At 33.5% G+C, this 72,089-nt stretch overlaps 1 protein-coding gene and 1 pseudogene across 3 annotated transcripts; both read right to left on the bottom strand.

Annotated features, from left to right (window-relative positions):
- Positions 1-21,964: 21,964 nt before the first annotated feature.
- LOC100913502 lies at positions 21,965-31,962 on the bottom strand (annotated as a pseudogene).
- Positions 31,963-44,865: 12,903 nt separating this feature from the next.
- On the bottom strand, positions 44,866-50,650 carry LOC100929309 (olfactory receptor 150-like). 3 transcript variants are annotated; one of them, XM_003764337.1, is made up of 2 exons: positions 50,642-50,650; positions 44,866-45,789 (listed from the first exon to the last, which is right to left on the bottom strand). In XM_003764337.1, exons 1-2 carry the CDS (start codon positions 50,648-50,650, stop codon positions 44,866-44,868), a joined length of 933 nt encoding a protein of 310 aa, XP_003764385.1. The 3 variants fall into 3 exon arrangements, with proteins under 3 accessions (XP_003764385.1, XP_012400560.1, XP_003764384.1); XM_012545106.1 differs by lacking the exon at positions 50,642-50,650 and adding an exon at positions 49,533-49,547 and having other exon boundaries at positions 44,866-45,792; XM_003764336.1 differs by lacking the exon at positions 50,642-50,650 and adding an exon at positions 47,898-47,906.
- Positions 50,651-72,089: the final 21,439 nt, after the last annotated feature.

Here is a 72,089-nt window from a genome sequence, read left to right as displayed (position 1 = left end):
ACCTTGTGCTTATACTATTGTAAGAGCCGACTAGTACGTCTACCTGCCATCTCTCTTTTTTCTTATTTTTAAGTATCTTTTTTATTGTAGTAAGTTTATTTTTTAATATACATTGCTTTATAAATCATGTTGGGAGATAAAAATCACACCAATCATGTCATACTTCACCTCAATAAACTCCCTATCACCTTCAGAATTAAATATATAATTCTGTTTGGTGTTCAAAGCCCACCATAACATAGTGTCTTTCCCCCGTATCAATTCCCCTTCCATCATTCCAATCTTTTTATCCTCATCCAATCTTACCTAGTACATTCTCCTGGATCCTGCCAAGACATTAATCAGGATATTAGCTTCCTTGTTGCTAAAAGAATAATATACTCTATCTCTTGATTACAGGCATTTTCTCTGCATGTTCCACATATTTAGAATGCTCTCTTTTCTCATACCTACCTACTTGTTACTTTACTTTCCTCCAGTCCCAAATAAAGACCTCCTTTTATAAGTAGTCCTTTCCCAAACCTTTTTTTTTTTTTTGGTTTTGCTGAGGCTACTGGGGTTAAGTGACTTGCCCAGGGTCACATAACTAAGAAGTGTTAAACATTTGAGGCCAGATTTGAACTCAGGTCCTCTTGATTTCAGGGCTGGTGCTCTATTCACTGTGCCATCTAGCTGCCCCTTCCAAATCTTTTTTTTTTTAATTCTGATGCCTTCCCTTTCAAAAGTTATTTCCAATTTATTGTTTATATAACTTTTTTGTTTGCTTATTATTTTTCCATCAGACTCTATGCTGCTTAATGGCAAGGATCTTTTGCCACTTTTGTATCTCAAAAGTTTAACATGGTATCTAGCATATCGGGCACATCTGGTCTTCAGTAAATGTTTATTGACTACCTGACCAAAATGGCAGTAGTGCCTGAGTCAAGATGCAATCCCAGGTCTCTTGACTATAAGTATAGGATTCAATCTACTACAGCACATTGCTTCTTAAAATAATATACCATCAGATCATTTGGTTAGCATAAGAATCCTCATCTCATGCATTTTTCAAACAATCATGGGTGAATACTTAACAGATATTGCTGTTCAGAATTTGCCATATACTGTATTCTCAATGTAGTGCTCCTTATCTTCTTTCCTGGTTGTATCAGCATCTACTTATTAAAAGCAAGAGAGTAATATGACTGACTTATTCTGTGTCACAAGAAATTGGATTGCCTATAATTTACCTGTAAAATGGGATGTGCCACAGTAAATGATCATTGCTGAAGGGAAAAATTCTATAAATGGGGCTGATATGGAAGAAATCACTTATCAGCATCTACTGGTTACATTTTACCTTGATGATATTTACTTCTATGAATTTTATTCAATTTTATGAATATTATTTACTTCTATGAATTGTTCCAACTCTTTGGGACAACAATTTAGATTCATGTTAAGAAAATGACCAAAATGTCCACACTGTTAGAACCAGAGATCCAAAGATAATGTAATTTGCCACTTTATTTGGTTGATGGTGGCTTAGTACATTTTTTTTTCTTTTTGTTATTATGAATAGCTTTCTGAATGTGAGGAACTTTGTTATAAAAAAAGATGATGTAAAAACAAAATATATCAATAAAATTTAAAAAGATAAAAAGCATGGAAAACATGAGCTTCTACAAGGATTACTGGTAGATTCTGATCTTTGTCAGATCACTGATCTGACAATTACTGATAATTCTACCTTCTATCTAGTCCACATTTGCTTCCCACATGGGGTCAAATATACTTTCTAATGCAATCAATTGTCATGATAAATCCTCCAATTGTTAGGGTTTAGCTCTTGACTCTCTGCCATTGTTGGTTTTAGGCAGTCTAGTCAGGAAACCAATAAATAATGTCTAATAATGATTATAGTTATCTCTCATGTTCCAGGAATCTAAGTGAAGATGCTTATAGGATCACAGAAGTTAGAGTAATATTAAAGTCCAAAATTCAAATAACTGAGGTAATAGACTCTAGGATCCAGGCTGTATGTAGAGGTTAGGTTTCCCTGGAACACTGACAAGCTAGGTACCATATGTAATATTAAAACTGGTACTACCGGGGGCGGAGCCAAGATGGCGGAGAAGACACACGCGACTTTCTAAGCTCTTCTCTTACCCTCTTTATCAATATTATATCATTCAAAATAGTCTTGACTGCTACAATTGTAAAGATAAGAAGTAGAACAACCCACCCGCCGAAGAAAATCTGCAGTCCGCACAAAAGGTTGGTTCCGGGGCAGGGGAGATCGGCGCAGACATGGAGAGAAATTAGGTCTCCGAGGAGAGTCTCAAACGAGGGTGAAGGCACAGATCTCAGCAATGCGCAGCCCCAACCCGCAGTACGGGCTTTTCCTTGGGCAGCTGTGGATCCTGCACGGCAGGAGGACGAGCCCAGGTTAGCCTTAATCTGCACAGTGGGGAGCCTGCTTGGCCATAGAGAGTTTCCAGGGCCGATTTGCATCAGGAGAACGCTCAGAGTTTGTGGCTGTCTGCGTCTACAGTCAGCTGCTAATACTCACAGTCCCACAAGAGGTTCCGCCTGGGGCGGTGACACTGCACCACTCAAGTCTCAGCCAGGCAACTGATAATCCACTCAGCCCTACTAAGCAGTTTGATAGCTCGGCCAGTGCTGAATCCACTTCTGTTGGGGGAAGGGAAACACTCACCCAGAGCACTTCCCATACCCTCGGAGCCAGAACTGTTTACATCTCTCCTGCTCTGCAGAGGAAGCTGGTAACCCCTTGCCTAGAGACCCACCCAAAGACTTTAAAACATGAATAAAAGATGAAAAGAAGACGACAGCTTCTATGCAGAAAAGAGCAGGTCAGCAAACCTGAAGAGACTCAAACAGCAAAATGCATCAGACTGTCCTCTTACATAATGCCTCATAGAAGAGACCATTAAAGTCTCAAAAGAGAGTTAGAAGATAATGGGGAAAGGAAAGAGGAGCCTTATAAGAGAGCAACAACTTCCTGAAATAGAATTGAAAAGTTAAAAATTCCCAGGAAGTGCAGGAAACAAATTGGTGAATTGAAAAATAAAAAATCTCAGGAAAGTAAGAATTGTGAATTGAAAATAAAGAATCACTAGAAAGTAGGATTTGTGAATTGGAAAGACAAAGAACTCGCAAGAAAGTAGGATCCGTGAATTGAAAAGACAAAGAACACGCAAGAAAGTAGGATCTGTGAATTGAAAAGAAAATAATTCACTAAAAAAAAAAATTAGTGAAATGGAAAAAAATTCACAGACCAAAATAATACATTCAAAAACTCAATTGACATATACAGAAAGAAGTAAAAAGCTATTGAAGAAAATAATTTTAAAAATTAGAACTGAACAAATTGAAACTAATGATTCATTGAGACAGCAAGAATCAGTCACAAAAACAAAAATGACAAACTGGAAAAACCAAGAATTTTCTACTTGCAAAAACGACAGACTTGAAAATAGATCTAGGAGAGATAATCTGAGGATTATTGGACTTTCTGAAAACTATGATGAAAAAAAGAGCCTAGATACTATTTTTACAAGAAATCATCAAAGAGAACTGCCCAGATGTAATAGAACTCAGAAGGTAAAATAGGCATTGAAAGAATTCATCGAACACCTTCTGAAAGAAACCCTAAAATAAAAAACCCCAAGGAATATTGTGGCAAAATTTCAGAACTATCAGATTAAGGAAAAATTTTAACAGCCAAAACCATTTAAATACTGAGGTGCCACAATATGATCACCCAAGATCTGCTTGCCCTACATTAAAGGAAAGAAGGCCTGAATATGATATCTGAAAGCACAAGAACTTGGATGCAGCCAAGAAAACACCAGCTAGTTGAGCATTTTCTCAGGGAAGAAGATGGATATTTAATGAAACAAATGAGTTCCATTTGTTTTGAAGAAAACCAGAATTAAACAAAAATTTGATCTCCAAGAATAGAACCAAGAGATGCAGAAAGGTAAAATAACTCTTGAGAATTGTATTTCTGTTGTGGATAACAAAAGAATACATGTATAATTTGATTGTACTGATATAAATAAAAAGGGAAGTAGATATGGAAAGGGATGATGAGCAGAACAAGGTGGAAGGAGGGATAAAAGAGGGAAACCACATCCACAAAGAGGCCAAGAAACTTATCATATCTGAGGGAATTAGAGAGGGGAAATTAGTGAATCTTACTCATCAGAGTTGGCCTCAAAGAAAAAATAATTGACATTTGTTTTAGAGAAAATCTCTCGCCTCATTAAAAACGGGGAGAGGAAAAGGAAAAGAAAAAGAGTAATAAGGAAGGAAGGGGAAAGACTCATGGGGGAGGGAGGGATTATAAAGAGGGATAAGCATCTGTGACTAGAAGAGGGGTACATAAGTTTAAAAGGGGGAAAGAGGGTGGGGAGGAATAAGTAAAGCACAATCTGGGGTTATTAGGATGGCAGGAAAACAGATTTAGTAATTCTAACCGTAAATGTAAATGGGATGAACTCCTACAAAGAGGAGGCAGATAGCAGACTGGATCAAAAGTCAGAACCTACAATATGTTGTTTACAAGAAACACATTTAAAGCAGGGGATGCATAGAGTAAAGTAAAAGGCTGGAGCAAAATCTATTATGCTTCAGGTGAGTCAAAAAGTTAGGTAGCATCCTATCTCAGATCACAAAAGTAAAATTGATCTAATTAAAAGAGATAAAGGTAACTACATCCTGCAAAGGGCAGCATAAACAACGAAGCAATATCAATATTAAAACATATATGCACCAAGTGGTATGGCACTCAACTTCCTAAAGGAGAGTTAAGAGATTGCAAGAAGAAATAGACAACAAAACTGTAATAGTAGGAGATCCTCAACCTTGCACCTCAGAATTAGACAAATCAAACCACAAAACAAATAAGAAAGAAATTAAAGAAGTAAATAGAATATTAGAAAATTAGGTATGTTGGATCTTGAGAAAATTGAATGGAGATAGAAGGAATATACTTTCTTCCAGCAGTTCATGGAACCTATTCAAAAATTGACCATATATTAGGACATAAAGACCTCTAAATTAAATGCAAGAAAGCAGAAATAGTAAATGCTTTCTTTCAGATCATGATGCAATAAAACTACTATTCAACAAAAAGTTAGGGGAAATAGACCAAAAAGTAATTGAAACTAAACAATCTCATCTTAAAAATGATTGGGTGAAGCAGCAAATTATAGATACAATTAATAATTTCACTCAAGATAATGACAATGATGAGACATCATACTAAAATTTGTGGATGCAGCCAAAGCGGTAATAAGAGGGAATTTTATATCCTTAGAGGCTTACTTGAATAAAACAGAGAAAGAAAAGATTAATGAATTGGCTTGAACTAAAAAACTAAAAAGACCAAATTAAAACCCTAATCAAATACTAAATTGAAATTTAAAATTAAAAGGAGAAATTAAAATATTGAAAGTAAAAACCATTGAACTAATTAATAAAACTAAGAGTTGTTCTATGAAAGCCAATAATAGATAAGCCTTTGGTAAATCTGATTAGAAAAAGGAGGGAGGAAAATGAAATTAGTAGTCTTAAAATGAAAAGGAGAACTTTCCACCAATGCAGAGGAAATTAGAGAAATAATAAGGAATTATTTTGCTCTAACTTTATGCCAATAAATTTGATAACCTAAGTGAAATGGATGACTACTCCAAAATACAGACTTCCCAGACTAACAGAGGAAGAAGTAAATTGTTTGAATAGTCCCATTTCAGAAAAGAAATAGAACAGGCAATTAAACAACTCCTAAAAAAAATCCTAGGACCAGATGGATTTATATGTGAATTTTACCAAACATTTAAAGAACAATTGGCCAATGCTATATAAATTATTTGATAAATAGGGAATGAAGGAGTCCTACCAAATTCCTTCTATGACACAGACATGGTACTGATACCTAAACCAGGTAGCTGAAAACAGAGAAAGAAAAATTATAGACCAATCTCCATCGAATATTGATGCTAAAATCTTAAACAAGATATTAGCAAAAAAGACTACAGAAAATCATCTCCAAGATAATACACATGATCAAGTAGGATTTATACCAGGAATGCAGGGCTGGTCTCAATATTAGGAAAACTATCAATATAATTGGCCATGTTAATAACCAAATTAATAAAACCATATGATCATCTCAATAGATGCAGAAAAGCATTTGATAAAATCCAACATCCATTCCTATTAAAAACACTTGAGAGTATAGGAATAAATGGACTTTTCCTTAAAATAATCAGCAGCATCTATTTAAACCATCAGTAAGCATCATATGTAATGGAGACAAACCACAACCATTCCCAATAAGATCTGAGGAAACAAGGTTGCCCACTATCACTGTTACTATTTAATATTGTATTAGAAACGCTAGCTATAGTAATAAGAGCTGAGAAAGAGATTAAAGGAATAAGAATTGGCAATGAGGAAGCCAAATTATCACTCTTTGCCGAAGACATGATGGTATACTTTAGCGAATCCCAGAGATTCTGCTAAAAAGTTATTAGAAATAATCCACAACTTTAGCAAAGCTTGCTTTATAAAATAAACCCACATAAGTCATCAGCATTCTTATATATCACTAACAAAATCCAACAGTCAGAGTTACAAAGAGAAATTCCATTTAAAGTAACTACTGATAATATAAAATATTTAGGAATCTATCTGCCAAGGGAAAATCAGAAACTTTATGAGCAAAATTACAGACCACTTTTCACATAAATTAAGTCTGACCTAACCAATTGAAAATATTAAATGCTCTTGGATAGGGCGAGCAAATATAATAAAGATGACAATATTACCTAAACTAATCTATTTATTTAGCGCTATACCAATCAGACTCCCAAAAACTATTTTAATGACCTAGAAAAAATAAAACAAAGTTCATATGGAAAACAAAAGGTCAGAATTTCAAGGGAATTAATGAAAAAAATCAAATGATGGTGGCTTAGCTGTACCAGATCTAAAATTATATTATAGAGCAGCAGTTACCAAAACTATTTGGTATTGGCTAGAATGATTAGTTGATCAGTGGAATAGATTGGGTTCAAGGATAAAACAGTCAACAAATATAGCAACCTAGTCTTTGGATAAACCCAAAGATCCCAGCTTTTGGGATAAGAACTACTGTTTGATAAAAATTGCTGGGAAAATTAAACTATATACAGAAACTAGGCATTGATCCATACTTAACGCTCAGTACACCAAGATAAGGTCAAAATGGGTTCATGACCTAGGCATAAAGAATGAAATTATTAATAAATTAGAGGAACATACGATAGTTTACCTCCTCAGACCTGTGGAAGGGGAAGGTCTTTAGACCAAAGCAGAACTAGAGATCATTACTGATCACAAATAGAAAATTTCGATTATACTAAACTGAAAAGCTTTTGTACAAACAAACTAATGCAGACAAGATTAGAAGGGAAGCAATAAACTGGGAAAATATTTTTACAGTCAAAGGTTCTGATAAAGGCCTCATTTCCAAAATATATAGAGAATTAACTAATTTATAAAAAATCGCTTCATTCTCCAATTGAAAATGGTCAAAGGATATGAACAGACAATTCCTCAGATGAAGAAATTGAAACTATTTCTAGTCATATGAAAAGATGCTCCAAGTCATTATTAATCAGAGAAATGCAAATTAAGACAACTCTAAGATATCACTACACACCTGTCAGATTGGCTAAGATGACAGGAAAAAATAATGATGATTGTTGGAGGGATGTGGGAAAACTGGGACATTGATTCATTGTTGGTGAGTTGTGAACGAATCCAACCATTTTGGAGAGTAGTTTGAACTATGCTCAAAAAGTTATCAAACTGTGATACCCTTTGATCCAGCAGTGTTACTACTGGGATTATATCCCAAAGAGATTATAAAGAAGGGAAAGGGACCTGTATGTGCACGAATGTTTGTGGCAGCCCTTTTGTAGTGGCTAGAAACTGAAACTGAATGGATGTCCATCAGTTGGAGAATGGCTGAATAAATTGTGGTATATGAAAATTATGGAATATTACTGTTCTGTAAGAAATGACCAACAGGATGATTTCAGAAAGGCCTGGAGAGACTTACTAATGAACTGATGCTGAGTGAAATGAGCAGGACCAGGAGATCATTATATACTTCAATCAACAATACTAGATGATGACCAGTTCTGATGGATCAGGCCATCCTCAGCAACGAGATCAACCAAATCATTTCTAATGGAGCAGTAATGAACTGAACTAGCTATACCCAGAAAAGAACTCTGGAGATGACTAAAACCATTACATTGAATTCTAATCCCTATATTTATGCACACCTGCATTTTGATTTCCTTCACAAGCTAATTGTACAATAATCAGAGTCTGATTCTTTTGTACAGCAAAATAATGTTTTTATGTATACTTACTGTGTATCTAAGTTATATTTAATATATTTAACATCTACTGGTCATCCTACATTTAGGGAGGGGGGGTGAGGTAAGAGGTGAAAAATTGAAACAAGAGGTTTGGCAATTGTTAATGCTGTAAAGTTACCCATGCATATATCCTGTAAATAAAAGGCTATTAAATTAAAAAAAAAAAAAAAAACTGGTACTACCAATGTGTTATCTAAAAACAGAATATAAAGGAGTATTGTAGAGGGACCGAACTCTGGAAAGGTATATTTGAATCAAGGACAGAAGGGTGCTTATAGTTAAACACCTACTCACTGTGATTGATGTGATAATAGTTCTCTAGCTAATGATGTAATCACTCTAGTTGGCATATACTTAGTGTGATATGGTGATGTAATGGGTGCACATGCTCAGCTGCTGTAGTAATGTAATTTTACTGAGGTATTTAAGGGCTGAGAGGACTGGGAACTGAGAATCTCAGTCACAGACACAGAGAAGACTGCGGACTCCGTCTTTGACCATCCTCGTGGTGGCTCTCCTGCCTTCATCACTTCTCCACCTAAAGACCAAGGCCCATCTGGAGATCCTCCAGAAAGCTAGTCTGGAAATTACAGAGTTTTGACTCAATTGTCTCCCCAATATTCAGATTTTCACTGTAGATATATCTTGTTTGTGACCCTGACTTACACTAATGAATCAATGTGGTCTTAGTTTTTGTCCTTGGAATTCTATCTTGAATTTAGTTGTAATTAAAGACTAAAGACTTGGCAACAGAAATGGAATAGTGAAATGAAGAAAGTTTCTGTTTGGTTTCAAAGCTCCCCAAAATTTTTTGTTGGAGGAGGGGTCATGAATTTCTATTTCTAATTCTAGTTCAAACTTTACCAACTTTACCACCTTTTTAGTAAGTTACCACTCTCAGCCTCAATTTACTCATTGATAGCTTTATCTGTTCTTGTGTCAACTCTTGTAAAATACATCTGCAGCTTGAATAACCCCAGGACTCCAGAGAATAGGAAAGACTGATACAAAGGAAGATCTTAGCATTAAATAGATTTATTTTCCTCAAACATATTCTCTTATATCTTTTCCCCAAGGCTTTAGTGGATGTAACTAATCTGGCCATAGATTTGAGGGACTTTCCAACACACTTAGCTAAGGTAGATCTGAAGATACTTGACACTTAAGTTATTGATTAAGAATTGATACTTAAAAGTATCAATTCCTTTCCCATAAATGAAACAGGGAATGTTGAGAAATAATAGAAAAAGTATCTCTCCTATCTATAGTCAGTAATCAAGCATTCCTCAGTACTAATAGAGGCTTGAATTCCTTGGGCTTTAATTATATTGGTGGACTTTATTATAAATGCAAAACATGTTATTTTACACATGTAAGTTGTTCATTAAAATTTACCCCATTCAAAAATATTTTAACTGAAATTGTCTTTAAGTGGGTTTTCTAGATCTAGGTAAGGATACACTAGAGGCAGTTGTCAATAATAATGTACACACCTAAGTACAGTTTGCATTAAATGTATAACCTTCATTTTCTGCCATAGAGATTTTTAAATAAATTAGTTAAAATAAATAACCTAGGGTATTTCTAATGTAAGCTCATAGGAACTTTTCCCACCCATTCCTTCAATCAAGTTCCTCTAAGGACCAGAGAAAGTATAACTTTTAAATTAATCACTGAGGTATCCTTTCCACCAGATGTTCAAGAAAATTTTGCCTTGTGGGATTAATTTTAGTGTTAGTTTTATAAATGAATTATTGGTCCCTGTACACAGGTACATAGGCTAACAGACTTTAAAAGACTGGGAATTTTAATGACTTCTGCTGCAGTAGTAAAGTTGGTATGGATTCTAAATATTAGAATTTTTAAGACAAAGAAGCAATTATAGAAAAAAATCAAGAGCTTATCTAATTTAGTCCTTTGAGGCTGAATTTAATCCTATCATTTAGAATGTTTCCTAGTTAATTACACATGTGCACTGATCCAGTGTCTAAGAATATTTAGAGGTGTGATCAAAGTTATCAGGCTTATTTCTACTTTATCTTGTTGCTTAATATATAGGGGGGGAAAACAGCAACTGACAACCACAGTAAAGAAATTGGTACTACTGATCATTGGTATTGAGGCAAAAGTAACAAAATGACAAATGTATTCACACATACACATATAAAAACACTCAAAATCAATAAGTGAACAAGTAATGATTAACAATTTGTCATGTGGCAAGTACTAGAATATAAAGATAAAATAATAGCTCCTTACTTCAATAGTTTGCATTCTCTCATGAGATAAAATATGTACCTTTTGTAAGAAGGCACATGCATTTTTATGTTTGGATCTAAGAATAAATAAAAACTTCCCTATTCATGGAATCCAAAAGCTCAGTCTTATAAAGTCAACTTAAGAAGCTAACAGGGAGGGAAATTTTAATTTCTAATTATTTATTTGTCATTCTCACCTTCCTCCCTTACTGGGAAGGCTTTCTTTCAGAATGTTGAATTTTTTCATGTTTCAAAACCTATCTCAATTTTTACTCTATCAATAAAATCTTCTCTGACTATTCAAACCTTGCCAAATATTATTTTTAACCCTCAATGTAGCACTAATTTGTGCCAAATTCATTTTCGTCAGAGCTTTTAGTCTTTTCTCTTTAAATCAATTGTGATCTCATTCAGATCAGAGACCACTCTTTTATCTTTGTATCTACCTCCTTTTTTGTTTTCTACCCATGTTCTTAAAAAATGTGTTGAATTATTCATTGATGATCATGATAAGAGAAATGGGTTGGTAAGTAGCAAGGTTGAACATACTTGAGGGGTTATTTTGTTTCACACTGAGAATTCATACGGACAAAATTTTCTATAATCATTCTGGTATGTAAAATTTCTCAAGATAATTTCATTTCTTCCTTCTTCATATGAAGTTAGATAATTCTAGTCTTTAACCTTTATAGGCAGGAAAACGAAAAAGTTCTTACTTCAGATCTTTCCTTAGGGTCCTCAAACTTTTCAAATAGGGGGCCAGTTCACTGTCCCTCAGACTGTTGGAGGGCCGGACTATAGTAAAAACAAAAACTTTGTTTTGTAGGCCTTTAAAATTTTTTTTTCATAGCCCTGGGTGAGGGGAATAATTGTCCTCCATTGCCACAGCTGGCTCCCAAGCAGTACTTTGAGGACCCCTGAATTGCTTTAAGATGTATTTTAACTGTCCCTTTGAATTCTCAGCTAACCTTTGTCTTTTCTTTAATTTCTAAAATGAGCCTTTTAAATATCTGCTTGACACTGTGGGCTATAGAAAATGGTATTTTTTTCATCTTACTATACTGTTTTTCTGCTTTTCCCAGTAGGAAAAAAATCTCAAAAAAACTACATTGCTTAAAAGTAAACATTTCATGAATAGTTCTATTTCTGGGATGGCATTTGATCAGTTTTCATTGATTTTAGTATCTTAAATATTTGAAATTTATATTTATAGCTTCCTGCTGAATATTTTTACCTCTCTGAGTTCTTCTATTGTTTTTTCATTTCATTTATTCTTTAATTTAATGATTGGTTTATTTATTAATTTTTTTATACTTAAATGTTTTTCTTGGGTCTATAGACCAGAAGATCAATAAGTACAAGCTGTAAAAAGGAAGATTTCATAGTACATAGTAATTTTTTTTCAATTTCTAATAGTCCAGAGGTGGAATAAGCAACCTTAGAAGTTAGTGAATTCACCTTCATTTAATATCTTTAAGGTAAAGATGGATAACACATTTTATGGCTATTGTAGGGAGATGATCCACTAAATATAGATTGGACTAAAAAAATGAAATAATGAAAGCAAGCACAATATATTTAAAAAGCAATAGTTCTTCAAAAACAGCTAATTGTGTACTTATGCTTTCTCTTGTACAGGATAGACACCCCCATATAGTTCAGCTGATTTTTACAAACCAAGATCTCAAAGACTTTATCTATCTTGGTAACTCTCTTCTGTACTATTTTCAGCTTATTAATTCATTTTTTTTAAATGTGGCTTCTAGCACTGAACCCAATATCATAGATATAGCTTAATCAGAAAAACCATAATTAACATTATGCAAATATGACTCTAACTTAAGGTGCCAACATTTGTGGGGATACTTCATGTCATGTAACTTCAGGACACTTAACTAGCATTTGAAGGCTTGTGTAGGCTCTTAGTCTTTAGTCATCCCCGGGGGACATTAGGATATTATAATATCACAAAGAGATAGAAAATCACCACAAGGAGAAGCATAGCTTTTAGATATTAATTTTCTACAGGAGGAAAACATTTCCTTTCAATTCTCCTTCATCATCTCCCTTCTGATTTTATAATGATTGAATAAGAATATGGAATGCCGTGTGGAATGTTTAGGATCAGACATGATAATAGCATGTTCTGACCTCGGAGCATATTGAGTTTATGGCTTGCCCTCTCTTTATCCCATCTTACATGAATTTTCTCAAATGAAAGAATTTGTAGTTAAAAGTCTGATGTCAGTATAATGGATGTTACTTGTCCTGTGCTAGACAACATATCTTACTATAGTATAAAGATGCATTTACTTTTTTAAAATGTCATACTGCATAGTTAACATATTTAGGTTTCAGTTTGCTAAAGCCCTCAGATTTTCTTGATCAACTTTTATCTGAACATGTCTTCTCAATATTTATTTTTGAACTTTAGTACAGAATTTTGTATTTTTCCTTATTCAATTAAATCCCATTTGATTTGACCCAATATTGCATTCTATTGGAATATTTTTGGAACTTAACTCTATCATCTAATGTTATTTATTACTTCCTGTTTTGTAACATCCGCAGAGTTGGAAAACTAGTCATCTATGCTTTATACAATTTGTTGATTAGAACAGAAATCAAACATCACAGAAACCATCAGATCTCCCCTACATAGCTTTATTCAAATTAGATTTTACTGATTAATGACTATTTGACTTAGGTAACTCCACCTAAGTGGAGTTTGAGAAACGAACTAAATGAATTTTCCTCCTTTCCATCTTAGAATCTATTCATCTTTTCCACATTGAAAGAATGGGAGATATTGCCAACAATTCCACTGACATTTAGAAAAGTTTTATCTCTAATATTCCTCTGATCTACAAGGGTAATAATTATATTCAAAAAGGAAATTATAATAATTCAGCCTACTTTGACTTTCTACTGTTTTTATAAAAAAGAAAACTTAATTTTTCAATTCAACATTTAGGAAAGAAAGTTAATACAAGAACTTGAATAGGAGATATTGTATGGGTTACTCTGAACTAATCAGAGATGTATGTACTAAATGTTTAATCTTTATCATAGGTTCTTATCATAACACCAAATGCTTAGCTTGTTTGCTATTATTCATGCTATTATTCCTTTGACACTATTGGGTTCATGATGAAGAAATTTCCAAAGGCTCTAGTCATTTAGATCTGAAACTGACCCAAATAGATAATGAAACTGATAACTGGAGAGAGCACATGACTTATCCAAGCTTGCTCAGAGAGTATTAGTAGAACTAGAGTTTAGACTTTCCAGTAATCCATACTATCTAATATTTCTGGGTAGTACTCAGCTAGAGTAGTTTTAATTATTTTTACCCAGAGGAAAAAGCTAAAGCTTATTAGCTATATGATCTTAGACTAGCTTTTCTGAGCCTACTTCTCTTTATGTATAAAAAATAGTGTCAAATGAAGAAAATGTTGGACTCTGAGTCAGGGAGATAAAGGTTCAAATTTTGCCCTGGACACTTACCAATTATATAAAACTAGACAAAATTTCCGAGTTACAGTTTACTCGTCCATAAAATAAGACAGAAAAGAGAAATTGTTCTTTCATATTCCTTCTTTAATTCAATCTTCATCTTCAGTTTAGATGTTATCTACAGGGTCATCTATAACTTAATCATGCATATAAGAGAAATGGTATGCTTAATAAATCATTCTCCAGCAGAAAAAAAAGGTACAATTATCTTTTATCAGTATTCTCAGTTAATATCAGTGAAACTGACTTAATTTTTCTCACAGTTACTTTTTTTTTTTTTTTTTGCTTAAACAATTGGGGTTAAGTGACTTGCCCAGGATCACACAGCTAGAACGTGTTAAGTCTCTGAGATCTGATTTGAACTCAGGTCCTTCTGACTTCAGGGCTGGTGCTGTATTCACTGTGCCATCTAGCTGCCTCCACAGTTAAACTTCTTAGCCAACTACTATGATGCTCTCTACAAGTATCCCAGTCATCTCACTCAACCAAAGCCTAAGATGTTCTTCTCGGTAAGACTGCTTTAGAAGATACTAAATCCTAGATTGAAATAAGGGCTTCCCTATGACCTTCTTTAGAACCCTTTGTTCACTGTTTCTTTTACTTCACCCTTCCTCAGAACTCAACTGATTTGTTCTTTTCTGGCTTTTCTTGGCTTTTCACTTCAATGGTAACTAGAGTTATTCAACTATTTTTTTATTTAAAAAAGTTTTAACGACAACTACGAAAAGGGCATCATCTTAATCTCACCTGAGAAGCTCTCTATTCTAGCAAAAGAGTAACTGGTGCCATCTAGAGAATTCTGAGGGACACTGATTTTTTTTCCTACTAACTTTGCCCTTTCAAAAATTATAACTATCTCTGTCTGTCCATATCTCTCTCCCTCAATTAATAATAATGAGTAATCTTAACCCACCAATTCATTCTCAGTTAAGTCATGATGGCTCTTTGTGAATACTATGCTTGGAAATGGGCAACATGAGTTAACGCCCATACTTACATAACAATATCAACATAAAGCCAAGCTCTGTGTAGCAGATCTAGGGCAGTTTGGGTTGACTTTTCCCTAATAGACTCCTTTGGGATTGTTAATTCTTTAGAAAGGTGTATATAAAAACCAGTGAGTTAGTCCTGTGAATATAGATTAAGTCACTGTGGGATTATTTCTTTTTATCATTCTCAGAGTTGGAGTGGGTTAGTGATAAAGAGGAGGTAGATATGTGGAGATAGAAAAGAAATGGTAATTTAGAGATGCTCCTGATTATTAATCTAATCCATCACACATAATGGTAGGCTCATATGCTTGTTTATTCTCCATCCCTTTGCATCTACCTGTCATGGCATTGGACATTAAGCAATTCTTCTGACTATATAGTAATATTTGCCATACAAGTTCTGTCTGACTTTATGCTATAATAGCATAGCTATAGCTGTAATGTGTTAATGTATACTCAACAATGTCAAACTTACTCAGAAAAAAAAGTTGAAGGGGAAAAAATGACATTTTCTTAAAGGTAATATTTCCTCTTTAAGAAGCTTGTGGGTGAGAAATATCTTATTTGAAAGTAGATAGGGATATAGAGTAAAGGAGTAGAATCAGGCTTAGAAAAATTAAATATCAGCATTGAAAAATAATATTTTGCTCCTAAGTATAAAAATACTTCAATATAGTTGTATCTGTTCCTATCTTCCCTACATTTCAATTTATCATGATCAAGTAATGAATCAGGAAATATTAATTCATACAAGACTATGCTTATGAATGAACTAAAGCAGTTGGAATTATGTAATCTGATGCAGAACTAATTTACTACTAACTTGGGGAGAGAATACTAACAAACTGCAATGAAATAACATAATAAGTGAAGGATTACACAGTTATGTTTTACTTTGAAAATTAGAAAGTATAAATAGTTTAATTGTTTTTCTTTGATCTCACAAAATTGGTGCTTAATAAATCTTAATTGGATTGGATGGATTGATGCTTTTTGCTCTAGTGTTCAGCATCAGCTTTCTTTCACTTTCTGGACAATGAAATGCTTTACATACACTACACTCCTGGCAAGATCCTGTCTATAATATCTGTCTCCCCATCATGCCTTGGGTGGAAAAGTTGCTATCAGAGTTTTGTTTTTATTTTTTTAATTTTATTGATCAGAATTTCATCTGGTCCATTTGCTAGACAGTTGTGCAGGAGATTTGGTAGGGATTAATTGCTTGATTTAAACGCTTTTCCTCTTTGTGTTAAGGTCATTGAGGTTCAATATGCTCAGCTCTTTACTCACCATTAATGTATAATCTATTCTTTTTACTTTAATAAAGTCTTATGTATGTCCTTCTCCTCAGACTTTTATCATCTTTCATTTGGACAATTACAATAATCTTTAAATTAGACTTTCAGCCTCAAGGTTTTACTCATTTCAGTCCATTGTCTGTTCAACTATCAAAGTGATTTTACTAAAAATGATTACATGCCTTTAATTAATAAAATCTATGAACTTCCTATTATCCTTACGATCATATATAAAGTCTTCCATTTGAAATTTAAAGTTCTTCCCAATCTGGATCTTTCACTCTTTCTAGTCTACTTATAATTGACTCCCTTTACTCACTCTATCAGCAAATTATCCTATTCTATTTGTTATTTCAAACACAGTATACTTCACCTCCCATCTCCATGCTTTTGTACTATTGTTTCCCTGAAGTACTTATAATTCTCCAGTTCCTTTTTGTTTCCTTGTTTTCCTTCAAGACAGCTTACATGGCTTTTGTTTGTATCTCTTATCAGTCCTTCCAGCTGCTAGTTCTGAGATTGGCTTACACTTATATTATATAATGTTATACTTGTGTCACTATTTCTACATTGTCTCTCACAGTATGACATTAGTTCCTTGAAGGCAGAGACTGTTTTTGCCTTTCTTCACATCTCGGCTAAATGCAGTACTTGATACATACTAAGTGCTTAAGAAATGCTTGTAAATTGACTAAATGAAACCTTACCCTTGTAAAGGGATAGACGTTTGACAGCTCATCTTATGTTCTTCATCAGTACTAGTGACTTATATGTGGGAGCCACATTCAGGAGTCTGAAGGGTTTTTTGAGGTTTTTTTTTTTTTTTTTTTTTTTTTTTTTGAGTTCTGCTTACTTATATAAAGATTTGTGCAGTAGTGAGCCATATATGCTTCACTTTCATTCCTTAATATTTTTAAAACTCTCATTTTCTCTCACAAATTTGAGTGCATAATTGTTAGTATGGAATCTAGATTTGGGGAAATTTTTTCATTCTTTTACACTTCAATTTTATAGAAGCTCTTTTTTTTTTTTTTAACTTTGATGAGATAGAAGTTTACTTTCTAGACTTTGGCTGTCTAATGGATAATACTGTTGTGACCAAGCATATTCAAAAGGCATATCAGAATGTAATGCTTCACTACTAAAGCTCTGACAAAGATGTTAACACAGCCATGATTAAAGGAATGCATCAGAAGATTTTCTAAGGCATTCTTCCAAGAAATAGGTTCTATCAATAGATTAATTATAAAAAATATATAGATTTAGGGCTAAAACAAAGTATTGAAGTTCAACGTCTTAAGTATACAGATAAAAAAAGATAAGGCCTAAGAAAGTTCAAGATATTTTCTTGTGACACAAGTAGTATGTGGCAAATGATTTCTCACAAACTTCTATGACACATTAAAGCAGGAGTGATTAATCTTCTTTGTGTTATAGACCTTTTGCACAATCTGTTGAAGCCTGGGAACATCTCTGATAGAGAAATGATAATGTTTTTAAATGCACAAAATAAAACAAATATGAAAAAACACCATAGATTTAGGGCTTGAAAAGACCATAAAGGTTCCCATAATTCAACTTTCCCATTATACAGATGAGTAAACTGTGGCCCATATTCATTAAATGATTTGCTCAATGCCACATAGACAATCAGTATCAGAGGCAGGTTGTGAATCCAGGTTTTAAAACTCCAGGTCAGTGTTATTTCCACTGTTCCATTTAATATTCATTAGTTTGGTAGGGAGTATAAGACTTTATGTGACATTATATAGTTTTTTAAAAATACCAAAACTTATCATTTGCTCTATCTTTAATCCAATGTTCTTTCCACTGGATGGCCTAGAGGTGCTAGACTGGATCCTACCATGCCACATATTTTGTTTTTGTTCAGTCCCTTCAGTTATATCTCTTTCTGATTCGAATTGGGTTTTTCTTGGTAAAGATACTAAAGTGATTTGCCATTTCTTTCTGCAGATTATTTTATATATGAGGAAACTGAGGCAAACAGAGTTAAGTAACTTGCCCAGGATCACACAGTATGAATGTGAATATCTTTGACAAGATTTTAATTCAGAAAGATGATTCTTCCTAACTCCAGATCTGGTCATTTCTACTATATTTCTAGTTGTCCATTATTTATTTATTAGAAACAAAACACAAACTTCAAAACCTTTTCTTAAACTTAAAATATGTTTAACTTAATAGATGAGGAAAATTTTAAATATTGGAGAGGATGTGGGGAAAAGTAGGGACACAAATGTACTATTGGAGAATTTGTGAATTGGTTCAACCATTCTGAAGAATAATTTGGAATTAGACCCAAAGGACTATAAAATTGTGCATATCCTTGGACCCAGCAATAGTTGTACTAGATCTATATCCCAAGGGGATCAAAGAAAGAGGAAAGGAGTTATGTACACAAAATATTTATAACATCTATTTCTGCAATGACAAAGAATTGGAAATTGAAGGAATGCCAATCAATTAAGAAATAGCTGAAAAAAATCATAGTTTACTGATTGTGATAGAATGCTAATGTGCTATAAGAAATGATAAGCAGGATGATTTCAAAAAACCCTGGGAATTCTTGTATGAACTAATGCAAAGTGAAGTGAATAGAATCAGAAGAATATTATATATAATAACAGTAATATTGTAATAATGATCTAATGTGAAAGACACAACAACTCTTATCGAGACAATGATCTAAGACATTTATAAGAGGTCCATGATAAGAAATTGCTATCTGCCTCCAGAGCGAGAATTGGTGAAATTTGACAGCAGAATCAAGTCAACTTTTTTCAACTGATTTTTTATATGTATGTGTGTGTGTGTTTTTTGCAACACGGTTAATATAGAAAAATGTTTTTCATAAATAATCTGTATCATATTCTTGTCTTCTCAAGAGGTGTGGGAATGGCAGGAAGTTACAAGAGAATTTGTAATTCCAAATTTTATACAATGACTTTATTTTTTTTTCCTGAGGCAATTGGGGTTAAGTGACTTGCTCAGGGTCACACAGCTAGGAAATGTTAAGTGTTTGAAGTCAAATTTGAATTCAGGTTCTCCTGACTTCAGGGCTGGTGCTCTATCCACTGCCCCATCTAGCTGCCCCCAATGACTTAATTTTTATATAAAGTAATAGGAGATATTTAGTGAATAAAAATTTATTTTAAAAAGAAATTATTCTAGTCCACTGAATGGGGTGATTTTGGATTTTGAGAGATTCTTTACTGTTTTTGAAGGGCCCCTCTATACCAATACTTTACAAGAGATAGCATAGCTTAGTTGTGTTAGCATTAAGTAGTGCCAGAGGACCATGTGGTTGCAATCTGGAGTCTGGTGTCTTCTCTTGTGTCTGTGGCTGAGAGCTGTGACTGAGAGAACCAGTCGTTCAAGCCCTTAAATACTTCAGTACAATTACATCACTACATCACACTGAGTACACACAACCTTTACATCACCATAGAGAACCATTATCTCACATTAAGTACCACACTAAGTATGTACTTAGTTAGAGAATCATTATCTCATCAATCATACTGAGTCTTAAGTATACCTTTTCAGAGTTCTGGCCCTCTACACAGATGTTCTTTTTTTTTCTGAGTTTTGTTAGCATAAATCTGCATTTAGTTGTCAATAGTATGTTGATTATCCTTTTTTAATTCTGAATTTGCTATAATTTTACCAGTTTCTTTGATTTTTTTATTGATTTAATATTTTACTCTTTTCTTTTTCATCATGTTAGGTAAAGGCTTATCAATTCTTTCATTTTTGTCATTGAAGAGTCTTTTAGTTTTATCTTTCATTTCTATGTTTTTAGTTCCTATGACTTATCTTATAATTTTCTACTCTTTATACTTATTTTAGATTTGTATTTGTTGGCATATTTTTTAAAAGCATATTACTTAATACTCTCTTTTCTATTTTGTTAATATCTATAAATATATGATAATCCTTTGAGGATTGTTTCAGATGCATCCTAGAAATTTTTTTTTAATTTTTTCCTATCATTATCATTTTCTTTTAAGTATTTAAGTCTACATTGTGACTTGTACCTTTTTTTTTATGGTCATACTTTTCTTATTTCAAAGGATTTCCTGTTCATTTTAGTAACTCCCTCTTTCTCTGTGTAATAGCCAGAAACATCCCCATCCCAACAATATGTTGGGGTTTAAATGAAACTTAAATGTTGCCTACCTGATTTTATAGATGAGGAAATAGGATCAAAAAGGTTAAGTTACTTATCCACAATGATATAGCTAAAAAGTGGCCAAGCTTGGATTTCATTCCAGGTATTCTGACTTCAAAGCCTACATACTTTCCTTTCAACTATATTATATTTCTGATCAAATTTTGTACAAGGTGGGGGAGCTATGTTTAAGTAAATTTAGGAGCTAGATCTAGCTAGATTAATGTTACATATATCTGAGAATAGATGTCCCACTATTTCTTACCTTGTTGACATAGTCTGATAACTTATAAGTGTGTGTGTGTGTGTGTGTGTGTCTGTGTGTCTGTGTGTCTGTGTGTGTATGCAGTGTCTTTCATAAAACTAGAAACATAGTGGAACTATATGATTATTCTTTACACATATGTAAAACAGTACATTTTTATATAATTTTTTTTAATATAATGTGATCCCCACTTAACTGTATAAATTTACATGAAGCTTGATGTAAAAGAACTTATCAGCAATTATTTGGATATTTTTATCCAGATGAAAAGTAAAAAACACAAAAGGTAAATGAAGGTGCTGAATTTGCTGTGAATTTTATGGTTTTACCAAGATAAGGATTAAATAGTTGATATATTGGGTGACTAAGTCTTAATACCCACTTCTGGAACATAAGTACCTTCAACAAGGTTGGGAGAATAGAAACAAGCCTATAAATAATATTGTTGCTTTTGAGAGATTTTTCCTAATGTTCATAGCAAGGTGATTGAAATTTCTAGTCAACAGAATATGAAAGAGGGAATTTGGGACCCAAACTAAATCTACCTAGAGCCTGGAAATTGTAATAAGTCTAAAGTGTATAAAATAATATTAAAAATTATTTTGATTGTGGAGGGTGTTGCTATAGGTATATAACAATTTGATTGTTAAAAAAAAAAAAGCTTATCAATGTACAAAATACACATTTTGTCTATGAGTTCACTGATTATCATTCCTTCTCAGAAATGCATTGCAGTATTGATATAAAGTTCCAAGTAAAAGAGGGAAATAATAAAAGAGATCATGCCCCAAATGGGCCTGTTAATGGATCCCAACTCTTCAATAGTTAACATTGCATCATCTAATCTCTAACATTTTTGTTTGTCATTAGAATTTTTTTCTTTCTAATATTTTAATGAGTCCTACTTTGACATCTTTATTTCTCAGGCTATAGATTGATTCAGTATGTGTTAGGATTCTTACAAGGTGCTAAGTCGGTTATCTAATTTTAGCATAGTGCTTAGCAGTTCTCTGGTTCACTAATGTGCTTAGTACTTGTTAGAGTTCTGCAAGAGTTCACACCTTTCACACCTTTAAGAGTTCACACCTCTAAAAGAGCATATAAAAGGACAAGCCCACTGGAAGCTCCGGGAGATTCACAAGTCAGGATTCATTCAGAAGATTCACAAGTCCAGGAGATTCACAAGTCAGAAGGACAAGCCCAATAAAGGACAAGCCCACTAAAAGACAAGCCCACTAAAAGACAAGCCCACTAGAGGAGGAGCCCATTCTCTGAGGCAAAACAAATTCATTCCATATTTCACTTTTGTGCTGACTGGAGGCTTTGGATTCTGAGGGAGCTAGAGGCTGAAGCTGACAGAGGCAAAGAACTAGTGGCAAAAGCTCTTGGAACCAAGGAGAGAGATAAGTCTCTAAGAAAGCTAACCGGGATATTTTGGAAGAGATAATAAAGGACTGGACTTTAAGCCCTGGCTGCATTTGAAGTGATTATTACACTGAACTGAAACTAAGGCTGCCTCCAGAAGCTCCCTCCACCCCCCAAGAAATCTGCTCCCAGAGAACGATTATATTTTCGAGAAGAGAACATTGTAAGTATGGGCACAAGGATGGTATAAAATACAGAGGACACTTTTCCCTGGTCCATGGAACTTACTGAAGATGGTTGTAGGTATATGAATGCTGTAGAACCATAGAAGATTGAAACAGCAATTATATGAGAACTGAAGGTACTGAAGGCTTTAAACCTACCTTCATTTGATTGGATATGAAGGATGTTGGCAATGATGAAGAAGAAGTAAGAGCTGAGGATGTATAGAATTGGAAAGATGATGTTAATTACACCAAAGCATAAAATGACCACTTCACAGGCACAGGTACTATGGCAAGAAAGCTCTAAGAGAAGATTGAGATCACAGAAGTAATGATTGATGACATTGTTTTTGCAGAAGAATGATCTGAGTGTGCAGCTTATTTGAACAGTGGCAGCAACCAAGCTTATTGTACTGACTCCACCCCTAGCCATGAGTAGACCTGATAGGATACACACTATCAGGTAGATAGATAATGTCATTAAATAATTAGAGGGCTACAAATAGCAACATAATGGTCATATGCCATAACTGTCAACAAATGACACTCAGAAACAATAAAAATTATAAAGAAATAGAGTTGAGTCATACATTCATTGTAGGAGATGTAGTTCTTCTCTGACATAAAGTTAACAAGCATTTTGGGAGTAATGACAGTGAAGTGACAAAGATCAATGAAAAACAAACAATTGAGTAAATAGTACATGGGAGTGTGAAGATGGGAACTAAATCCAATCAGTGTGATCATACCCAAATTTCCCACAACAGTGGCCACATAGATGCATAGAAATAAAAGAAAGAAGAGGAGTTTGAGTTTTGGCTGGTCAGTTAATCCTGAAAGAATAAAGTCAGTCAATGAGGAATAATTTCTTATAGCCATTTTTTGGGTGATATTTCTGGGAATGGGAGAAAAAATTAAGGAATATGTTCATAATTTACCCACAGACACAATTCTCAAAAATGATGAAACATTAATTAGGATTTTCATTTTTTTTTTCAGTTTTTTTTCCTGGACAACTATTGCCTCTTACTATCTCATAGTTCTATGGACCATTCAAATTTAAGAAAATAAATTGTTGCCTTTCCTCATGAGCAAAAGAATGAAAACTGCTATTGAAACTAGGCTTCTTAAACTTTTTACTCACAACCACTTTTCATCTAAGAAATTTTTATGTGATGCCTGGTTTATGGGTATATAAAATAGGTATAAAATCAAACATTTACTGTTAATCATAATTTCACAACTACCTACAATCAATTATAGGACCCCCATATAGAGTCCATATTTTCTATTGATTGTTGTAGGTACATGAATGCTGCAGAACCATAGAAGATAGAAACAGCAATTATATGAGAACTGCAGGTACTAAAGGCTTTAAACCTTTTTTTTTTTTCATTAGATTGGTTATGAAGAATGTTGGCAATGAAGAAGTAAAAAAAGTTGGGGTTCAGAGAGAGGAGCTTTAGGGGAAGAGAAATCCAGTAATTTTTTTAAAATAATTTATATTGTTTTTTTAAAAGAACTTAGCTTCCTCTTCTTTTTTCCCTTTCTACACTCACAGAGGTAGGTCATCAGTTAGAACAAAAAGCATTTTTAGAGATAAAAAGAGGAAAAAATCAGGAGCAGTTCTTTATATGCACTCATTTCTTTCTAGCTCCTGTTCATGTAGATGACTCTGCAGAAAGCCACCTAGAAATTTCCCATGCTAGCTGATAATGGAGAGTAAATTTTGCCATTAGAAAAACTATAGCTCTCCTCTCCATTTCAGAGAAAGAAAAATAGTATCTTAAAGGAATCTTGTGGGTTTTCTCCATATATTTCTGTGAATTACATGCTGCAAAGAAATCATCCCTTTTGGTAAAGGAGTCATACTAAGGATCTGTAGCTACAGCTACAGCAATTTCTATTTTATTCATTATTTATCCTCAGCCTAAATTCTTTACCAGGTCCAAATTTGTTCAGTTTAATTGTGCATGGATTGAGAAGGATAAAAAGGTGACTTGTGACCAAATTAAAGTTATTGAGAGGGAAGCTCAATTGTCTGAAAGTTGGATTAAGGTTCATTGATTTGTTGATTATGCATTGTAAATGATGGCAAATATTATTACTATAGAGGCGGTGGCTTGTGTAAGAAAATATTTTGTAGCTGCTTCAGTGGCTCGTGGGTTGTTCGGGGCTGTTATTATGGGGATAATAGCTAATGTGTTAATTTCTAATCCTATTCAGGCTGTGAATCAGTGCTCACTGAAAATGGTTAGGCAGGTTCTGATAAAAAGACTTAGTGTTAAAATGATAAGTGCGTAGGGGAACATTAGTATGGGAAGGGTGTGAACCAACATTTTCGGGGTATGGGCCGATAGCTTATTTAGCTGACCTTACTAGGATGTGGTGTAATGGGAGCACGAAGGGTTTTGAGTTCTTTGGTATAGGTTCGAGTCCTATTGTCCTAGAAATAAGGGGGCTTGCACCCCTATTATTTACCCTATCAAGATAATTCTTTTATCAGACATATTTCTATATTTGTGGAGGAATACAGGATAAAGCGATTGGTAGGGAGATAAATCATAGGCATATTGCTAAAGTTATTGGTAAGAAATTTTTTCATAATAGGTGTATTAGTTGATCATAGCGGAATCGTGGGTATGATGCTCGTACTCATAGAAAAGCTATGGTGAGAAAGAGTGTTTTTAGTATAAACGATAGTGTGTTTAGGTAAGATAAGTTTGGTATGAGGGAAGGTCCTAAGAATAGAATAGTTGTGATAGCGTTTATAGCAATAATATTTGCATACTCTGCTAAAAAGAATATAGCGAAAGGGCCAGCAGCGTATTCTACATTAAAGCCAGATACTAGTTCAGATTCTCCTTCGGTTAGATCAAATGGTGCTCGATTTGTTTCTGCTAGTGTAGAGATATATCATATTATAGCAAGAGGCCATGTTGTGATAATAAGTCAGAAGTTTTCTTGGGTAATTGATATTGTTTTTAATGTGAAAGATCCATTGATTAGTATGATAGATAAGAGAATGATAGCTAAGGAGACTTCATATGAGATAGTCTGTGCTACTGCTCGTAGTGCTCCGATCAAAGCATATTTTGAGTTAGAAGCTCATCCCGATCATAGGATAGAATAAACTGATAAACCAGACAGGGAGAGGATGAAAATAAGTCCTAGGTTTAGGTCTAATAGGGTATTAGGTATGGGTAGGGGGGTTCAGATTGTTAAAGCAATAGAGAGGGCTAAAATAGGGGCAATAATAAATATTGAGGTGGAAGAGGTTAGTGGATGAAGTGGTTCTTTAGTAAATAGTTTTACTGCGTCAGCAAATGGTTGTAAGAGACCGTATGGCCCTACAATATTTGGACCTTTTCGAAATTGTATATAGCCTAATACTTTGCGTTCAATAAGTGTTAGGAAAGCGACTGCTAGGAGAATTGGGATAATATAGAGTAGAAGATTAATTGTAAACATTTATTAAGAAGAGGGTTTGAACCTCTGGGAGTAAAGGCTTAAACTTTATGCAATTACCAGCTCTGCCATCTTAATAACCCTGTTCTTGGGGGCATATAAATTGATTTAGTATATTTAGATAAATTCATATGTTGATTCTAGGGCTTACTATGAATGTTGGCCCTATTTCTCTTGTCCTTTCGTACTGGGAGAAATGAATTTACAGAAAGAAACCGACCTGGATTTCTCCAATCTGAACTCAGATCACGTAGGACTTTAATCGTTGAACAAACGAACCCTTAATAACCCGTGTACATTGGATGTCCTGATCCAACATTGAGGTCATAAACCCTATTTTCGATATGGGCTCTAAATAGGATTGCCTATTATCCTGGGTAACTTGTTCCGTTGATCAAATATGGGTCAATTACTGTAATATTACACCTAGATTTGTTAATCTGACTGTATCATTCGGAGGTTTTATGTCTGAGGTCACCACAAAGACTATATAGGGTTATACATATTGTTCCGATAGGTTAAATACTGGTATTTGCTAGTTATACGACTTAAGCTCCAGGGTCTTCTCATCTGTATAATTATTCCGCCTCTGCACGGAAGGTCAATTTCTGATTAGGAATAGAGACGTTGAACCCTCGTGGTGCATTCATACTAGTCTCCAATTAAAGACAAGTGGATTATACTACCTTTGCCGATCAGGATACTGGGCGTTAAGTCATAACTCACGACAAGTCAATGCCTCTAATACTGTTAAATGCTAGAGGTGAAGTTTTTGTTGGTAAACAGGCAGTTCATATTTGCTGAGTTCCTTTTATTCCTTTTAATCTTTCCTTTACGTAGCATACCTGGGTTGCTAATCAATATATATAATAAGGTACTAGTATGCTAGTTATAATTATTTGTTTGGTAAAGTGTATGGTTATTTCCGATCTGTATATATTATCTTGTCAAGGAGAATATATTCAGGTTACTATATTACATTATATATCTAAATAAATATAATATTTCAATATAAGATTAGGGATTTTGATTATTATAGGTATTAAGTATTAAATAGTTTGAGCTTTACTTTCTTAATTGATGCTGCTCTTAGAGCCTACGATGTTTTGTAATTAGTCCATTATCCTCTAGAAAAGTTTAGTCTACATATCAAAGAGTTGTCCCTCTTTTGAGTAACATTTAAATTTAAATAATGTCTATAAAGGTTTACTTAGGTTAAATTTAAAGTTGAACTAAATTCATTTTTGGACAACCAGCTATCATTAAGTTCGATAGGCTTTCACCTCTATTGTAAAATCATCTCACTGTTTTGCTACACAAACAGTTCGTTCTGTCAACTGTTCTACAATAGCTCACTTAATTTCAGGAAGACAGGCTTAATTCGTTTTGTCCAGTTTGACTGGCTAAATCATTATGCAAAAGGTAGAAGGTGAAGTCTTTGCTTTTTATTGCTTACAGGATGGAATCTTTCAATGTTCCCTCACAGTACTCTCTCTATTGTGCCTGGGTGTTTGTCTGTTCTATCACCTATACTAGGGCTAATAAATATTTTGTGGGTGCAAAAAATAGTTTAATATACTGTTTCTAGGACTAGATCTAGCTCAAAATGGTCAAGATTAGCTGAAATCTTTTAAGGTAAAGCTAAATGCTTTAATTAAGCTACATTTGATTGTCCAAGTACACTTTCAGTACACTTACCATGTTACGACTTTTCTCCTCTTTTGACGTATTCTAATTAGGTATTAAAGTTACTATATCGAGGAGGGTGACAGGCGGTGTGTAGCACCCTATTGCCTATTTCAATTAAGACTCTCTATTCTTAATTTACTACTAAATCCTCCTTCATGTCTTTATTTGTAGACAATCCATTATGTTCTAATGTAGAAAATGTAGCCCATTGCTTCCCCCTTCATATGCTACACCTTGACCTAACGTTTTATGGTTTGATGATTTTGCTCACTTTGGGGCCCTATTGGGGTGAGCTGACGATATGTATATAGACTGTTGAGTGAGAAGGGGTGAGGTGTATCGGGGTTTATCAATTATAGAACAGGCTCCTCTAGGAGGGTCTAGGGCACAGCCAAGTCCTTTGAGTTTTAAGCAGTTGCTAGTAGTTCTCTGGCAAGTAATTTTGTTGTTTAATTACCTAGGTTTATGGCTAAGCATAGTGGGATCTCTAATCCCAGTTTGTACCTTAGCTTTAGTGTCTTCAGCACTGGTAAAGTCACGTAAGTTGCGTATTTTAATATCAACTAGGGCGTATTACAGCATAGTTGAGTTTTAACTTTATTTGTTTGGTTGTGTGCTTAAACACCCTTTACGCCGTGTTTCTGTTAATTTGGGTTAATCGTATGACCGCGGTGGCTGGCACGAGATTTACCAACCCTTGTTTATTATGATTTAGTCAAACTTTCGTTTATAGCTCAATGTTAGTCGCTGCTGTAACGCGTGGGGGTGTGGTTGAACAAGGTGTCATGGGCTGCTTGTTTGAGTGTGCCTGATACCTTTATACTCTAATAAAGTTAAAAGGGCATACTCACTGGGTTGCGGAAACTTGCCTGTGTAGGTCTAATAAAAATTAACAGTAAGGCCAGGACCAAGCCTCTGTGCTTGTGGAACTGATTAAAGTCCATCTAAGCATTTTCAGTGCTTTGCTTTGCGTTAAGCTACACAAACAGTATATTATGAATTTCAAAATTTATCAAAAATTTTGAAAATTTTAAGTTTGTATACTATGTCAGTATTAAATTTATTTTAATTTTTTTTTGTTTTTTTTTCCATAAAAATTTTGAGTTTGGGTTGGAAAGCAGTTGTGTGTTTGATTAATATAATATTGGGATATTTGTTGTAGTGTTCTATAGCAGTAGAAGTTTAACAGTAAGTAGCGGTATATCGGTCTTAGTTAGGCCTAGTTGTTACTTACATGTATTTAAAGCCTATTTCTCCGAGGTATTCAATTACCATACTAAAGGCCTATCATCCGGTTTTGGGGTTTGACGGAAGTGATAAAATTTAGTAAGGGGGGTAGGGGTTTAGTGGTAAGAAACTTTTATAGGTGTTGTTTATATTTGTTATTATTTTAAACACGCACGCACACACATACACACATACACACACATACATACACATACACACATACACACACATACACACACATACACACATACACACATACACATACATACACACATACACACATGCACACATATTCCCACTCATATAAGGCGCTCTTGGTTATATTGTCTAGTCGAAAGTGAAATATTGCGGGGGGGGGGGAATATAAACTCATGTCTAGTAAGGTTTATTAATATAATAATATGTCTATCGATCATTGATTATATGTGTAAATTAATTGATATCTATTATATATCTTAATATCTAAACAATATATATCTATCTTGCTTTTAATTAATTCAATGTTTAATCATCATTCATATATCTGCACCATGATGGAAATAAACGCGTGTCCGAAAAGAGTCCTCAGTTGATGTCCGTTTAAAATGTCGTTGGCCTTGTTATGTAAGTCTGCACTTTTAATGGCGTCCCCACTCCACGCTTGCTGATAAACCACAAATTAAAAACTACCCAATGCCGTAAGGATCACTGGAGATGCCACGATATGAGGCCAAACAGCATTGTTACCATCACAAATGCCTCGACGAAAAGCATGGTTGAGCTGAAATAGGAACGAATGGGCCTGAAGTAGCAACCAGTAGCCAGTCGTAGGAAAGAAGGTTCATCCACAAGTTATGGGCTTGCTCTGAAGGATGTTGTATCTTCAGATGGCAAGTTGCTGATCTCTTGTGAGTGGAGGATAAAGGTATCCCTAATGGTGATGATCTGCTAGAGGAAATAGCTTTATTGATCTCGATCCATGGAGTTAATGTCTATGTACGCCAACATTATATGTCTTATGTAATATATACATATTATGTATTATGTACTATTATGATTTATATTAGTAAAAGATATGAATGTATTAATTAATTATTAGCAATATATTATATTAATGTATTTAGTAATATATGATCATTATGTACATTGATTATATGTTAGAGGAATATAAATGTATGCTCTATAAAAAAATTCTAAGGGGTTGGAAGAACAGATCATGACATTTATATCAGACACTCACCATCCAGTACTCTATTTTATATACTGCTGATCCATTTTGTCTTTAGTGATCATCACAAGGATATATTTTCCTACTAAATGAATGAAAATGCGGACATCAATTTAAAAGCAATTCTAAGAGTTTTGAGGTAGAGAAGATTGATTTTGATAGTACCTTTGCATATAGAGTCCTCCACAGGTACAACAGATAAACATAGCTTCTTAGTTGTAACAGAAGTGATAGTTGATGTGATAGAAGGGTCTTAGTCTCATTTTGAAGATTTTAGGGACTTTATTAAGAACAACAGACTGGGTTCCTAGGTTCCTCCAGGGATTGAACTAATCAGGGATCCAACTCTGTGGGGAAGATTCCACAATGTTTACTTTTCTACTTCCTTTAATATGATAAATTATTTAATTCCCCAATTGTTCATTCCTTTGGGGATTGGGAAATGGGGCTATATTCCCATCCTACCTAATTTTGTGTTTTGGATTAGACTCAGAAAGATAGCATTAGAGATCTATGCCTAATGCTGACAGCCTCCTTCGTAATGATCCAATTTAATTGATTTCAAATAAATAAAAGTATATTAAAAACACATTAAGAACAAGATGAGAGGAATTGTGCCATAAAAATTAATTTTCATTGTAGTCAGGAAGTCTTTGATTCAAAGTTACTCTGATACATTCTAACTATGCAACCCTGACCTATCTCACTTAACTCTTAATGTCCCCAGGCAAATTTCTAGTGTGTTTTTTTTTAATTGATTTATTTAAAACTTAAATACAAAATTTTAAAAAAATCATTGCCAGGTACATAGCAGAATATAAGCTTCATAATATGAAACAATAAATTTTTATTTCAAGAAAGACTATATAATAAATATTACATATTGAGCTCAAAGATATGCATCTTTTCTTTGCTTCCTTCTAAGTTTTCTTTTGTTCTCGACTGCACTTTTTATTTTATTCTTTTTTACCCCGTTTCCTTCCCTTCAACCTCCCCAAAGGATGCTATAATTAAGTGGAACAAGTTGGGTGCAAGACCCCCTTCCCAATTAACTAATCAGAGACATCATCAGGTACAAAGAGAACGCATTTATTTAATCCCTGCAGGGAGAGATCCAGACACACCTGGGAGCCATTCCAACTCCCACTATGTGCTCCTGGAACCTGACATGCTTCAAGCTTGTCCAGGGTTTAAAAGCAAAAGACTTGAGCCTTCTCATTGGATAGACTAAAAGGACATAACCATCCTTGATCAATTGTCACCAATGGGGACTGCCTCCCACAGATCATGTCAACTTCCTGTACTGAGAGATACTTCATCCAATCAGTCCCATTCAGTATGGATATATTTAGACACACAAGTTAGATATCTATAATTATACACATACATTAAAGCTTGAAGTTTCAAATCAGGTACCAATTTGCACTAATGAAGAAGTTTCTTCATCAGAGTTCCTTGTTTTAATGAAATCCCAGATCTGATCCCCTTGAAAATGTGAAATATTGTATTAAAAGGGTGGGGATATGGAGATGAAAAGAAACTTAGTTCCTCACCTTGTGCTCTACTAGGAAGAATACATATATGTAAATATAAATAAAATGAAAATGCATTCAACAAAAGTACTTATTAAATATCTATGGCATACCAGACATTGTACTAGTTAGATTGTTGGGCATTCGACAACAAACATAAAAATAATTCTTTCCCCCGGAACTTACATTTATTGGTAGAAAATATTTTTGTTTAGTGCTTAAATTGGATTTAAGTGAGGCAGAGTTGAACTAAGTTATCTGCCTCACTTCCCGTTTTAGCGTCATCACTGTGCAGGGCAGAGCCAAGGTGACTGGGAATGGCTCCAGATGCAGTTGAAGTTCTTGATGTCTTCAATGTTTAGCCAAGCTCTAAGTGCCTCACAGTTGTCCATTTCAGCTGTCTTTCATGGGTTGTTGGAACAAATTGTCCTTATCCACTTATTCCACCAGGAGGAATCTTCACTTGCTTTGGAACAGACACCTCTCTAACTCACTGATGAGTCTGAGATCCCCTTGGTCTCCCTAAACCTGGTTTAGCTCATCTGCCAAAATGGATTTTATCTGGATTTATCTGGATGTGACTGCTGCTCATGTCACAGCTTCTTGGAACCAAAGGTTGTAGGGTCAGTATTGAATAAGTCCATATACAGGAAGAGTCTGGTCCAGGTATTTCTTGAGACCTGCTCTCTGTAAAGCCCCACAATTCAAAATATTGACTCACCAACTCCTTAACAATGAATGAAAGAAACACTGGAGATAAATTTAGGATAATATTGATAAAAATGCATGTGACAGGAGCAAGGCATCACAACTATGCAATTTACAACTATTATGATAAATACATTGTTATTGTTGGTTACTGCTATTTACAACTCTACTATGATAGACACATTGTTAGTTAATGCCAAACTGAAATGTTGAAATATGGTCTCTATATTAACCCTGGAATGCACATACTGCCACCTGGAGGTAGCTGGTGGTAATGCAATACTAGTTTAAAGAGTATATAACCTCTGGCTCTCAGATTAATAAACGAAAATTGCTGGACATATTTTCCACCTGGCTTGTGCATATTCATCACACCCACACTCCTGATATTCATTGGGGCTGAGCTCCAAGAAAAGGTGAGAGTTAGGTGAATCAGGCAGACATCAAAAATGGTACTATTTTGCCTGAATACACCCTTCATCCCAGGAAAAAAAAAAATACCTGCACAGGTAAGTACAAACTAAACATGTCCAAAAAAAAAAAAAAAGTTGTGTCAAGGAGGAGTCCTGACAAAGAATATTGTGCTGATCAAGAGGAATAATTTGAATGAGGCAGCACTTGAACTAAGCTTTGAAAAAAATTAAGGATTTCAAGAGGTAAAGTTGAAGGAGTATATTCTAGGTAGAGGAGACAAGTGCTCTGGGGAAATTTGAGGAAGCAAGAATAGTTTAGGAAGGGAAAGACACTTTAATTTAGCTCATCATAAGCACCTTAATATGAAATTTTAAATAATAAACTCCAGTTGAATGAAATTAATTCACTGTTTATACATCTCAAATATCAATATATACTCCAATAAATAATCATTTAATTTAATGCTGTCATGTTTTCTAAGATTTAAATCAATATCAGAAATACTAGAAGGTATTTATCCCTCCCCAATATATATGAGATATGTATGTCCCTTATAATATGATATGTTTATCATAGTCCAATTACCTTAAAAATTAGACAGTCTTTCAGTTTTGCTTTTAAATTGGGTTTCTGGGAGATAATTTTTCCTACAACCATATTCTACTGAAGAATAGTTTGCAAATAGGCCAATAATTAAAATACTTTCAAAACTTCAGTTTGACCTATTAATTAAATCTAAATTGGTAAAAATCCATATTGTCAATTTTTTAAGTGGAATAAGCTCAATAACAAATAAATCTCAAAAGTAATTCACACCAAATGAAGTGGAATAAAATAACTTTAAATATAAGTATTTTACATAGAATTTTTTTCCTAGTTTATTGATTGAAACAAATCTCATATTCCACTTTGAATAAAATTTTTAAAATGGATGTGAGTAGAAGGCAGGAGGGAAGAATTCTATTAAAGAATGTATAATAACCAAGGGAGGGAAAATCCTAAAGTCCTACAATGTAGTCTAGCTCTTAGAAGAATAGATTTCTAAAGATTTAGGGGAAAAGAATCAGTGGCCTAATGTTCTGAAGGACAATACCAATCAAAATCTTTCAAAAATCTAACAAACTCTTACACATAATAGAGATAGAAGTACTTTTGTTTAAAATTTCAATAAAACAATTTATTGAAATTGAAAAGCAAACATGTTATTCAGTAGAGATATAGTAGAATCTTTTCCAATATGGGAGTGAAGCAAGATTGCCTGTAGAGGGCTGGAACTCTGAAAAAGTGCACTTGAATCTAGGTCAGCATGATGCTTATAGTTAATTACCTATTCAGTGTGAGATAAGGGTTCTCTATGGTGATGTAATGGTTGTGCATGTTCAGTGTGGTGTAGTGGTGTAGTGAAGTAATTGTACTTAAGTATTTTAGGGCTGGGGCAAATGGGAACACTCAGCCACAGACATAAGAAAAAATGCCAGATTCCAAACGCCATCTTTGACCAGCCACATGGCCCTGCTGCCTCCTTCACTCCTCCACTAAGACCAAAGACTCAGGCTGATGCAGGGATCCTCCCGACAGCTAGCCCAGACATTATAGTTGCCCATTATCCCACTATTATTTGATGTAGTTTTAGAAATGCTAGCAAAAACAACAAGATAAGAGAAAAAAAAGTAAAGAAACAAAGGTTAGTAAAGAGAAGATGGGACTATTCCTATATGTTGACAATATGAAAGTTTATTAGACAGATCTTAGGGAATCAGCAAAGATGTTAATTGAAACAATTTATAACTTCAGCAAAGTTTCAGATACAAAATAGATCCTCAAAAATGAATAGCATTCTTTACCAAAAAAAAAAAAAAAAAAAAAAAAAAAAAAGACGACAAAGCAAATCTCCCAAAGCACACAAAAAAACTTGTATAGATTCAATTACAAAGTTCACCTTGAACAACTTTATCTATAACTGGAAGAATAATGAGTGTTCCTGGCTAGGCTGTGCCAATATAATAAAAATTACTTCCTCAACCTACTTCTTTCATGGACGTAGAGGTTTCAAATATTGCACATTTTTTAACTTTTTCATTATATCAATTAATTGTGATAACTTTGTTTTCCTCTCTTTAAAAAAATACTATTTATTACAGAGGATAGTTCTCTGGGAGAGATAAGGGAAGCAAAACTTATAATAGTGGTGATTTAAGAAACAGAAAATATCAATAAAAACTTATTGTTAGAGAAAGAAAAATACATCCTAAAGCATAAATAGATTGAAATATTGGTAAATAAGTGAAGTTCCTTGTTTGTGTAAAACAAAACAACAGCAACAACAACAGCAAGAACAACAACAACAAAAAAAAAAAAAAAAACAAACAGCCAGATCCTTGTGTACTAAAAGAATATGTAAATTTCATTTAATTAGGTTTAGCCCATTCTTTCAGCCTGTCTAGATAATTTGGAATGCAAATTTTGTCTTCATTTTTTACTAGTTATGCAGCTTAGTCTTATGTCAACTTTATATTTCATAAGCATGACATCTGGGCTTTCTATCTCTCCAGAATTTCATTAAAGCCTTATAATCACAAATCAATTAATCATTACACTTTACTTAGGCCATTTTAAGTATAGATATAACTAATGTGCTATCATGTTATCAATATTTTCATTACTTTTCCACATGGAGACCACTAGATACATCAAATGATTAACTTAAATTGAGATATTCTATATTTATGAAAATACTTGCTCATTCTGTCCAACAGAACAAAAAATTTTGTCTCACCTACATTTTTCTTTAAAAATCAATCCATTTTGAATCATGGTGATCATGGCTTTTTCTTTTCAAGCATTTTTTGAATTTAAAGAATTCAAACAATTCAAATAAAGGTACTTCAATTATAGAAGAAATTAATCCTTCTGTAAAAGAGCCAGGCTCATGCAGAGATATTAAAAAAAAAAAAAAAGCTCCTCTTTTTTTTTTTTTAAATTATAGCTTTTTATTCACAGAACATATGCATGGATAATTTCTCAACAATGTCCCTTGCAATCACTTCTGTTCCAACTTTTCCCTTACTTCCCTCCATCCCCTCCCCTAGATGGCAGGTAGTCTCATATATGTTAAACATATTAAGGTATATCTTCAATACAATATATGTGTACATATTTGTACAGTTTTCTTGTTGCAGAAGAAGAATCAGATTCAGTAAGGTAAAAATAATCTGGGAAGAAAAACAAAAATGCAAGCAGTCCACATTCATTTCCCAGTGTTCTTTCTCTGGATGTAGCTGCTTCTGTTCATAATTGATCATTGGAATTGAATTGGATCTTCTCATTGGTGAAGATGTCCACTTCCATCAGACTTCTTGTTGAAGTATATAATGATCTCCTGGTTCTGCTCATTTCATTTAGCATCAGCTCATGTAAGTCTCTCCAAGCCTCCCTGTATTCATCCTGCTGGTCATTTCTTACAGAACAATAATATTGCATAACATTCATATGCCACAATTTACCCAGCCATTCTCCAATGGATGGATATCTATTCAATTTCCAATTTCTAGCCACTACGAAAAGAGCTGCCACAAACATTTTTGCACATACAGATCCCTTTCCCTTCTTTAGTAACTCTTTGGGATATAAGCCCAGTAGTAACATTTCTGGACAAAGGATATGCACAATTTAATAACTTTTTGAGCATAGTTCCAAATTGCTTTCCAGAATGGTTGGATCCACTCACAACTCCACCAACAATGCATCAGTGTTCCAGTTTTCTAGCATCCCCTCCAACATTCGTCATTATCTTTTTCTGTCATCTTAGTCAATCTGACAGATGTGTAGTGGTATCTCAGAGTTATCTTAATTTGCATTCTCGGATCAATAGTGATTTCGAAGACCCTTTCCTATGAGTAGAAATAGTTTCATTTTCATCTGAAAATTGTCTGTTCATGTCCTTTGACCATCTATCAATTGGAGAATGGCTTGATTTCTTATAAATTAGAGTCAATTCTCTATGCATTTTGGAAATGAGGCCTTTATCAGAACCTTTAACTATAAAACTGTTTTCCCTGTTTGTTGCTTCCCTTCTAATCTTGTTTGCAATAGTTTTGTTTGTACAGAAGCTTTTTACTTGATATAATCAAAATTTTCATTTTTGTGATCAATAATGATCGCTAGTTCTTCTTTGGTCAAAAATTCCTTCCTCCTCACAAGTCTAAGAGAAACTATCCTATGTTCTTCTAATTTATGTATAATCTCATTCTTTATGCCTAAATCATGAACCCATTTTGATCTTTTCTTGGTGTATGGTGTTAAGTGTGGGTCTACGCCTAGTTTCTGCCATACTAATTTCCAGTTTTCCCAGCAGTTTTTGTCAAATAGTGAATTCTTATCCCAAAAGTTGGGATCTTTGGGTTTGTCAAACACTAGATTGTTATAATTATTGACTATTTTGTCCTGTGAACCTATTCTATTCCATTGGTCAACTAGTCTATTTCTTAGCCAATACCAAATGATTTTGGTGACCGCTGCTTTGTAATATAGTTTTAGATCAGGTACAGGTAGGCCACCTTCATTTAATTTTTTTCATCAGTTCCTTTGAAATTCTTGACCTTTTGTTCTTCCATGTGAATTTTGTTGTTATATTTTCTAGGTCATTAAAATAGTTTCTTGGGAGTCTGATTGGTATAGTACTAAATAAATAGATTAGGTAGTATTGTCATCTTTTTTATATTTGCTCAGCCTATCCAAGAGCACTTAATATTTTTCCAATTGTTTAGATCTGACTTTATTTGTGTGGAAAGTGTTTTGTAGTTTTGCTTATATAATTCCTGACTTTCCCTTGGTAGATAGATTCCCAAATATTTTATACTATCGACAGTTATTTTAAATGGAATTTCTCTTTGTATCTCTTCCTGTTGGATTTTGTTGGTGATGTATAGAAATATTGAGGATTTATGTGGATTTATTTTGTATCCTGCAACTTTGCTAAAGGTGTGGATTGTTTCTAATAGCTTTTCAGTAAAATCTCTGGGGTTCTGTAAGTATACCATATCATCTGCAAAGAGTGATAATTTGGTTTCCTCATTACCTACTCTAATTCCTTTAATCTCTTTCTCAACTCTTATTGCTGAAGCTAACATATCTAATACAATATTGAATAGTAATGATGATAGTGGGCAACCTTGTTTCACTCCTAATCTTACTGGGAATGGTTCCAGTTTATCTCCATTACATATGATACTTACTGACAGCTTTATATATATGCTCCTGACTATTTCAAGGAAAAATCCATTTATTCCCATACTCTCAAGTGTTTTTATTAGGAATGGATAGTGAATTTTATCAAATACTTTTTCTGCATCTATTGAGATGATCATATGGTTTTTGTTATTTTGGTTATTGATATAGTCAATTATGCTAATAGTTTTTCTAGCATTGAACCAGCCCTGCATTCCTGGTATAAATCCTACTTGGTCATAGCATATTATCCTGGGGATGATTTTCTGTAATATTTTTGCTAATATTTTATTTAAGATTTTTGCATCAATATTCATTAGGGAGATTGGTCTATAATTTTCTTTCTCTGTTTTAATACTATTTGGTTTACATATCGGTACCACGTCTGTGTCATAAAAGGAATTTGGTAGGAGTCCTTCTTTCCCTATTTTTTCAAATAGTTTATATAGTATTGAAGTTAATTGTTTTTTCAATGTTTGGCAGAATTCACATGTAATTCATGTGGTCCTGGGAATTTTTCTTAGGAAGTTGATTAATAGCTTGTTCTATTTCTTTTTCTAAAACGGGACTTTTTAACCAATTTACTTCTTCCTCTGTTAATCTGGGCAAGCTATATTTTTGAAAGTATCTATCCATTTCATTTAAGTTACCAAATTTATTGGCATAAAGTTGGGCAAAGTACCTCCTAATTATTGGTTTAATTTCCTCTTCATTAGTGGCAAGTTTTCCCTTTTCATTTTTAAGATTAACAATTTGATTTTCCTCTTTCCTTTTTCTAATCAAATTTACCAAGGGTTTATCTATTTTGTTTTTTTTCCCACAGAACAAATTCTTAGTTTTATTACTTAAATAGATTTTTTTTTATTTTCAATTTTATTAATCTCTCCTTTTATCTTTAGAATTTCAAGTTTAATGTTTGACTGGGTGTTTTTAATTTGCTCCTTTTCTAGTTTTTTTAGTTGCAAGCCTAATTCCTTGATCTCATCTTTCTCTATTTTATGCAAGTAGGCCGCTAGAAATATAAAATTTCCCCTTATTACCACTTTGGCAGCAAACTACACATTTTGGTATAATGTCTCATTATTGTCATTTTCTTGGGTGAAATTATTAATTGTGTCTATAATTTGTTATTTCATCCAATCATTCTTTAGGATGAGATAATTTAGTTTCCAATTATTTTTTGGTCTATTTTCCCCTGGCTTTTTATTGAATGTAATTTTCATTGCATTGTGATCTGAAAAGTATGAATTTACTATTTCTGTCTTTCCGCATTTGAATTTGAGGTCTTTGTGTTCTAATATATGGTCAAAATTTTTGTATAGGTTCCATGAACTGCCGAAAAGAAAGGGTATTCCTTTCTGTCTCCATTTAGTTTTCTCCAAAGATTTTTCATACCTAAATTTTCTAATATTCTATTTGCCTCTTTGATGTCTTTCTTATTTATTTTGTGTTTTGATTATCTAACTCCAAGAGTGCAAAGTTGAGCTCTCCCACTATTATAGTTTTGCTGTGAATTTCTTCTTGCAGCTCTCTTAACTTCTCCTTTAAGACTTTAGATGCTATACCACTTTGTGCATAGATGTTTAATATTGATATTGCTTCATTATATATGCTAACCTTTAGGAAGATATAGTGCCCTTCTTTATCTCTTTTAATTAGATCAATTTTTGCTTTTGCTTGATCTGAGATCAGGATGGCTACCTCTGCTTTTGTGACTTCACCTGAAACATAGTAGATTCTGCTCCAGCCTTTTATATTTATTCTGTATGTATCACTGTGCTTCAAATGTGTTTCTTGTAAACAACATATTGTAGGATTCTGGCTTTAATCCAGTCTGCTATCTGTCTGCATTTTATGGGAGAATTTACCCCATTCACATTTATGGTTAAAATGACTAATTCTGTATTTCCTACCATCTTGTTAGCCCCGGTTTATGCTTTTCTCCTTTCCTTACTCCTTACCCCCCCTCCCCAACATTAAACTTGTGAGCCCCATTTGCCTCATGCAGCCTTCCTTCTTTAGGATCCCTTTCCACACCTTAAAGTCCCTCCCCTTTTCTTTTTCTCTCTTAAGCATTTGTAGTGGATACCTTCACAGTGAGGATAAAAGTCTTTTCAGAAAACCAGGAACCATCAATCTCTTTTCTTTTGCTTTATGATTTGCTTCCAGAAATTTGTAACAATAAAGATTGTCCATGGATTTGGAATGTCCCCTTTATTAAGGTACCAGACACTCATGAGAATTTGTGAATTCCATCTTCAAAAGCTTTAAGCAGCCTGAAGTAGGCAAATTAGACAGAAAGAGTCCAAAGACTAAATTCTTTCTTATATAGAAACAAAGATTTACAAAAAAAAAAGTCCATTTAAAAATAATAACCATATGGAAAAAGTATTGAACAAGACAACTTTAAGAAAATACATACAAGGAACTAAAGATTTTGGTCTTTCCTGTATGTATTATTACTTAAAAATATTATTTTTAAATCCACTTTGTTATAAATACATTTTGAATTGGGACTATTAAAGTAAAAAAAAGGTTTAAAAGAAATTAGATTTTAAAATAACTTCTATCTTGTCTAGATTCAAACTTGTCTCGGAAAGTTTGAATCTAAAGTTATTTTTGTTTCTATACTATGTTCCCATTAATCACTGTGGAAGATGCCTTTTGTACAATTTTGAAATTCCTGAAGAGTAGATAAATGCAAATTCAATTTTTAAAAATTGATGTTATAATGCAAATTTTTTTTATGTGGGTCTGTTCACTTCACTCTACATCAATTCAGTTAAGCCTTTTAATATCTCTTTGAAATCATGTATTTCCTCATTTCTGACAACAAAACAATGTTCATATATAACAATTTGTTTAACCAATTCCTAGGAGATAGGTATTTGTTTAATTTACAATTTTTGCCGTCGCAAGAGAGATCATAAACATATTTGTACATAGCCTTTTTCCTTTCGATATTTTTTAACTATAGGCCTAGTAAGGACATATGGATAAGTGAAGCAGAGATAAAAAATTATATCATAAACAAATAAGGGAAACATGAAGAATATTACTTATCAGATTTAAGAAAAGTTCTTCAACCATCTATATTTATACTGGATCACAGAAGAAAAGAGTGGATGATTAACCAAAATTTTAAAAAAGTTTTTGTGCAACCAAATCTAATATAGCCAATTAATGAGTGAAAAAATCTTTATATCAAATCTATTAGTGTCTTATTTTCAATATATATATTAATCCATATATACATACATACAAGGAAAAATATATACTATATATATTTCAAGTATATATATGCACATATACATATATACATAAACATATATCAAACATGAGAATAATATTCACTGGTTACCTGTCAGTAAAAGAAACACAGAATTTCTAAAGATATGAAAAAATGTTTCAAATCATTAGTAATTAGAGAAATGTCAAATAAAGCAATGCTGAACTTCTACTTTATATCTAATATACCTGTAAAGATGACAGAAAAGCAAAATTACAAATATTGGAAGGGCTTTGTGAAAATAGACACTTCAGTGCTCTGTTGGCAGACCAGTGCACGCATGCAACCATCCTGGAAAGCAATTTGAATTTTACATCAAACATAAAATAGTCTGTTCTATTTAACTCAACTTTGCCATTGCTAGGCCTAAACCAATGCAGATTCATAGTCATATGATGGATTGGAGATTAATGTTTCCTCATTTCTTAATTCTTTGATGAGCACTTATCTTACACAATTATAACTAGTCCTGCTTTTATCAGTCCAGACCCATTTATTGCTTCATCATTTTGATCAGGCAAGCAGAAAGGAAGGTTTATATGATAGTACAGGACAGTAGAAATATCAGTGATAGTGGAACCACATGCAAAAACTCATAAGCATAATGGTGCTAACATTGACAATATTTGTGGGAGAAACAATCCTATCCTTACTTTTACTTTATTCATTAAGTCGCCATTTATTTCAAGGCTACAGTGAAAGTCTCAAAATAGGTTGTTTTATTTTACTTTATCTGAAATAACAAATTTTGCAATATACAACCATGGAAGATTTGAGACAGGAGAGTCATGAAGTTGATACAAAAGGGTTAAGTAACAGAACTCAAAAAAATACTGGGAATCAGTTGTCTGAGGAAAACAGTAATGTGAAATTCATAGCTTAATTACTCTATTGGCCTGAAAAAATCTACTTCCATAGCCACTGTATTGACAGAGAAGAGATGTCTTTTTTGACTATCCTCTAGGTTTTTCAAAACAGTTGAGCTCATTTTTGGCAGTCCTAGAAAGTTATCTGCTAGTTTCAGGAATTCTTTGTTTTTAAATATTAGTATGGCCAGAATTTAAAATAAATCCCCTTAAGTTCTTGTGTCTGAGGCTTTAAAAATAACGTTTCTGTTACCATTCTGTTGAAAAGTCTAATAACTTCTAAAAAATTTAAAATGGAGACACAAACAATAAGATGACCTCTGTGTGACAGTCACAAAGAATACTTGTTCTACACAGATTTTCTACAATGGGGAGCCATCTCTAATGGTCACATTTCATAAGTCACAATATGATGGAACTGGATTACATATGCATAAGGATGGATGCTCTCACAATATTTTTTCTCAACTAGAAGTGACAATTGTGATGTGCAAAGAACTCTTTCCTGTGGTGAGAAATAGCCTTAAAAGAGCTTTTCATGAGTGATACCATATGGGTGATAATAGTGCATATAACATCAATATAATGGAATGCTAATTTTGCATTCTAAAAATTCCTATAAAATTAAAGCTTGATGTACTAGAAGCTGCCAGCCATCCTGGGGTTTGGGATTTCCTTATTTTGCATAAACTTCTAGGACTCTCTTTTAAACAGAGAATCCCTAATTTGAACCGAATCTGCAAGTTGTTCTGAGATTTGCATAGAACAAAGTTGACCTTTGTCTAGTATTTCAATGAGCTTTGTGTTTTTAGACAGAACTTGAGGACCCCAACACAGTTGGGAGAGTTACTATTCCATAAAAACAACAAATATATCAGTTATTTCTTTAGCTAAAAGCATTGTCTCCCTAATTAAATTTTCCCTGAGCATATTATCTAGATCACTGGTGCCAAAATCAAACAGCTGTAAAGCCACTAATTCATACACAGAGAACCCTGTGGACTGTGTATTGACAATATCAAACAAATGTAATTTACATTTCATTGTATTTTATTTATCTTGTAAAATATTTCTAAACTTCATTTTAATATGCTTCCTGCCATAGGAGTATTGCAGGTCACATGTGGTATATTTGACACTTCTGATCTCCATCACTTCTTTGTTCCTATGACATTCTATTTTGTATTTTGCCAAATTGTGCACACGTGATATTCTTCCTCCTTCTCATCACTCCCTTATGCCCATGAGTAGACTAAAACTGAGATTGTTAAGAGCTAAAACTGGGTTGTTTATAGTTTTTCTATCATAGGACAATCCAATATACTTTCAATATACTTATTTAGTGATAAATATATGGGATTATTTTTAGATTGAATTAAAAAAAATTGGAAAACATAGGGAGACCAAAAATTCTGAAAAGAAAAATGAAGAAATGGAGAGTTGAAAAATACATTAGAAATAAAATAGCAGCAGCAACAAAAGTCTTTCTACATCTCTTACTTTGTGTGCCCTATTTCCCAAATATTATGTCATTTGATCCTCACAGCAATCCTGAAATTATCTTTCTTATCCCCATTTAACAAGTGAGAAAACTGAGGCAAATAGCAATTAAGTGACAAAGCTGTTTATGTGTGAGGCCACATTTGAACTCATATCTTCCTGATTCAAGGGCTAGAACTCTATTCAGTGAACCAGCTGGCTGCCACAATGAATCAAATATCTTTCCTAAGAGCAAAGTAGTTTTTTTTCTGTTTTTTTTAAGTTATGAATAAATAGGGAGGTAGAGAGGGACTTGGACTTCATTGATATAAGGAATGCTCAGGTGAGGAAATTCCCTTTCTCAATGTACATTGACACTTTCTAGCCAACTTAGTGTATTAACAAGAGCACTGATTAGTTAAGTGACTTATCCATAGTCACACAGCTAGTATGAATCAGAAGAAAAACTTAAATCCAGGTATTCCTGTTTTCTAGAATAACCATTAGGCCAAAGAAAGACAGAAGAACCTGGTCAGCATTGTGGTATAAGAGAATGAACAGAAGTTTAATTTCTTCAACTGTAAAATGAAGGGTTTAGATTAGGAGACAGGTGATGGCATATCAGATATTTCGCTGATCCTTGAGTCAGGAATAAGAATTCAAATCCAGTCCAATGCTTACAAGTTCTACCATCTTCAGAAAGACAAAACCTCTGTGTGCTCAGTTGTCTCATTTGTAAAATTGGGTAATAACAGTACTTTCACTCCTACCAAGGTTGTTGTCCAAACATAAAAGAGATAATATTTGTAAAAAAAATATTTTAAAGCTTAAAGTGCTATCCTTCCCTGCCCACATCTATTCTACTCTAAAAAATGCAGGAAAGTAACTGACTTCAATATCAAATGAAAGAATTAATGGGTGCCCTCATTGCTATTTTACTGTTTGATCCTAAAGTACCAAGTAGTTCTTCTCTTTAATATATTACATTTTGCTATTCATTGTTTATACAACTTCCAATTGTGAGTCACTCAAAAATTTTTACTTGTAGAAGGGAAATGATTTCACAGAGATAGAGGAAGAAGGATTACGAAGAGGGACATATGAGTAGATCTTGTCTCCCTGAGAAGGCAATATTATCAATCCCTTTAAAAGAAAAAATAGCATCAAAAAAGTCTTTGATTCCATCACCAATGATTTTTCCACTGTTTATGAAAAAAACCTTTTCTCTAGAAGTTTCTTCAGTGCAACTTTGACATCTTTGTTTCTGAGACTGTAGATCAGAGGGTTCAACATGGGGATCACTATGGTATAAAACACAGAGGATACTTTTCCCTGATCCATGGAGTTGGTAGAAGGTTGCAGATACATGAATGCAGTTGAGCCAAAGAATAGAGAAACAGCCATGATATGGGAGCTGCAAGTGCTGAAAGCTTTAGAACGGCCTGCAGTGGATTGGATGCGAAGGATGCTAAACAGGATGAAAATATAAGAGCTGAGAATAGTCAGAGTTGGGACAAAAAGATTAAATGAACTAAAAGCCAGAAGCACTACTTCATTGATGTAGGTGCTAGAGCAGGAAAGCTTGAAGAGGGGAAGAAGATCACAAAAGAAATTATTGACAATGTTGTCTTTGCAAAAGTAAATTCTAAGCATACATCCTGTGTGAACTGTGGCTCCAACCACAGCCATTGTCCCCACTCCACCCACTAGCCAGGAGCACAACTGATAGGACATGATGACGTTATATAAAAGAGGGCTACAGATGGCAACATAGCGATCATATGCCATTACTGCCAAAATATGGCATTCAGAAATTATAAATATGAGGAAAAAATAGAGCTGAGTCATACACTCAGGGTAAGAGATGATGTTTTTCTCTGACACAAAGTTCACAAGCATTTTGGGGGTGATGACAGTGGAATGACAGAGGTCAATGAAAGATAGACAACTGAGGAAATAGTACATGGGGGTGTGGAGGTGGGAACTGAGCCCAATTAAGATGATCATGCCCAGGTTCCCAACCATAGTAACTACATAGATTCCTAGGAATAGGAAGAAAAGTGGAATCTGGAGTTCTGATTGATCTGTTAAGCCTGCAAGGATAAACTCAGTCACTGCAGAGTAATTTTCCTTCTCTGGGTGGTGGACCTGTGAGACTGAAAAAAGAAGTAGCATATTAGATAGAATTTACCTCCCTACCAATCTCCACACACAAAGGATGTTTACACAGAATAGGCAACTTTAAATTATGGAACCCAGGACATTTTTCATCTTGGGGGGCTGTGGACACTATCACTGGTCACTGTGTGAGAATATCAAAATCATTACTAATATATTTTAGTCTTACAGTGATGGGACATGTGAAGACTCCTGTTGCAAAAGAGTTATACCCAACTTTTCCTCATTCTATCCAAAGCATACATGTATTATTGATACACTGAATTAAATCTACTGATAACAAGAGCTCACGGATAAAAGAAAGAAATGACTTCCAGCTCTCTATTTTTCCCACTCACTGGGGTGTTCATCTATCTAGCTCATCATATTTTTGAAACTCTACACAGAAGCAACCTTTGCTGGATATTAAAGATGAGTGGTCCCTACTGGGATAGGGATCATGGTTTCAATCACTTTTTTAGCGGAAAAAAGATTCTGGGGAAGAGTCAATCACTATAAAAAATTATTCAATATAAACATGAGGCTTCTTTATTGAAACAGTTATCCAATGGATTGGGAGGATTTAATTCTTTCTGATTCCCAGTATCTTTGTACATTTCTCTATTCCCCACAGATACATTTCTAGGTCTATTCTATTCCAGGTTGGCAATGGAACAATGGAGTTAAAGAAATAAGATTTCACAAAGACCTGGGTTACCATAGTGGAGAGTTTGGTTGAAAGAATCAGGGGAGGTGAATTAAAGCACTCACCCTCCACTGCTGGATCTTCATCAAAACACTCTTTGGAACACATAGCATCAAAGTCAGGAATGATAATACCTTTGCTTGCTTTTTTTCTGTTGTGACTAAAGCATAATATTTGATTTCTTAACTGCCCAATCAAGCAGCTCCAAGAGATAGCATTTTAATTATTACTTTAACCTAAAGGTTTTTTTTTAACTTTAGAATAGAAACTATCATCTCTCAATCTTATTATAACTGACAGTTTATGGGATATTAGAGTTTTGTTATTAATATATAGTTTCTAGGGACCTTGTTAGAAACTCACAGAATTATTCAAGGTCTTATCTCAATAGGGATACAGGCTCTTCTGGGAATAAATAATGGTTGTTTTCCATCCTGTTACATAGTCACCGTTTATCTCACTATAAACTCCAAAAGCTCAACCATTAACCAGAGAACTCTCTTAGTTCTTTGGCTATTTAGTAGGTTCCCTTATGAAGTAGTTTTTTTCCTCATACTCTTTCAAGTTCTGGAGGTGGGAGTTAAAAAGATCAGATATTCAGATACAAGACTGAGTTCATAACTAGATGATTCCTACAATACTTCTGCAGATTTTGAAGCTAAGAAAATTCTTTGGGGAAAAATGAAACTGAGAAAAATGAAAATATTTTCTATACTATTTATTTAAGCTCTTTTATAAATTCAAAATCAGTGTCAATTTCAATAAATAAATTATTTGATTATATCTTAATTTATTCTCAAAGTATTCACAATTTTTTTTTACCATATCTTTGATGTCATTGATATAAGAAGTGCCAAGTGGAACAATAGCTTTTATCTTACACTAAAGAACTTGTACTGCAACCTTCCCAACTGAACCTCCAGTTCTAAGCATGGGTCTCACTAAATGGAGAGATCCCATAGAATTAGCTTTAAATGCTAAGTTCCCATTTTCTTGATATGCGTCTTAAAGCAGAAGTGTCCAATATAAAATCTGTGACACTTCATAGTATATAGGAATAAAATTAAAATGTAATGTTTTACAATAAATAAAAGAGAATTGAATATAGAATAAATATATAAATGAAAATGCAATAGAACATAAAATTGTTAACATGTGATTTTCTAAACCAATATTCAGCCAACAGGGATTCTTTTGGATGCTTGATGATCTGTATTTTGATTTGAATTTGATAACAATGCTATATAGGACTACCACTATTGACATGGCTCTTCCCAACTGGACCTCCAATTCTCACCTTGGGTCCATGCTGATTGATGACAACTCACTATATTTAGCTGACTCCCAATATTAGACAATACCATTTCCATGCTACTATGCCCATGAACACCCCCCAAACCCTACTTTCTTCATCTTACTATCAAAACAGAAATCGAATCTATGCTTAAGGACAGAGCATCATTTGAGCCCTCTGATTCCATTCACCAATTCTGTTATTTCCCAAGACCAAATTCCCACCCTGGGCATTACTCCTCCATATATATTATATCCCTGATTTGAATGCAACATAATTGAGGGTAAATTTACTATTTTAAATCTTCATCCCTAATCCCTATGTACCTAGTATATAGCAATCATTTTAAAAAATCTTTTCATTCATTTTAGTCTTAGAGAATTTCTGGATATACTGAGAGATTAAATAATTTGTCTAGGAAAACACATTTCAATATATCTTGAACTCAAGACTTAAAGCCAAGATTCCAAAACCTGAAAACAGTTCTCTATCCATTATATCATGTTTTCAGTTTTGTTTGGTATATTCATTTTTTAAGTAGTTAAATAAAATTTTTATTAAAAATAAGGAGGCAATAAATGAATAATATAGCTAAATAAAATGTATTATTGAATGTTTTTCAAAACATAACCCTGGAACTTTACGGAATCTGGCTCTGTCAAATTCTCACTGAAGCTTTCAGAAGATCTCAGTTGCATACCAGTTAATACATTTATATATTTTAATTAATTAGTTTAATTAACAATTACTTCACTTTAATTCATTCAACTAATTAACTATTGATGATTATTATGTATTACGTTGCATACAATAATTTAAGTAATCAATTATTCTTAGTTGAAATAATTTTTATCTAATACATTAATACATTTATGAGCCTGGGTAAGTTACTTAACCCTTCTGGACTTTCTATACTCATCTACAATAAAGATGGAGTTAGACTACAGAAGCTTTGAAGGAGATTTTTTTATACTTCTGTAATAGTCAAACTGACCATTTCTTATGGGTTGCATAGAACATGTACAGGTTTAACTCTTTGTTACCATTTCGTTACACTGAACATAAAAGATTTTGATCATTAATGTGGTCCCACATATGATGAAAAAGTACCCTCCCAAATGGCTGCTGAAACAGAAAGGTTGATGCATCTTTAAAAAGAAGAGAAATCTTTTTTTCTGAGATTTCTTGATTACATTTATCCAGATAATAAGATTCCAATGAAAGATGGAGAGAGATTCTCTATCCTAATATTATGATGATTCTGTTGCCACTCCCCATGTGAGGTATGGGCTCAATGAAACTGATGTGTATACATAGTTCATGGTATTCCTTGAACTTTTGTTCAATATTAGATTAATTGTGTACCCTCTGATGGATTTGCCCTTAAGAGTTCAAAAAATCTGGAGATGCTATTAAATGTCCAATTGACAGAATTAAACAGGTGTTATAATGATGCTCATGAAAGATGGTAGAGAGCAGACACTACTTTCTGTGACCTCTTCTGACCTTCTCTCAAACCAACAACAGATTAAGCCTCTAAACTGGTTTTGGAGTTAGAGAATCCACAAATATTTAAAGCACAACACATTTCCAGAAGAAAATACCTTGAAAGAACATCAGAACAGGTCTGTTTCAAATGGGTAGTCTTCTGAGCCCAGACCACAGCACAGGAACAAAGAGCTGGGACAGGGAGTCAGAGCATTGCAGCTTCTACACACTCAGTCTTCTATGAGTGTCTTAGGTTACTCTGTCCTGGTTGCAAGTGGGTGATCTAGCAGATTTGCTACAAAAAGCAAATTGTAAACCACTGAACCTGGAAGCATAGACCCATGATTACCAAGCACCAGAAGTTGATCAGCAGAACTGACCCAGGGGAAACTAAAGTAATTGTTTCTCTTTTGCTTTAGGCACAGACCTAATTTAAAAACCCTCAATTAAATACTAAATTTAAAATTCTGAAAATAAAAGGGGAGATTAATAAAATTGAAAAAAAGAAAACTATTAAATTAATAAATAAAGCTAAGTTGGTTTTGTGAAAAAAACAACAAAAAATAGATAAACCTTAATTTGATTAGAAAAAGGAATGAAGAAAATCAAATTGTTTGCCTCAAAAATAAAAAAGGAGAACTTTCCACCAATGAAGAAAAAATTAGAGCAATAATTGGGAATTAATTTGCCCAAATATATACCAATAAATTCAACAATCTAAATGAATCTTCAAAAATGAAGATTGCCCAGGTTAACAGAAGAGGAAATAAATTATTTAAATAGTCCCATTTTAGAAAAAAAGAAATGACAAAAGATATTAATAAACTCCCTAAGAAAAAAAATCTCCAGGGTCAGAGGGATTTACATGTGAATTCTACAAAATGTTGAAAGAACAATTAACTTCAAATTATTTGAAAAGATAGGGAAAGAAGAACTCCTTTCAAATTCCTTTTATGACACAGACATGGTACTGATACCGAAACCAGATACAATGAAAACAGAGAAAGAAAATATAGACTGATTTCCCTAATAAATATTAGCAAAGAGATTACAGAATATTTTCCCCAGGATAATATACCATGACCAAATAAGATTTATACCAGGAATGCAGGGTTGATTCGATATTAGGAAAATTATTAGCCTAATTGACCATATTAATAACCAAACTAACAAAAACCATACAATCTCAATAGATGCAAAAAAAGCACTTGATAAAATCCAGCACCCAGTCCTATTAAAAATACTAGAAGTATAAGAACAAATGGACTTTTCCTGAAAATGATCAGTAGAATCTATTTAAAAACCATCAACAAGTATCATATGTAATGGGGACAAACTAGAACCATTCACAGTAAGATCAGGGATGAAACAAGATTGCCCACTATTACCATTACTATTCAATATTTTAATAGAAATGTTAGTTTTGGTGATAAGAGAAGAAAAAGAGATTAAATGTATTAGAGTAGGCAATGAGGAACCAAATTATCACTCTTTGCAGACAATATGATGGTATACTTAGAGAATCCTAGAGAAACGACTAAAAAAAAAAAAAACTACTAAAAACAATCCACAAGTTTAGAAAAGTTGTAGGATACAAAATAAATCCACAGAAATCATTAGCATTTTTATATATTACCAAGAAAGTCCAGCTGCAAGAGATACAAAGAGAAATTCCATTCAAAATAATTGTCAGTAGTATAAAATACTTGGAAATCTAGCTACTAAGGGAAAGTTAAGAACTATATGAAGACAATTACAAAACACTTTCCACACAAAGTCAGATCTAATAAGTTGGAAAAATACCTAGTGCTCATGAGTAGGCCAAGCAAATATAATAAAAATAATAATACTATCTAAATTAATCTACTTATTTGGTGCCATAGCAAGCAAACTCCCAAGAAATTATTTTCGGAGTTAGAAAAAAATAATAACAAAGTTCATGTGGAAGAACAAAAGGTCAAGAATTTCAAGGGAATTAATGAAAAAAAATGCCAATGAAGGTGGCCTAGCTGTGCCAGACCTAAAACTATATTATAAAGCAATGGTCATCAAAACCATTTGGTACTGGCTAAGAAATAAAATAGTAGATCAGTGGAATAGGTTAGAATCACAAGACAAAATGACTACAGCAATCTGGTATTTGACAAACCCAAAGTCCCCAGCTTTTGGGATAAGAACTCAGTATTTAACAAAAATTGAGAAAATTGGAAATTAACATGGAAGAAACTAGGCATTGACCCACATCTAACAGCACATACCAAGATAAGATCAAAATGAGTTCACGATTTTGATGTAAAGAGTGATTATTATACGCAAAATAGAGGAACATAGGATAGTTTACCTCTCAGATCTGTGGGGAAGGAAGGAATTTATGTCCAAAGAAACGATCAGCAGGATGATTTCTGAGAGGCCTAGAGAGACTAACATGAACTGATGTTAAGTGAAATGAGCAGAAACAAGAGATCATTATACATGGCAACATATAATTTTGTATTATTATTATATGACATTATATAATGATCAATTCTGATGAACATGATTCTTTCCAACAGTGAGATGATTGAGGCCAGTTTCAATGATCTCATGATGAAGAGAGCCATTTACACTCAGAGAGAAAACTATGGAAACTGAGTATGGATCAAAGCATAACGTTCTCACTTTTTGTTGTTCATTTGAATTTTGCTTTCTTAATCAATTTTTTTACCTTTTTGATCTGATTCTTCTTGTGCAGCAAAATAATTGTACAAATATGCTTACATATATTGGATTTAACATATATTTTAACATGTGTAACATATATTGGATTAGGTGCCATCTAGGGGATGAGGTGGGGGGAAGGAGGGGAAAATTTGGAACACAAGGCAATGCAAGGATCGATGTTGAAAAATTATCCATGCATATGTGTTGAAAATAAAAAATAAATATTAAGTTGCACCAGTTAAAAATAATTGTAGGAAAAAATAATGGTGTTTACTATAGCACCATTGGAAAGCACTTGGAAAGAATAGCCAATAGCTTAGATGTTTGATCAGAGAGCCTAATGCAGAGGTAAAATTGAAATATCTAATAAGCAAAATTCTATGAATATTATGTGATCTCATGACACTTAAATGTTATCATTCCAACTGATTATAGCCGTAGTTACAAACTGTTACAGTATCAATGCTGATTTCATTAGGATTTATAATTAGCACTGTGATGTTTCCATGGTTAGTATCCTTTCTCTCTGTAGAGAATAAACAACCTTCCCATGACTGCTTTATATCAGTTTTTAAGAACTGTTTTTCCTTATGCTTTTTGAGAAACCCCTTAATCTTCTCTGCTAGGCCTTAATTCCTTAACTTAATTCCTTTACTTAGAAGACTCCTTTAGTAATTAACTTTAGATCAGAGTCTAAATCTATGACTCTAAACAAATTTTAGAGCATTAGAACCTGAAAAAGATAGTAGAACAATTTTCCAGCTGAAAACAACTTGTAAGGTCAGCAGAAAAGGTTTGTTATACCAAAGTGAAAGTCTAGTGCAGTCCTGGCATAAGCCACATTAGCACAGCCTCGACATGGACTAAATACCATCAAAGCATGAGTAGACCTTGGGCCTCTGAATCATCTACAATAATGGTAGTTTTCATACTTCTCAGCCCAGAGACATCAAAGACAGTTTGGAAGGTTGGTAGGAAAACTTAGTCTCACTAGGGTGAGAGATTCTTGGGAAATCAGCAAACCAAGACAGGTATTAGTGGCAGTGGCAGCTTCTGGTGGTCTCAGACCACAAGAGGTCTCTTTACTAGAATTAATGAAATACTCTGTTGCTTTAGCACATTAGAACTTACAGTGGAGCAAAAACTATCCTAAAAATTCCAGGGCAGAAGAGAGTTGCTTAGAAGTTGAAAGCTGAGTAATAGGCTGCAATAATGAACAAACTATGGTGACAAGAAAGATCAAAGCACACACGTAGAAGAAGATGATGGAATCAAAGCTCTTACATCCAAAGTGACCAAGAAAAATATGTATTAGTCTCAGACCATGGAAGAGCTGTGCTTTTACTTGACATTCAAATAAAAAAAATAGAAGAAAAATGCAGAGAAATGAGGATGAAGCAAAAGGAGATGCAAAAGATAACACAAAAAGCTAATGAAAAGACAAATACCTCAAAAAGCAAAATTGATCCAATGGAAAAGGAGATACAAAAGCTCACTGAGGAAAATCATTCCCCCAAAATGAGAATTGAGCAAGCATAAGATAATGATCTTTTTAGAAATCAAAATACAATAAAACAAAAGCAAAAGAATGAAGCAAAATAGGGAGAGGGAGTGAAGTATCTCATTGGAAACTGAACTGCAAAATAGATCCAGGAGAAATCATTTAAAATTATTGGTCTACTTAAAAGCCATTATCAGCAAAGGGGCTAAACCTCATCTTTCAAGAAATTATGAAGGAAAACTGTCCTGATATTCCAGAACCAGAGAGTAAATAGAAATCGAAAGAATCCACCAATTTACTTCCCAAAAGAGATCCCCAAATAAAAACTCCCAGAAACATTATAACCAAATTCCAGAATTCCTTAGTCAAAGAGAAAATATTGCAAGCATCCAGAAATAAAAAATTCAAGTATAGTGGAAATATAGTTAGAACAACACAAAATTTAGCAGCTTCTACTTTTAAGGATCAGAGGAATTGGAATATGATATTCTGGAGAGCAATGGGATTAGGATTACAATCAAGAATCACCTACCCAGCAAAACTGAGTATAATTCTTCAAGAGAAAAAGTGGAAATTCAGTGAAATAGAGGAATTTCAAGCATTCACAATGAAGAGAAGAGAACTGAATAAAAAAATTAAATATAGGACTTGGGGGAAGCATAAGGAAGTAATCAGGAAAAGGAAATTATAATGGACTTAATAAGATTTATCTATTTACATTACTACATGGAAGGATGATACTTATAACTCATAAGAACTTTCTGATTATTATGGCATATAGAATGAATATATGTAGACAAAAGGCACAAGTATGAGTTGAATATGAAGGCATAATATCTAAAAATTAAATTGCGTGGTATGAAAGGAATGTATAGGAGCTACAAAATCATGCATATCTAACTAACAACTATTAGGCATAAAGCCTAAAAGAGATTTTTTAAAAGTAAAGAGATCTATATATTTAAAAAAAATTATAATAGGCCTTTTCTCAAAGCAAAGAATTGGAAATTGAGGGATGACCATCATTTGGGGAATGGTTGAATAAATTGTGATGTGTCCTGATCTTGGAATACTATTCCTCTATATCTGTAGGAAATGATGAATAGAAAGCTCTCAGAAAAATGTGGAAAGTCCTACTTAAGTCCATGCAAAATCAAATTTATGTACAAAGTAAGAAAAAAGTATAAGAATGTTTAGATGAAAGAATCCAAGAAAGATTTCATGAAGAAGATAGAATTTGATCTGTACCTTGAAGGGTATGTAAAATGTGAATATTCAGAAAGCTGAAAAGAAAGTAATCCTGATAGAATAAATAATCAAGTCATTACTCATCATTGGAATTTAGCAGCTTCTGCATTAAAGATTCAAAGGGTTTGGAATTGTGGAAAGCAAATGAATAAGGATTACAGTTAAGAATCACTTACACAGTAAACTAAGTATAAATCCTTCTTGGGGGAAATAGATAATCAATGAAATGAAATCTTCCAAGCATTCTACATGAAAAGAGCAGAGATGAATAGAAATTTTGATTTTCAAATAAAAAAACTTAAGAGAAGCATAAATAAGTCAAGTAAGGAAAAACATAAAAGTTTCCATAATGTTAAACTCTTTACATTCCAACATGGGAAAATGATACTTGCAACTCATAAGAACTTTCTGATTATTATGGCACTTAGGAGTATACATAGATAGAGGGTATAGATGTGAGTTGAATATGATGGATTGTTATCTAAAAAATCAAGTTAATGGGTAAGAACAAGAAATATACTCAGGGAAAGTGAAAGGGAAAGCTAGAATGGCCTAAATTACTTACTGTAAAAGAGGTGCAAAAGAGCTTTTACAACAGGAGGGAAGATGGGGGAGATGGGAAATGGGAAGAGTGAATGTTATTTTGATCATAATTGTCTGAAAAATAGCATACCACACATTCTTTGTATATAGAGATTTATTTTACCCTATAGAAAAGTAGGAGGGGAAGATCATAAGAGAAGGAAGGAGTGATAGGAAGCAGAAAGATTAGGGTAGCTAAAAGAGAGAAACAAACATCTTTGAAGATGGACAGGGTGAAAAGAAAGAGAATAGGATAAATAGGAAATATACAGTAATCATAACTTAAATGTGAAGTAATTTTATAGCAGATTACCCTGAGAAAGACTTCATTTCTCAAATATGTAGAGAACTGAGTAAAATTGGTAAAAACAAGAGCTATTTTTCAATTGATAGTCAGTGGACATAAACAGGCAGTTTTCAGACAAAATAGTGAAAACTTTCTATAGCTATATGAAAAAAATGTTCTAAATTACTATTGATAAAGAAGTACAACTTATTAACAACTCTGAGATACTACTCCACACTTACAAATTCACTAATATAGTAGAAAAGGAAAATGACAGATGTTGGAGTGGACATAGGAAAACTGAGAGGCTAAAGCATTTTTAATGAAGTTGTATACTGATCTAACCAGTCTTCAAAGCAATTTAAAACTATGCCCATAGGCTGCATACCTTTTGATCTGGCAAGACCAGATTTATATCTCAAACACAAAAGCTATAAAAAATACAAAAGGAAAATGACCTATCTGTACAAAATATTTAAAGCAGTCCATTTAATACTTTCAAAACATAAATACTGAGAATATCTATAGTGACTGGATAATGGCTGAACAAGTTGTTGTATATGATTGTGATGGAATATTATTGTGATATAAAAGATGATGAGGAAAATGCTCTCAGAAAAACCTGGAAAGACATATAAACTGATGGAATGTAAAATGAGCAGAACCAGAATACTGTATATAATAACAGCAATATTATATGATCAATTATAAATGACTTAGATATTCTCAGCAATATAATAATCCAAAACAATTCTGAAGGATTTGTGATGAAAAATGCTATCCATCTCTGGAGAAAGAACTAATAGAGTCTGAATGCAGATATAAGCATTCTTTTTCTTTAAATTCTTTAATTTTCTCTTTTGTTTTGTTTTTTAGTCTGTGTTTTCTTTAACAACATGACTAATATGGAAATATTTTTTACATCCCTGCACATGAATAACCTATATCAAAATGCTTGTCAAATAAGGATGGTGGAGAGTAGATAGGACATTACCTGAGTTCTAACTTCCCTCAGAATCAACACTAAATCAAGCTTCTGAATGGATTTTGGAGTGACAGAATCCACAGACATTCAGAGTGTAAGAATTTTCCAGCTTAAAATATCTTGGAAGTATTTCAGGAAAGATTTCTATCAATTGGGCAGGGGGTAATATGGATCACCACTAGTAAGTGGTGTGTGATCCTCCAAACCCCAGTATAGGCAGAAATTAGCCAGACCCACCCAAGGCAGTGGGAAAGCCAGCAGTACCATCGTCTTCAGAGTAGTCACTGAGAGGACCCTGCAAAAGAAGCTTGGTGCAATCTTGAGACCCTGTGCCCTATGAGCAAAGTGTAACTTTTTAAAATGAGCAAAAAAGCAAAATGAAGTTACTATAGAGACAGGGAAGTTACTATAGAAACAAATATAGAAGAGGAGAGGAAAGACAAAATGCCTTCAAGTGAAGGATAGGAATTGTTCTCCAGAGCAAAAGGCTTTCTTGGAAGAGTTCATAAAGGATCTTAAAAGAAAGAGAGAAGAAAAATGGAGGGGGAAATGTGTACTACACAGGAGAATTATGAAAGGTGGGAAAGGAAGTCAACAGCTTGGAAAAGGAACCACAGAAATTGACTGAAGAAGACAACTTTTTAAAAAGAAAACAACTACCATGAAAAGGAAGAAAATATGCAAAAGAAAATAAGTTCTTTAAAAAGAAACTTGATGAAATGGAAAAAGAAAATAACTCCATAAAAATACAATTGGCAAACTAGAAAAAAAATCCATGAAGAAAACAACTCCTTTAAAAGTATAATTGGCCAAGGCAAAAAGACATAAAAAACTTAAATGAAGAAAATAATTAACTAAATTTAGAATTGGATAAATAGAAATGAATGACTCAATGAGACTTCAAAAATCAGTCAAACAAAATTTTTAAAATGAAAAAATGGAAGAAAATGCAAAATACCTCACTGAAAAAACAACTTACCTGGAAAATAGATCCAGGAAAGATAATCTAAAAATTATTAGGCTACCTGAAAGCCATGATAAAAAAAAAAAAAAACAAAAAAACAAAAAAAAAAAAAAACGTCTGGACAACTATAAAGGACAATGAAGCACTGCTTTCTCTTTGAGGTGTGTCATGGAGTCTGTACACCTCAGCTGGTAGGGCAAGCCCAGGAGGTTAAAAAGGGGCTTGGCCTCTGAGACAAGAGATTGTGTCTGGTAGGAGTTAAAGGAGCTGCTATAGATTTCTTGAGATGGCAAGGGGTGTGTCCTCTTGCTAGATCTCCTCTTGGGATGCCGCACTAACTTCAGAAGCCTCCCTTCTGAGGCTCCACCTACGCAGTTCTGAGTGGGCAGGGCACAGGCAATCCCAGAAGAGAGGCAGCATAAAAAGACAGCCCTGAGCAGATCTTGATCTTTTTCTTGTACTCCTGCTCTCTTTTGCTCCTGCACTCCTGCTACCCTTACTGAGAGGATGACTGAATAAACACAGAATGATTGCACCTCCTGATTGGTCTTCTCTGTGTTATCCAGGTTGGAGCCCAAAGATTGGTAAGTTTGGCCTAGCCATGCCACCAACAGGTGGGCAGTTAGAGTAGCTCAAAGGTGATGCCACTAGGTTAGAGTAACCCAAAGGGCACGCTACAGACAACATCTTTCAAGATCTCATTCTATATCAGATGCAAAATTATATTATAAAGTGGTAGTTAATACAACCATTTGGTTAAAAAATAGAATAGTAGATCAGTGGAATAGGTTAGGTTCGCAAGACACAATAGTCACTGACTATGATGATCAGTATTTGATAAATCAAAATACTCCAGCTTCTGGAATAATAACTCATTAATTGATAAAATTGCTGGAAAAAAACTATAAAATAGAATGGCAGAAAGTAGGTAGTGACCCAACATCTAGCACCCTATACCAAGATAATGTCAAAATGAATTCATGATATAGATATAAAGAATAATACTAAAAGTGAATTAGGAGAACAAGGGATAGTCTACCTCTCAGATTTGTGGAGAAGAGGAATTTATGGCCAAAGAAAACCTGGAGAATATTTCAAATAGATACTTTTGATTACATTAAATTAAAAAGGTTTTGCACAAAAAAAAAAAAAAAAAAAAAAACTAATGCAGCAAAGATTAGAAGAGAAGCGGAAAGCCAGGAATTTTTTTTTACAGCTTCCTTTTTAAAATATATAGAGAACTAGGTAAAATTTATAAGAAGATAAGCCATTCCCCAATTGACAAATGGTCAAAGCATGTGAAAAGACAATTTTTAGATGAAGAAATTAGTCATTTCTAAGTAAATGGAAAAAATGCTCTAATAACTATTGATTAGAGAAAGGCAAATTATGACAATTCTTCTTTATACTTCTCAGATTGGCTAAGATTCAGGAAAAGATAATTATGAATGTTGGAGGGGTTGTGGGAAAACTGGGACACTAATGCATTTTTAGTGGAGTTGTTAAATGATCTATCTGGAGAGTAGTTTGGAAATATGCCCAAACAGCTATAAAACTGTGCATACCCTTTGGTCCAGAAGTGTTTTTATTGAGTCTGTGTCCCAAAGAGATCATAAAAGAGGGAAAAGGACCCATGTGTGCACAAATATTTGCAGCAGCCCTTTTTGTAGTGGCAAAGAACTGGAAATTGAGTAGATACCCATCAGTTTGGGAATGTCTTGATAAGTTATGGTATATGAATGTAATGGAATAATATTTTTCTATAGGAAATGATGAGTAGGCTGATTACAGAAAAGGCTGGAAAGACATAAATTGATGCTAAGTAAGTAGAACCAAGAAAACATTTTATATTGTAAAATATTGAGTGATGATCAAGCATGATTGGCATTTTTTACAATGTGGTGATTCAAAGCAATTCCAGACATCTTGTGATGGAAAGTGCCCTCCTCATCCAGAGAGAGGATTATGGAGACTGAATATGGGTCAAAGAATAGTATTCCCACCTTTATGGTTATTTCTGTCTTTCCCATCTCTGCACCTTTGCCTCTCTGTCTCTGTCTCTGTCTCTGTCTCTCTCTGTCTCTCTGTCTCTCTGTCTCTCTCTCTCTCTCTCTCTATGTGTGTGTGTGCGTCTTTCTGTCTGTCTCTCTCCCCTTCACCTGTCTCTCTATTTCTGAATCTCATTTATGGCATGGGTAAAGGTCTTAAAATTGTGGAAAATAGTCGAAACGCAAAATATTGGAGAAATGTAAATTCCCCAATTTATAAGAAAAAAAGAAAAGGATATAGAGTTGAAAGTCTACATATTATGATGCAAAAACATACATATTAGAGAAATGATATAGATTTTATATTTGAGGATTCTAGTAAAATAATTTATATCTGTGATGTAATCCTTGTGAGCAAGATGGGAGACATACAAATTCAATCACTCCAAATTTAGATGAATGACTTGAAACCAAAAAAGCAATTACTTTTTTTTAATTTTTAAATTTTTGAATTGAAAGTTTTTTTAATTTCAAAACATATATAAGGATTTTTTTTTTCAAAATTGACTCTTGGAAAAAATTGTGTTCCAATTTCCCTCCCCTTCTTCCCACTCCCTCCCCTGGATAGCATGTATTTTGATACATGTTAAACATGATAAAAATATATGTTAAATCCAAAATAGGCATACATATCTACACAATTATCTTGCTGCATAAGAAAAATCAGATAAAATGAGAAAGAAAATAAAATTCAAGCAAACCACAGCAAAAAGAGTAAAATGCTATGTTTGTAAACCACCCTCAGTTCTCACAGTCCTCTCTGTGGGTGTAGATTGCTCATTATCACAAGATCACTGGAACAGGCCTGAATCATCTCATTGTAGAAAAGAAAAACGTCCATCAGAATTGATCATCAAATAATCTTGTTTTTGCTGTGTACAATGATCTGATCATTCTGGTTCTGATCATTTCATATAGAATCAGTTCATGTGAGTCTCTCAGGCATCTCTGAAATCATCCTGCTGATTATTTCTTATAGGACAATAATATTCCATAACTTTCATATACCAAAACTTATTCACCCATTCTCCAACTGATGGGCATCCACTCCATTTCCAGTTTCTTGCCATCATAAAAATGGCTGCTGCAAATGTTTTTGCACATGTAAGTCCCTTTCCCTCCTTTAAGATGTCTTTGGGATAGAAGTCCAGTAGAAATACTGCTGGATCAAAGGGTATGCATAGTTTGATGACCCTTTGGACATAGTTCCAAATTGCTCTCCAGAATGGTTGCATCCTTTCACAATTCCACCAACAATATATTAGAATTCCAGTTCTGAGAGGAGTGTGTTTATATCTCAGAGTTATCTTAATTTGCATTTCTCTGATCAATAGTGATTTAGAGCATCTTTTCTTTTTTTTTAATTTTAATTTTTTAAAAATAACTTTTTATTGCCAGAACCCATGCCAGGGTAATTTTTTACATTATCCCTTGCACTCACTTCTGTTCCGACTTTTCCTCTCCCTCCCTCCACCCCCTCCCCCAGATGGCAAGCTGTCCTATACATGTTAAAGAGGTTACAGTATATCTTAGATACAATATATGTGTGCAGAACCGAACAGTTCTCTTGTTGCTCAGGGAGAATTGGATTCAGAAGGTATAAATAACCTGGGAGGAAAAACAAAAATGCAAGCAGTTTACATTCATTTCCTAGTGTTCTTTCTTTGGGTGTAGCTGCTTCTGTCCATCCTTGATCAATTGAAACTGAGTTAGATCTTCTCTTTGTCGAAGAAATCCACTTCCATCAGAATACATCCTCATACAGTATCGTTGTTGAGGTATATAATGATTAGACCACCTTTTCATATGACTAGAAATAGTTTCAATTTCTTCATCTGAAAATTGTCTGTTCATATCCTTTGATCATTTATCAATTGGATAATGAATTGAATGCTTATAAATTTAAGTCAAGTCTCTATATATTTTAGAAATGAGGCTTTTATCAAAACCCTTGAATGTAAAAATATTTTTCCAATTTATTGTTTCCCTACTAATCTTGTCTGCATTAATTTTGATTGCACAAAGCCTTTTTAACTTACTATAATCAAAATTATCTATTTGGTGTTCAATAATGAGTTCCAGTTCTTCTTTGGTTACAAATTCCTTTCTTCTCCACAGATCTGAGAGATAAACTATCCTATGTTCTTCTAATTTGCTTATAATATCACTCTTTATGTCTAAATCATAAACCAATTTCAACCTTATCTTGGTATACAGTGTAAAAAAAAAAGCAATTACTAAGGGGTTGATGTCATCTTGAATGGATTTTTCCAAAAGAATGATCCAGTGATCCGTTTTTTGTTTCAGTATTGTTTATCAGTACTTCAATAGCTAGATGGCAGGCATATCAACTTTAATGTTAATATGCTATTAGCTGGGATATTTAATGTACTACTAAATAAAAGGCTTAAAAACTAGTTCATTGTATCATCTAAAGAGATGAAATTTAATAGAGATAAATATAAAGTTCTTCACCTTGAACCAGGAAATAAACTGTAAACATATATTGGGAGATGCATCATTAGGCAATAATAGTTAGAATGCTTCAAAATAAATATATTATTTTATACACAAGGGAATCTAAGAATTTGATGCCCTGCCTTCACATAAAAATCACTCTTAAAAAAGGATGAAGAAAAGTACAAGGAGATCTACTATTTTGCCCAATGAGAAGGTCACTGAGAGAAAAATGAAAGGATCTTTGAGAGCAAGTGATAATACTATCATGTTAGAAAAGGAGAAGGAAGATAAGCAGATGTGAACCCTAAATTAGGGGAGTAGTATTTAATGTTTTTAAATATATAAAATAAAACAAGAACAAAGGAAACTGTTGAAATACAGTTATTATATATATATATATATATATATATATATATATATGTATGTATGTATGTATGTATATTCACAAATCTGCTCTAAGGACATGGCTAAAGTAAGAAATAAGTACCTACACTATGACCAAATTGTCTTTAGGAGAGGAGAATAAACCTCATAACACTCCATGTGTTTCCTTATATTATCTTTGATGTTTATTTAAAATCAACTTCATTGAAGACAGTTTTAAATGGAGTAGTTGTTAATAAGTAACCTAAAATGCAGAATCTGTTTTTTCATGTAGAACAAATGATGCTAATATAAAAACCCAATACCCTCTCTTATACTTATTAAGGTTTGATGATGCTGTGGGAGTTTAATGACTGGCTCTCACAGGTGATATAGGAATTTTTTTTGTTTTTTGTTTTACTTTTTATTTTGTTATTATTATTAAAGCTTTTTATTTTCAAACCATGTGCATAGATAATTTCCAACATTCACCCGTGTAGTACTTAAAAATATTTTAAGAAGTGATCTATATGTTTCACTATTGTCTAAGGGGTTCACAATACCAAAAAAAAATTAAAATCTTTGCTTTAGAGAATACAAGTATTGCCTTTGGTTTTTTGACATATAAACACAGAGGAACTTTTCCAACTATTCCCTTTTTCAAAGCCCCCTAAAGATTTTAGTAGAAATGCAGCATTTAAATTAATCTCCTAGGTTGCTTCCTCCCAAGAGTCACAAGGAAATTTTTTCATGTCAGGTTCATTACACTGATAGCTGTAAAACTGTGTTATTTTCCTTCTGCAGAACAGTGATAGTAGAGTGGGTGAGAGATTTGGGATTGGATTGCACTTGCCCAATCATAGATTGTAAATAATTAAAATTTAAAATTCAACGAAGTACAAGAAAAAAGATTATGAGATACTTAACTTACCCTTTTATCTTAAGGAATTCAATTTTATTTTAGTCGCATGATACTTAGTGATAACATTCTCTCTGATCCCATTCCAGTGTTTAAGGACACTCACAAGTATGAGTGCCTTTATTTTGTAGTTTAAGTTTTATTTTTATGTATTTTGATTTTTCAACAACTTTCATAAAAGAGAGAGAGAAAATGGAGGAATTGATCTTATCTGTCAAGGGACTAAAAGGCAGCAAAATGATATGCACATTTAATTGCACACACACACACACACACATGTATTTTTACATTGAGTTTCAATGATATAGATAAATCTTTTTCATCAATTAAGCATAATGTAGTTTGGAGGTTCTTAATTCGGGGTTTGTGAACTTGAGTTTGTTTTACATCATTCCTACAAATCACAATTCCAATAATAATAATTGAACTATGTAAAGAAATATTAGTTGTAGAGATTAAAGCAAAACACTTTTGTTAAGTACTAACTATGTGCAAGGCATCAAACTAAGTGCTAGGGATAGAAATACTATACTTAGAAAATTCTTGCCTTTAAGAAATTTACTTTCTATTGGGAAACACAATATGTGTGTTGATAAATAAATACAGGAAATACTCAAAATAAATACAAAGAAATACCAAGGCAAGAAATCTCCTAAATAGAGGGTTCAAAAAGGCACTTTGTGTGAATTAGCATTTGAGTCTTAAAAGAATACATGGATTTCTTGCCATTTGGCAGCTCTGTCTTTCATTAGTTAGTTCTAGACTACAGAAACAGAGCAGATTAGATTGGCTGCTATTATGAGCATGGTCCTAACTAAGTACTGAGTGCAAAATGAAATGAATTGATTGCAATGTGTGACTCTAAGTATGTAAGTCGAGTGGAAATTTTTAACTTTTAGCCCAGCACATAAGTCTGCAGTGAAAAAACAATGACAGAGACTAAAACCAAAGGGTAACCAAAGAGTTCATCACTTTGGATCTGCAGAACTTCCCAAAAGGCTAACAATGACAGAGTTCAGCAAAAATCTATGAAACTCAGCTATGTAGAAACCAGAAGTCCCCAACAGTTCAGTAACTTACAGAGTTCAAAACAGGTATGCATTGAATATAACTCTCCTCAGATCAATTTTAAAGCCAAGAAATAGCTTGGAATATTGGATAAACAAACAAAAAGAACTCTACAATAAAGAATTATTAGGGTGACAGAGAAGCAGAAAACACAGAGAAGACAAAGATTACAAAACATCTATAAGTCAAGTACCAGAGAAAAATGCAGATTAGACAAAAGCCCCAAAAAGAATTCCTGGAAAAGTTAGAGCAAGAGCTAAAGGGGAGGGAAAAAAGTGATTTTAAAAATCAAATAAGAGCGGTAGCAGAAAAAAATTGGAAAAAATAAGAACTATATAAGAAAGTTGTGAAATAAAAATAATTAACATTTGTACAGTGCTTACTATGTCCTAGATCCTGTATTAAACATTTTGCAATTTTTTTCTCATTTGATCCTCCCTACAAGCTGGGGAGGTTGGTTCTATCATTACTGCTATTTTACAAATGAAGAAATTGCTTCAAATAGAGGTTAATAGACTTGTTCAGGGTTACAATGTTTGAGATTGAATTTGAACTCAGATTTTCCTGACACTGGGCCCAGGATCTATCCGGTGCTCCACTTTTCTGCCCCCTAGAGAATTAATGCTTCAGGTAGGAGCAGAGCCAAGATGGCTGAGAGGAGACACAAAACTTTATCTGAGCTCTTTTAGATGTCCCACAATATAACAACAAATTAAGCCTCTGAACTGGTTTTGAAGTGACAGAACCCACAAATATTTGGAGTGTAACAAATTTCCAGTAGAAGATAATTTGGAAGAATTTCAGAAAAAGTCTGCTTCAATTGGGCATGGAAGGAGGTAGCAGTACAGAGACCCAGGGCAGTGTGGGTTCCCCAACTGGGGAATACACCAGGAGCAATCTACAGCAGTGTTGGCTGCTGTTTTCAAGCCACTAGATAAACAGATTAGCTGTAAGACATCCAACACAAATACAAAAGGCAAATAGTGAGCTACTAAACCCCAGAATATTGAAAGACCTGTCCATGCCCACCCAGCACCAGAAGTTATTCATCACTGATCAGCACAGCCACTATCACATGTAGAAGTTTGGACAATATTCCCTTTACCCTAAAAGCAGACCTGAACCTTTAAAAAAAATGAGCAAAAAAGCAAAAAGAACTCTGACCATAAATAGTTTTTATGAAGAAAGAGAATAGATTTCAAACCCTAAGGACACTAAAAGCAGATTATCTCCAGATGAAGCCTCAAAAGGTGATAGGAATTGGTCCCCATCTCACAAAGTTCTCTTGGAAGAACTCAAAAAGGATCTTAAAAGAGAGTTAGAAGAAAAACAGGGGGAAAATATCCACACTCTAAGTATACCCATAACAGAGATATAAAGTTTTCAAGTGTTCTTTCTTTTTTACCTTTGCAAGAGGGTTTGGAAAAGGAAACACAGAAATTATCTGAAGAAAACTTAGAAAATAGATTTAGTGAAATGGAAAAAAACATATAAATCCTTACAAAATAGATTTGACGAAATGGAAACAGAAAACAACTCCCTAAGAAACAAAATTTGTAAAGTAGAAAAAAAATCCATTGAACAAAACAACTCATTTAAAAATTCAATTGGCCAAATACAAAAGGAGCTAAAAAAGGCAATTGAAGAAAATAATTCACTAAAAATTGGAACTGAACAAATGGAAATGAATGACTTGATGAGACATCTAGAATCAGTTAAACAAAACAAAAAAAAAATGAATAACAAGAAGAAAATGTAAAATACCTCATTGGAAAAACAACTGACCTGGAAAATAGATCTAGGAGAGACAATCTAAATACTATTAGACTTCTTGAAAACTGTGATAAAAAAAGAGTCTAGATATCATCTTTCAGGAAATCATCAAGGAAAACTTCCCTGACGTCCTATAACCAGAAGATAAAATAGCCATTGAAAGAATTCACCAATCATCTCCTTGAAAGAGACCCCAAAATGAAAAATCCAAGGAATATTGTAATTAAATTTCAGAATTATAGGTCCAAGGAAAAAAATATTGCAAGCAGGCAAAAAGAAACCATTCCAATATTGATGATCCATAATCAATATTACCCAGGACCTAGCAGCTTTCACTTTAAAGGATCGAAGGGCCTGGAATCGGATATCCTAAAAGGCAAAAGAATTTAGATTGCAGCTAAGAATCAACTATCCAGCTAAATTGAGTATTATCTTTGAAGGAAGAAGATGGACATTTAATGACAGAAATGAATCTCATTTACTTCTGATATAAAGACCAGAGTTGAACAAAAAACTGATCTCCAAATACAGAATTCAAGAGAAGCATAAAAAGGTAAAAAGGAAAGAACAGTTGAAAACTCTATATCTCTGTTATGAGTATACTTAGAGTATGCATATAATTTGATTTTGTGATAATATGAAAAAGGAACTAGAGGTGTAAAGGGGATTGTATTGGAAAAAGAGGAAAATGGAAGCAAAATGAGCATCTCACAAAGAGACAAAGTATACCTATTATAATTGAGGGAAAGAAGGGAAAGGGATGAACATTGTGTGAATCTTACTCTGATAAGATTTTTCTCAAAGATAGAATATCAGACATATTTGGTTTCACAGAGGAACTGCTCTCACCTTATAAGGAACTGGGAGGGCAAGGGGAAAGGAAGGGAGTAACTTAAGAGAAAGGAGGACAGAAATAGTAGGGGAAAGGTATAAGAAAGGGGGAGAGCTGTAAAAAGAAGGACTTTGAGGGAAATAGTGATTGGAAGCAAAGTACCGGGGAAGAGAGAAAGGGGGAAAGGAAAGAGAAAAGCATTTGCAGCTACATAATGTTCATGTCTCTTTTCTTTGAAATAGACTAAATTTTAAAGAAATTATATTTCTTAAACTTGAGCAGTTTATTTTCAATAAAGTAACTCTTCCCCTACCACAACAATCATATTCTATAATACAAATACCCAAAAGAATTCCCAGAAGTATTCATATAGCTACTTCATTAGTGACCAACTTCTGAATTAATTTAATCCTATTAAAATATCCTATTTTTAGGATTAAATAAATTTTAAAAATCCTATTAAAATAGTAAATGTCTGAGGACAGGTTTGAACTTCATATTCAGCACTCTTTCTACTGGGCCACGAGTTGACTTGCAGCAGTTAGGGATAATGCCTTCACTAATTTTTTCATATCATACGAGAAAAGTATTTTATTGTTGTTGTTTAGTCACATCTCATTCTTTGTGACACCATTTGGAGTTTCTTGACAAGGATATTTGAACAGTTTATCACTACCTTCTCCAGGAAGCAATCAGGGCTTAAGTGACTTGCCCAATATCACACAGCTATTAAATTTTACCTCATGTGTGCCTGACACCAAATCTACCACTCTATCTAATGAACCACCAGCTGCATGGGGTGTTCATAGAAAACTAGCAACTCTGGTAGAGGGCTTGCTGAACCCTTTTTAGGGCTGCATGTTCAGTGACCACACCACAGTAAAACTGTCTTGGCAGATACAATAAACCAGGTTGAAGGTAACCAACGGGTCTCAACCCTTTTATGAGTTACAGTGTTATCTACCCCAAGCATGTGAAGATTTCACCAGTAAAACCGCAGGACACAAACAAGGGATGTTTAAAACAAGCACTGTGGAGCACTTAAAGTCTAGTCAGACATTAAAGACACCATAGTCATCCACTGCATGCCAAGTCATCACCAATTATCATACTTTGTCTTGTCACTGGACTTTGAAGATTCTGGACAAGAAAGTGAAGTTGATGACTTTGTGCAATTGTGCCCCCACTTATATTTAATTCATAAGCAAGTCAAGATATTACCCTGTTATGTCATTGGTCCTCTTCAAAAATGAAGGATGGGCAACTACAGACTGACTAACGAATATTAAGGTTTAATAGAGTTTTGAAATTCAATCATTAAGGGGTAGCTAGGTGATGCAGTGGATAGAGAACCAGTCCTGAAGTCAGGAGGACCTAAGTTCAAATCTGGCCTCAGACACTTATCACTTTCTAGTTGTGTGACCCTGAGCAAGTCACTTAACCCCAATTGCCTCGGGGAAAAAAAGGAAATTCAATCATTAAGACTGATCCATCTATATCAATATTTAGCTAATTACTTTCCATATAATATGGAAGACTGTGAAGTATTTTGCAAAAAAACAAACAAAAGCAAAATTGTCTGCCATGTTTATCAGATTCCCCTGATCTAATAGTACAATATAATTATATAATCTATCATGATCTTTTTGGTAAAGCTGTATTGGTTTTTATTGAGCATAATATCCCTGTTTCCATAATGACTTGTAGAGTTTTTAAATTTTTTGTCTGAATCTGTGATTTCATTACAGAAGACCAACTAATTTAGAAAATTAGTTATTTTCAAGTCTGAGAAGTTAAATGGCTTGCTAAGTGTCACATTGCCATTCTATGTCAGAAGTGGGATAAGAACCAAATTTTTCCTGACTTTAAGACCAATTCTCAATTCATTGTGTCATAGTACCTCTTAGGAGCTCACAGATTAAATGTCAAATATTCTAGATTAGTTTTTTCCAGCAATATAAAGCAGGTTCATGGGTCTTTACTCTGTAGACTCTACCTTTTTCCCAATATCATTTCATGGTTTATTCCCTATTATACACACTTTAACTATCAGTATTCGCCTATATCTTTTTCCTGGTTCCTTTTCTTTTCTATCCCTTACTGGCCTCATAAGCTCTCATGAGTTTAATTATCATCTAGGTACTAATACCTAATAGAAATGTTTTTCATCAGAACTTCAGTCTTACATCACTAAGTACCTATTGGACATTTCAAATTACATGTCCTGAAGATATCTCATTATCTTTTCTCACTCTTCCAAACTTGTCTATTTCTGTTAAAGAAACCCTCATTCTTCTGGCAGTGTCTCAACTTCATAATCTCAGGATTATCCTGGACTCTTCACCCTCCCTCACTACATATGCCAATCAGTTCTCAAATATCAATATTTTTACTTCCATAACACCTCTCAATCCAAATGCTTCTTTCCACTCATAAAATTACCACCTTAATTCAGGTCACTATTACATTTCACTTAGATCATTCCAATGGGTTCTAATTTCTTTCTTTTCTCTACCTCAGGTCTTGGTTCACTCTAATTCTTCCTACATACTGACAAACTGATTTTCTTTAAGTGCTTATCTAATCAGGTCAACTTCCCTACTTAATAAACTCCCTCTTGCTTTTAAGAGAAAATATAAAACCCTTTAATTAATTTTAAAGCTCTCCACAATCTGGACCCAACTTGTCTTTTCAGACTCATATGATATTTCCCCTTTTATACTTTACCATCAGGCCAAGCTGTCATATTCTTTCTTCTGTCCTACATACTTAGGATATATGCTCTCTACTTTATTCAGTTCTTCTGTTCAAAGCCTCATCTAAAGCATACTTTCTACATGAAGCTTTTCCTGATACACCCAACTAGTGCTCTCCCTACTAAAAATCTTATACTTCTTCTGCTTATAAGTATTTTTATAGGTATTAGTCCTCAGTTATCTTTATCTTTATTCATTATATATTTACATATGTTATTATCTCCTGTATTAAAATATGTCTCTAAGAGAAAGTAATGTTTCTCTCCTATGTATGTATCCTCAGCACCCAGCAGGATCTCTCACACTGGAATCCCTTAAAAAATACTCATTGATTGACTTATTATCAACTTCCTTTTTAGAAGTTTAAATATTTTTTATTCAGTCCTCTAGAACATATTTTATTCTTCCAATCATCCAAAGATCACCAATAACAAATTAACAACCACATCAACCAGTTATTTCACTAGCCTAAGATATAGTTCAGCTAGGCTAGTGACTTGAATTTATTGAGGACCTCTGGATCATCTCCTTATTTGCTTTATGCAGTTCCTTATGAATAAAATTTATTTTGATTTTTCAAGTTCAAGAATCATACTATTTGAAACAAAAATAGGAGCAAACTAAACTTTTATTATGTCTATTTCCTCAACCTTGAGAATCAATTATATTCCTTCTTAGTCCTTGTCTTGCTTCAAACATAGGCTCAAAAATACATTCTCCTGTTCTTAGCATTTCTTGTCAATTTCAGTCTATTCCATTCTATATAATTACTAACAGTATTTTTATGCTACTGTGTGGTAATTTTCATTTCTTGCTTCTATCATCTATTCTTTTTAAATTTCAATTTGAATTTGTCCATGAGTTCTCAATGGATTCACAGTCATTTGGGGAAGTTATTTCTTATTTTCTACAATAGAAAAAAAAAAAAGACTATTTTTAGGTTTTCCAATTCCTTTTGTTTCAGCTTCCTGTTTCATAGTATTAAACTATTGCCCTTTTCCTGGTCTTTGATGGTTTGGGGAAGTCTGTTTGCCAATATGTAAGATTTTGCAAGTTTCTCTCTTCTTTGCTCTCATAAATTTTATTGTGGAGTGAGCTCATGCTTGTCAATGACTGGGAATCCAAATTTTTTTGTCAGTCTTACACACACACACACATACACACACATGCAATTTGAGTAGCATAAATAGAAATTTTTCTACTTTTTTAGACAATATAATTTTATGTTTAAATTTGCTTATTTTATTATATACTTTTCTATGCTATATACAATTTATTTTTATTTTAAAATTATTTTTGTTGGTTACCTGTCATTTCAAGTACTTGAGAAAATTTTTTTTCTAATTTAAATATAACATTCAGCAAAGCAAAGCTTGAAAAAGTATTTAATTTTAGTTACCTTTTTGTGTATTTAATTCAGAACTAAGATTGAGTCATAGTAGGAATACTGCATTTGACAATTCCTTTCACAAATGTGTATTGGCAATTCATTTCCAATCCCAAACCTTTGAGTTGCTTAGGACACTTAAAGAAAAACAAAATTATTTTCCCATAGTCACATAGCTACAATGCATTAAAAGCAGTATTATACTTGAATTCAATCTTCCTGACAAGACTGTAGCCAAATTAGTAAAATATGCATATAGATAATTATGATTTCTAGAGAAGTTCATTTAAAGGCAAAAAAAAAAATTTCTATATTTTATGGTATTTTGGTTGTGAAATAATAGCTAAATTTCAGTATAGTTTTATCTTTTATTCAAAAGTTGGGAAACATGATACTATTTGGTGCCATTATAAATATAGACATGAGAATTATGAAAATTAATCTGTTTTGTGAAACAACATTTATCATTTAAAGTTAATTATTTGAATGTTATGAGGCTAAAGTATACCTGAATTTTAAAGTGTTCTTTGATATCTTAGATTTTTCTGGAACATATAGATTTCTTTCCCCTTTTATGCTGTAACTCTATACATATACACATACATACATGTGCATATATATATATATATATACATACATAAAATATATGTATATATAGATCCTATTCACTTTGGTGATTGTAAGCTCACAATAGCAGAGGCTATCATAATTTTTCATTTGTAGATTCCTAGAAATCAATTTTTCAGTGTTTATTAAGCAGCTATTATTCTAAATGTGTATGGCACTGTGCTAGCCATACAAAGATAAGAAATTCCTGCTTGTACTAATTGACTACTCTAAATTAGAGGGTCATATATCTGGCAGGCCACAGAGAGTTCACCACACTCCTTAATGTAGCCCAAACTAGATTAAA

The sequence above is a fragment of the Sarcophilus harrisii genome, chromosome 3 (assembly GCF_902635505.1).
Source record: "Sarcophilus harrisii chromosome 3, mSarHar1.11, whole genome shotgun sequence".
NCBI classification, from domain to species: domain Eukaryota; kingdom Metazoa; phylum Chordata; class Mammalia; order Dasyuromorphia; family Dasyuridae; genus Sarcophilus; species Sarcophilus harrisii.
This window is presented reverse-complemented; position numbering and strand designations above follow the sequence as displayed.